General features: G+C 42.8%; 5 protein-coding genes across 11 annotated transcripts in view; 3 read left to right on the forward strand and 2 right to left on the reverse strand.

The window, feature by feature from the left end:
* The first annotated feature begins 103 nt into the window (after positions 1-103).
* tnfaip2a (tumor necrosis factor, alpha-induced protein 2a) lies at positions 104-13,701 on the forward strand. Its single transcript, XM_030772472.1, has 13 exons — positions 104-171; positions 680-733; positions 1,367-1,561; positions 1,659-2,283; positions 2,763-2,877; positions 3,261-3,383; positions 4,187-4,281; positions 5,026-5,118; positions 5,395-5,521; positions 5,911-6,036; positions 6,351-6,506; positions 6,971-7,092; positions 13,542-13,701. The coding sequence occupies exons 1-13, from the start codon at positions 120-122 to the stop codon at positions 13,699-13,701; spliced, it is 2,043 nt and encodes a 680-aa protein (XP_030628332.1). The 5' UTR covers positions 104-119.
* A 20,848-nt stretch (positions 13,702-34,549) lies between these two features.
* On the forward strand, positions 34,550-42,441 carry eif5 (eukaryotic translation initiation factor 5). 4 transcript variants are annotated; one of them, XM_030770459.1, is made up of 13 exons: positions 34,550-34,596; positions 34,908-35,147; positions 35,898-35,946; positions 36,037-36,177; positions 36,394-36,475; positions 36,580-36,752; positions 37,973-38,084; positions 38,853-38,974; positions 39,102-39,263; positions 39,785-39,946; positions 40,549-40,713; positions 41,287-41,427; positions 41,877-42,441. In XM_030770459.1, exons 4-13 carry the CDS (start codon positions 36,106-36,108, stop codon positions 41,973-41,975), a joined length of 1,290 nt encoding a protein of 429 aa, XP_030626319.1. In that variant the 5' UTR covers positions 34,550-34,596; positions 34,908-35,147; positions 35,898-35,946; positions 36,037-36,105; the 3' UTR covers positions 41,976-42,441. The 4 variants fall into 4 exon arrangements, with proteins under 4 accessions (XP_030626319.1, XP_030626318.1, XP_030626316.1 ...); XM_030770458.1 differs by having other exon boundaries at positions 34,908-34,967; positions 35,070-35,147; positions 35,898-36,177; XM_030770456.1 differs by having other exon boundaries at positions 35,898-36,177.
* Positions 42,442-44,101: 1,660 nt separating this feature from the next.
* On the reverse strand, positions 44,102-48,502 carry enpp5 (ectonucleotide pyrophosphatase/phosphodiesterase 5). Its single transcript, XM_030772717.1, has 4 exons — positions 48,384-48,502; positions 46,453-47,308; positions 46,172-46,354; positions 44,102-45,612 (listed from the first exon to the last, which is right to left on the reverse strand). Exons 2-4 carry the CDS (start codon positions 47,285-47,287, stop codon positions 45,218-45,220), a joined length of 1,413 nt encoding a protein of 470 aa, XP_030628577.1. The 5' UTR covers positions 47,288-47,308; positions 48,384-48,502; the 3' UTR covers positions 44,102-45,217.
* Positions 48,503-53,840: 5,338 nt separating this feature from the next.
* fam167ab (family with sequence similarity 167 member Ab) lies at positions 53,841-55,465 on the forward strand. Its single transcript, XM_030772872.1, has 2 exons — positions 53,841-54,206; positions 55,202-55,465. Exons 1-2 carry the CDS (start codon positions 53,841-53,843, stop codon positions 55,463-55,465), a joined length of 630 nt encoding a protein of 209 aa, XP_030628732.1.
* Positions 55,466-62,259: 6,794 nt separating this feature from the next.
* ccm2 (CCM2 scaffold protein) overlaps positions 62,260-70,896 on the reverse strand; it is an 8,724-nt gene continuing 87 nt past the window's right edge. The window contains exons 1-10 of one of the 4 annotated variants that reach the window (XM_030772741.1): positions 70,709-70,896; positions 66,545-66,721; positions 66,241-66,324; positions 65,747-65,930; positions 65,275-65,411; positions 65,026-65,161; positions 64,488-64,545; positions 64,197-64,329; positions 63,838-63,976; positions 62,260-63,473 (exon numbers count right to left, since the gene is read on the reverse strand). The exon at positions 70,709-70,896 is cut by the window's right edge and continues 87 nt beyond it. In XM_030772741.1, the coding sequence (XP_030628601.1) occupies positions 63,187-63,473; positions 63,838-63,976; positions 64,197-64,329; positions 64,488-64,545; positions 65,026-65,161; positions 65,275-65,411; positions 65,747-65,930; positions 66,241-66,324; positions 66,545-66,721; positions 70,709-70,750 (1,377 nt within the window). In that variant the 5' untranslated portion in view covers positions 70,751-70,896 and the 3' untranslated portion in view covers positions 62,260-63,186. Of the gene's footprint in view, positions 63,474-63,837; positions 63,977-64,196; positions 64,342-64,487; positions 64,546-65,025; positions 65,162-65,274; positions 65,412-65,746; positions 65,931-66,240; positions 66,325-66,544; positions 66,722-70,708 lie in introns of all 4 variants that reach the window. The other 3 variants (XM_030772740.1, XM_030772742.1, XM_030772743.1) reach the window with 3 other exon arrangements.

Here is a 70,896-nt window from a genome sequence, read left to right on the forward strand (position 1 = left end):
GCAGCATCCTAATGATGTCAGATGAAGTCACAGCTGGTGGGAGAGTGAATAAGGGCAAGCAGCACTGCGAGGGGCTTTTTCAGACCGAGACAGCATCCAGACGCACACCTACAGACAAGATGAAGGTTCATAACTACATCCCCAATCCATTCTCAACCAAGAGGACGACAGGTAAAGAGAATCTTCTCATTATTCATCAGTAATACTGAGATTTACATTGGATGGTATATGTCTTTATTCTGCTCTCATATCTCATGGGAAAATAGTTTTATCCAAATGCACTGCAGACATGAATACTGTTCTATTTTCTGAAAAATATATGCGTCAGCAATAATGTATCTGATAACAGAATAACATAAACGAACATGGACTTGATGATGTTTTGATGACTGGGATTTGTTAATAACATACGAACAGTTTCACAGGGCAGTGTGATGTTTAGTAAGAAGCGCAGAGTTTGCCCATCGGTCAATTCGCAATAACGTGTTATTTACTTGAGAGTGACATAAATGTTCAGCTATTGCTAGAATTGAAGTCAGTCAAACGGAACACATTATAGATTTAAATATCAACGCTGAAGTGCGTCATCATGGTTTATCACAAAGGCACAAAGGTTGCCTGATTTGCCTACCGATTTGAAAGGTAAAGCTCACCTCACTATGACATCACGATATTTCAGGGCAACCGGCGCCGCTGAGCGATCAGTCGTTGTGTAAACATGAGACCATGAAAGGTATGTAAAAACTTCATTCACATGTAGTTTGCGACCGAGGTAGTTTAGTTCGAAGGACATATATTTAACATAGTGAACGAAACGAGCTTTTTGAGACACTGCACAGTCGTCTATTCAATTGCGACAGGCTCGCCTAGCGACTCGTTTTTCTCTTAGTTATGTTTAGTCAAAAGAAGAAACCTGTTCGCTGATTTTAACGGTGGTAAAGTTTAATATGAAAATATTCCACTCAATATTTGCATTCGTTTTCCCCACGACTATATGTGATGAAAGCGCACGCCTAATGTCTGCTTTTATTTACGCTCCGTGATTAATTCACTTTGCTGGGGAAAACATCATGAAACACATTTTAAACAAAGAAAAGAGAATTTAGTCGCCTATTATTATTATTATTATTATTATTATTATTATTATTATTTTATCGTAGTGACAGAATTATAGCTCAGCCTCCGTTATTGTTAAATGGAACCAAACATTGGTAATTTAATACGATTTCACCTCAGTTGAAAACGATTAGTGTTTAGAGTTTATTGCTCTTACTCTCCCGCTATTTTTGCAGAAGTCTAAGAGCTAGGGTATATATACCTGTCGAAAACGTTTTTCTTCTTAATAACCGAATGTCTTGTGAACCAGACGGCTCCGAGACGCCCGGAGCAAGCTGCTCTACCTGTATTCGAACGATGGTTGAAACTGCGCAGAATGTGGGAACAGAGTCCGATAAGACTAAGAAGAAGAATAAAATAAAAGTCCGACAGTTCCTGAGGCTTGGACAGAGCTCCAATCATAAATCCAACGCTCAAGCTATCATCATCGAATCACCTCTAAAAGGTACAGTACGCTGAGTGTAAGATAATGAAATAAAAAATACCATAATAGCGAGTATGATCTGGAATCATGCCGTGACACATCCATGCTATTATTTCAGAAGAAGTATTTGACTTCAAGGAGAACCTGGAACGTAATCGTCTGGCAGAAGCAGGGCAACAGCTGATAGCTCAAGAAGAGGCTCTCTTTAAATTGGGAGAGATCACGGAAGAGGATGAAGACAGATTGCAAAAGGATTACGAGGCACTGTTAGTAAAAGTATGGATGGCAGTCCATGCCGCCTTCAGTGAAGACAATCGCGAAACTCTGAAGAGCGCTGTGAGGGTCATCCTCCAGGAAGAAGAGCGGGACAAATATTGGGAGGGGGCGGAGATAGAACGGCCAGTGTGGCGGCCGAAACATTGCCGTCAAAACCATGACAACCTGGTGCAGAAGCTGGTTGAGGCACGGATGAAGCATGCTGAAGAGGAAGAGAATGGAGCAGACAAGTTATCGACCTCCATAAAGAGAGAGGTGTGTCGGATGGGCAAACGGGTGCAGAGAGATCTGCTGAAAGTGGTCAGAGACATACAGAGCTGTTACCCACAGGAAACTGATATTTGTGACATGTACATTCAGCTGTATCATCAGGCTTTCTCCCAGCACCTAACCACCCTAGCTCGCTCCAGCCTTGAAACTGAGGACTCTGTCTACATACTATGCTGGGTCAATGATTACTATCCAAAGTAAGTACTATAACCATAAAATATTGTTTCTAAATTCCAGACACCAGAGAGTATATTGCCATTAAAGCCCAACCCTATCGTGGCTAGTTGAAAAAGGTTTCTTTAATGACTGGATGAGCAGAACCAAGTGTGTTAATGCTGGAATAGAGTCAGTAATGGGCTGCTGTTTCAGTCCCCAGGGTTTGGAGTTGAGAACTACTGTCCTAAATAACTTGAGATTCATTCTGAAGTTGCTAAACCATCAGTGGTCTTCCAGGAAACATAAATTGTTCCAAAGACATTTGAGTTCCATGGAGGAAACAATCACAAATACTGGAAAATAATGCTCTTATTGGCCAATGTTGCAATATCGTGAGAACCTCACCCCTGACCTCATTCCACTGTGGCTCTGCACTTTCTCCCAGACAGTCAGTCAGAGGTTTGGAGGCTTTAGGTTAATGGCAACATATCTCTGTCTAATTTTATTGTCCATGTGTCAGGGATGTGTTACAGCATAAGGAGTTGGGGATTCACATGGACCGTCTGTCACTGGGGCCACTTCTGCGTGAGGAGGACTTGAAGGTGTTGGAAGAGCAGTATGTCTCACACAAAGAGGTAACACTGACTGGTGACTGCTTAAACCCTCTGTACAGACGCTTATGAAGGCGCGTATGATCATTTATGATCATTAAACACAGTATCAGTGTTAAAGACTGTGTAGCGCTGCAGATTTACACAGAGTATGTGGGCCTTGCTCAGCTCCACCGCTCTGCTGTCACTAAAACATGATGCTACTTTAAAGACGTTTGCCGTGGTAACAGGATATTTTTAGCTACTATTATAAGAACGCAAATAAGTTATATTCACCTTGAAAGATGTACTCCTTAGATAACCAAGAAGAAATGTATATTGTAATATATGTATGTGTGCATGTTCATGGGAAAGAAGGAAGTCATTGCCAAAAACGTGACCCCTTTTCTTCTTTAAACTCGTGTCAGAGTCGGCTGAAGACGTGGCTGTCCAACGTGCTGAGGAAAGAGGAGGAAAGCTGGAAGGCCACTGAGGAACCAGAGCTCATCAATGAGTACTACATCAGCTTGCTCGCTATGGACGCTATACACGTATGAATCCCCCCTCGTTCATTGTTTTCATGGGGTTTATCTTTTATATCATGTAGTTCATTTCAATAGGAAAACAAAATGACAAAAACACATAGAGTTCGGCAGCTGAAAAATAATGAGTTGTTCCAGGCGTAGCTGGTACTTTCCATCTTTAGACCTTAGGCACATAACAGAAAAGAAATGAATTTGAGGAAGTATGTGTGCGTGAACAGGGTACATCCAATACATAGGAATGGGAAATGCACTCATTCTGTTCAATTCAAATCAGTTAAAGTTCGGTTCAGTTTTTACTGTGCTTTTACAATGCACATTGTCACAAAGTGACTTTACAGGATACCAGGCTTGAGAAAAAAAGAGATAGAATCAGAGTGTGTGGTTTGGAGAGATTTTTATGTTTTGTATGGCTTGGATGTTGTATGCTCCAGATTCACTCCAGCAGCACGCACAATAAAGCGTGTTCCGTTTTCACAGGCTCTCTTAAGTTAAATCAGTGTGTCTGCTCTGCCTGGCTGCCGAGGTCTGCATGAGATAAACTCTGCGCACATTTGTAAATAAATTAAGAATAAATGGGTAAAGGAGGATGTTCTCAGAGTACAGAACATGAACAGTGATATTAAAAGACATTTCATATCTTAAAAAAGGCCAGGCAGCTGAGCTGTTGGACAAACCATGTCTCTGAAGATGTTGCTGAAGTTAAATGTCTTGGCCGTAAACATCGGCGGGCTCTGCTCCTGCAGTGGTTTACGCGAGATGTCTGTGGTCATGCTCCAAACATGATGAACTGACAGCCTCTTATGTTACAGATCATTGACAGTGCTCTGAAAGAGACCCGAGCTATTCTGGGCGAAGAGAGCAAACCCCAGTGGATCTGGACTCAGCTGGACGGCTTCCTAAAGAGGTAGAGGAATGCATTTCTATACCCTGTGTGTTGACTGTTAAAGGGGAGGCTCGCTTTGACACAACCGGACCATTCTAACTCTCCTCTGTGTTTGTCTTTGTGTCAGATGGTTTTATGGTCAAACCGGACCATTCTAACTCTCCTCTGTGTTTGTCTTTGTGTCAGATGGTTTTATGGTCAAACCGGACCATTCTAACTCTCCTCTGTGTTTGTCTTTGTGTCAGATGGATTTATGGTCAAATTGTTACATTTTTGTATTTTTATCAAAAAACATTTTTACTTTTTTTTTCTGTAACATAAAACAAACTTAACACTATAATGATTCATCTTGCCCTCGGTGGTGGTGGCTTAGTTAATAGTGAATTTCCGATTAGATGATTTTGAATACATGTAACGAGCTTTGCCGGTGCAGGGTTTTCTATATGGGGTATAAATGACATTGATGATATTCATCCCTACAGCTGATTGGATGAAGCAGTGGTTTTTCTCACCAGCCCAAGTACAGGGCCATTGTAGGCCAGTCAGTCCTGAGAAGCTCAAAAAGCGGTCCTGTTCTCACTGGATTTTGCAACATTAAAAAATTTCGACCTGTCGAAATAACAAAATAACAAAATCGTGAGACGATGGAGAAATTTCCCTGTCCGCTTTCAAACGTGAACTTCCTCTTCAAAAGCAAAAATAAAAACATAACTTTTACTTCATGTTTTATCATGTGTTTGTGCGTGTGAATGTGGTTTGTAACAGCTATAAGGGATCAATGGAAGAACTGATCAAGGGAAAGTCTGAGAAAACTCCAGCCATACTCAAGGCCAATCTGGTCAGCATTGAGCAATTAAGGTATTCTCACTTTCTCACATTACATTACTGCATGGTTTTTATCTGACAGAAATGACAGCTGTGTGATTTGGAATGCAATGTTTTCAGCGTTCAGTAGATATGTCATTCGCCAGTTACTACAGTGAACGGAAGATTTAGACTAAGATTTCTGTTCTGATTGCCATGGTGCTACGTTTGGATCCAATGCTGTTGCTCATAGGAGACGATTTGTTTCCCCTGAAAGATGTTCCAGGCGTTATTATGATGTGCGCTGGTGTGTATCCTCTGTGTACACAGGGACTATCTGGGCAGCAGAGAGTCTGGTCTTCCAGAGGGGACAAAAGTGAGCTGTTTGTCCACAGTCACAGAACTGACAAACTGTGCTCAGACTGCACTCACTGCTCCTATACATGCAGAGCTCAAGGTACAGACACTGAAACAGAGAAACCGTAGAGTAGAACCGAATGTGTGCTGTTTACAGAAAGTGTCAGCTCCGTTACGAAAGGCTTTCTGGAAACAGAAACTCATCATGTGGACTTTTGAGTGGTTGCTTCTCACTCAAGGCCTTTTGGCATTTTTTGTGTTTTTTGTTGTGGACTCAGAAGAAGACATAACAAAAGAAGGCAAACGATAATGAACTGTGAAAGAGTATTTTCCCGACATTTTAAACCACATTTCATGTTGATGTTACGTTGTCGCTTTTTTGTATCTTATTCGCTGTCTGACTTGCAGTTGTGTTTTTAAACTTGCAACATTTACATTTTCTTCAGTGTGAAGTCTAATCGGTTTCCATTACTTTCTCTGGTCTCTCAGCCAAAGTACTGCGTTCTCTGGACCCAGGCCTGGTTCTCAGGGGGTCAGGAGGTCATGGGAGAGACAGTTGGGATTCTTGAAGAGAAGATTCACGGTCTCCGTGACATGAAGCCCTCTTGCCATGAGGTGAGGTTCACCCAAAACTCATACAAAAAAACCTATCCATGGAAAAGAATCTGTGTATGTGTGTTTGTTTGTTTGTTTGTTTGTTTGTGTACGCGCATGCGCGCGCGTGTGTGTGTGTGTGTGACTGTTGTTTAGATTTTTGTGGAGGAAAACCTTTTTTTTCAGTTACGTATTGCTGTTATGGTTAATACAGGAAATGACAAAAATATGTTTTGTCTGGTTATGATTAGGGGTGTTATTATCCTGTTATTTCTTAATTACAGTAAAGTGGAAATACCCTCAAAAATTTCTGCTGTTTGTGTGTGTGTGTGTAGGAGCTCTTGTCACGGTTGCATGAGGAGGTCTTGGTGGAGTATGTTAGGAGGCTTCTTAAAAGGAAACTGAAACTGAGAGACAAGGTACAGCAGGAAGCAGCAGCCACACACATGTGTGAGGACAACACTAGACTAAACAGACTATTTCTCAAAGAGGTAAGTATCACACACACACACACACACACATAAACAGACATGTAAACACACAGTTTGAAATACACACTATATTCCCCTGTATCCAAAAACACTAAACAAAATCTGTAGGCCTATGTTTTAACACATGACTAAACTGTTTCTCCATGTGGGTGTGATCACACATACACAGTCAAGTCTGTAGAAAACATTAATAATCCCAAACTACATTCTTCAATCATTCCTCCATGTGGAAGCAGGCAAAACTCAATCTCACCTGGGTACAGTGCTTCTCTCACATAAGTATGAGAGCACGTTGGGATAAAATGACCATACAGGGGAGGTCATTCTCTGGCAGACATATGTCGGAGTGAGTTTTATGTCTGTGTGTGTGCTGTAAATGTTTAAAACTGAAGAGAAGAATTTAAAATAATGTTCTGATTTTGCCACGGCCTGCGGTTAGTAAAATGCATAAATTACTCCCACAGGGGTCAAAGGAGGGCTGGCAGAGTAAAATAATCCCCAGGCTGGCTGAGGTTCTGCGCCTGGAGGACTCTGGGATTATTCAGCTGGAGATTGCTACCATAGCGAGAGATTACCCAGACCTGAGGTGAGGCTGCGTAGCCCCGGAATGCCACACCCCGTGCAACACCGCACGAAATGATGAAACTGGAATTTAATTATGACATTTTGACAGTCACTTCAGTTCAGCTGACATTTAAGTTTGTGGCTCATGTTCACTGGCTGTGTATTATGGTCATTAATCAGGCATCTGTGCATGGTCTGCCAGTGATCTGACATTAACTCCATTGGCATAGTTTCTGTGAATCAGACACAGACTAAAAAAAACTGTGTTGTCGATACTGTACATACTGTACTGTACATACTGTACGTGGTAGTAACGGTAGTAATGGTAGTATAATTACTAGTGGTAATGTTAGTATTTATACTGGCATCATGTTAGTACAGTAGTATTATGAGTAGTAATGGTAATAGTAGTAGCACTAGTAGTGGTAGTAATGCTAGTATTAATAGTAGTGATAATGTAGTAATAATAATGGTAGTATCAGTGGTAATGGCAGTAGTTTTAGTAACAGTAATGATAGTTAGTGATAATAATGGTGGTAGTAGTACTAACGGTTGTGGTTTTAGTCGTAATAATCTTAACAGTAGTCTTGGCAGTATTAGTAATGATGGCAGTAGTAGTAGAGGTCAGCGGTACAGGCTGTAAGCAGTAAACAGGAAGAGGAGAGGAATGGCTGTCATTCCATATATGGCCTTGAGTTTGCGGTCCCACATCAAGAATATAATCAAAACACAGGCCTTATTTGTCCCTGCTGAAACATCAGACAGCCCTCTGCAGAGTGTAAGAAGAGAGAGAGAAGTCCATCGCAGTGGTTATGAGTCTGCAGGGACAATGAGACATGCCTCAGTTGGAGCTCATAGTGAGTGTTTGAGAAAATCTTTCTCAAAATCTTTCTCATGCAGGAGTGAGAAACACCTGACGTGAGAGGCCCATCTTGTAAAAACTGAATTCTGGGAGGAAAAAAAAGTCACGATTGTTTTTTGGAAAAATTTTCCATGATATTATTTGTTTCAAATTTTATTATGATTCATCAACCACTGTTTCCTCAGAATGCCCCCCTTTTTTTTTTTCAACAACCTGAATCCAGAGAAAACCTCACCCTTCCTATCAGAAAAGGTGATGCCAAAAAAGCTTGTGCAAACCTGTGAGCTGTCCAAAAAGTGCTTTCATAACGACATGGAGGGCTCAGTTGACTCCCAAAGGGTGTGACTGCTGCTTGTTTTACTGCAGTGTAAATAATGGAAAAAGCCCTGCTCAGTTACCATTGTGACATCAAAGCATATGATGACTCCTGTGTTCAGTTCAGGTGTAACACGATATTACACAGCTCTCATGTCAAGCCTTATTGCTCTGGTCCCTGCCAGTGGAAAAACACTGCGCTTTTTTCAAGCCATTCACTGCCAAGCTTAGATGAAAAACAGACAGGCTTTTTAGTGGGCTTAGAGGAAAAGGGGAGAGTGGTGTGGAAATTGAAGCATTATTTTGCCTCTGTCAAAGTTTTTTTTTGGCGGGGAAAAATCATTTAAAAGCTGGTAACAGAATGACACTGGTAGTAATTGCGCACACAACAACAGATGTACTGTTAGCCACTATTGTTTGTAAGTGTCTTGAGATGGATTATTACGTCAGGAACAGTTTAGACTAGTAACTGAGCTCTTTCAGATCTCCAGACGAAGTGAACAGCAGATCACACCCTATTCACGACCAAAGGCAGAATCTCAAAATCCCAGAGGATGTGTATTCTCACATGTACATGTGTACAATCATCCTTCATCCATGTGTGTTGGCTAATTATTACCTTATTTGCTGCACACCAAAATATTTCTAACCTTGAGAACAAGTAACACTGTTGTTACCCAAACAAACAAGTGGACTCTGGGCATGTATACATTTTTAAAATGTTTGAATTTCCTAAAAAGACATCTGCAACCACAGAATACAGCACACATTAGTCCGTTTGATTACAGAGTAAATTGTAATGGTCTCTTTGACCTAGAAACCCCAGTGTTGACCTAGCACTGCCTATGACTCTCGCGTTGACATAATAGTGTGAGCATTAATCTTAGTACCTTTCTAACGTCTCTGCAACTTGCTCATATTTGTCACATTGTGCGAAGGAGGCTGGATGCATGTGCAGGTCAATAATAATAATAATAATAATAATAATAATAATAATAATAATAATAATATTTATTTAGAGCCCAATATCACTATTTATAGTCTCAAAGGGCTTTACATGTCTATAACAAAGTCAAATCAAAATTATATCATGCATAAGTTCGAGAAAATAGATAGGTCTTTAGTTTTGTTTTAAAGGAAGTGAGAGAGTTTGCCTCTCTAACTTCTTTAGGTAAACCATTCCAAAGGAAGGGAGAGCGGTAGGAAAAGGCTCGGTTGCCAGCGGACTTCTTTTTAACTCTTGGAATGACTAATAATCCAGAATCTTGAGAGCGCAGGGTGCGAGGTGCGTTATAGGGTGTAATTAAGCCAGACAGGTAGGAGGGCGCAAGCCCATGTAAAATTTTATATGTTAATAAGAGGACCTTAAAATCTGCCCTTGCATGAATTGGGAGCCAGTGAAGGGAAGCCAGGACAGGGCTAATGTGATCAAACTTCTTTGTTCGGGCCAGAATTCTAGCAACAGCATTCTGGACCAGCTGAAGACTATTGGTACTAGAGGCAGGCAGGCCAGAGTAAAGAACATTGCAGTAATCGAGGCGAGACGTGACGCATGCGTGAACAATGGTTTCTGCATCAGCCATACTTAGAAAGGGCCTAATTTTAGCAATGTTACGGAGGTGATAAAAGGCAGTTTTGGTTGTGTTCTTGATATGAGTGACTAGCGAGAGACTAGAGTCAAAAATCGCACCAAGGTTCTTAGCTGAAGAGTTTTTAGAGATGATGCAGTTGTCAAAATTTAGAGTTAGATCACTAAAAAGATGCTTATGCGTAGGGGGACCAATGACCAGCATTTCAGCCTTGCCTGCGTTAAGCATCAGGAAATTTGAAGACATCCAACCCTTAATAGCACAAAGACATGCCTCAAGGTTAGCCAATTCAGAGCGGTCATTATGCTGGATAGGTAAGAAAATCTGAGTATCGTCAGCATAACAATGGAAGTTAATGTTGTAACTACGAATAATGTCACCCAAAGGGAGCATGTAAATAGAGAATAGAAGAGGGCCAAGGACTGATCCCTGAGGAACACCATAGTTAAGCTTGTGGTATTCAGAGGTCACATTATTATACTGGACACACTGCTTTGTCTCAGAGAGATAAGATTTAAACCAAGAGAGAGCCAGGCCACGAATGCCAATTTGGTTTTCCAGGTGCTTTAACAATATAGTGTGATCGACCGTGTCAAATGCTGCACTCAGATCAAGCAGAATAAGAACAGAGGTAGCACCAACATCCATGGCTAATAAAAGATCATTAGTTACTCTAGTAAGGGTGGTTTCAGTAGAGTGAAAACACCTGAAGCCTGATTGAAATATTTCAAACAGACTGTTAGAGGACATATGGGCTATCAGCTGAGCAGCTACAATTTTTTCAAGTATTTTAGAAAGAAACGGGAGATTAGAGATCGGCCTATAATTATTTAAGGCTTCAGGGTCAAGATTTGGTTTTTTAAGTAAAGGCCTGATCACGGCTGTTTTAAAAGAGGAGGGTACAATGCCAGATTTAAGTGGCATATTTAGAGTGTTTAGGATTGTTTGACGGTGCATTACCATGAGATTGATGTTCTCTTTATTTACCTCAAATGTCAGAAAGACTTCCAAGGACTTACGAAACGCGATTGCAGTCAGGCAAAGAAACCAGTGTGATGTGGAGTAAACGCCAAACAATACCAGACTAAGAGGGAAGCAAACAGAAGGAGTACTTATACACGAGATAACAAGCTGACAACAGGTGGAGCAGATGATTAAACCAACAAATCTAGACAGGGTTGAACTTAAAAACCAGGAAGTGACAAAGGGCTTAACCGAAACTGACCAATGAGGGAGGAAAACAAGAGGAACAAGGAAGTGAGGGGAACAGAGCGTGACAGAGAACTAAACCTGAAACTGACCAATGGGGGAGGAAAACGAGAAGAATGGGGAAATGAGGGGAACAGGGTGTTACAGAGAACTGAACCCGAAACTGACCAATAAGGAAGGAAAACAAAACGAACTGGGAAATGAGGGGAACAGGGCGTGACAGAGAACCGAACTCGAAACTGACCAATGGGGGAGGAAAACGAGAGGAACATGGAAACGGGGAACAGGGTGTGACAATATTATGGCATTCATGTGGATTATATGTATATGTATATATGTTTGTGTGTATGTGTGTGTGCATATATATATACACACACACACCTGAAGGGGCCAAACAGGAAATATATATAAATATGAAACTGCATATATATAAATATAATTCTTGAATATATAAATATAACTCAGAATATATAAATTCAATTCCCATATATATAATATAATTCTTGAATATATAAAGGTAACTCTGAATATATAAAAGTTAGTTTATAATCAGGCATATCACAAGACAGTCTTTTTCTTTATTGAATAATTTCTTTTTTTTTTTTTTTCTTCATAGGCTACTGAGTGAGCAAAACAAGTTTAAATCAAAGATAATCAAGCAAAAATGTTAAATAATTTAAATTTGAATGAGGCAATTATTTGGACTACATTAAGGAGTCCCTATTTTCTTGGTATTAGGACCTTCCAAGTAGGGGAGCCAAATCTGACAGGGAATTGGCAGAGAGATGGCCCAAAGAGGTAGAGAAATAGTAAATAATCTCTGAACCAGCGTAGGGTTCACAGAAACACTTGCTGCAGCATGCGACAGGAACGACAGAAGTTCTTATGGAAAGTTCCAGTGCACACCAAGCTACTGAAGAAAAGGTCTGCAGGCAATTTCGGTTGTCGGAGTTGGTTTGGAGAAGTACCTCAGGTTGGAAACAGGAATAGGAAAACGCTCGCTTGGTTGAGAGCCTTGGCGAAATAGCGTGCGGACCTCTTCCCCCGTAGTTTGGCGTGCGCTGGAACTTGCCATTGAGCCATAAGAACAGGATTAGTTAAGAGCTGGTTAAAAGATTATTTTACCATTTCTCTAGCTGCTTGGGCCATCTCTTCCCTGACTGCCTCTGGAATTTGGCTCCCCTACTTGAAAGGTCCGGTAGCGTGTTCAGGTTTACCATGGTGTATAAAGTTATCAAATGTACACAGTTTAATTACGAGATGTTGTACCATTTTGTAGAGTGTTGCACTGTTGCCTGGGCCAGATGTTTGTGGGAGCTTTGGGAGAGGCCCGGCCTTCTGTGGGGTGATTTATTCGAGTATCTGCACTAAGTGGGGAAAGGCGACCTACGAGGATGTTTATTGTGTTCTGTAAGGCGTGGCTGTGGCTGACGACAGCCGAAAAAAGAGACAGCGTTCAGCTGTAAAGGACATCAGTGTGTCCTTTAATAGCGGCGACCGCTGCCATCCTAATACCAAGAAAATAAGGACCTCTTACTAAAGTCCAAATTATTGCCTTATTCAAATTCAAATTATTTAACATTTTGTTTGATGATCTTTGATTGTACTGTGAACTTTTTACTGATGCTAGTGTTAAACTTGATTTACTCACTCCGTAGCCTAAGATGAACAACAAAAAATATTCAAAAAAGAAAAACAACTGTCTTGTGATATGCCTGAGTACAATATTTTTATTTACTTTTATATATTCAGAGTTACCTTTATATATTCAGGAGTTATATTTATATATTCAGGAATTGTATTTATATATTCAGAATTACATTTATATATTCAGGTTTATATTTATATATTCAGAGTTACATTTATAAATTCAGGAATTATATTTATATATTCAGGTTTATATTTACATATTCGGGCTTATATTTACATATTAAGAGTAACATTAAAATATTCAGGTTTATATTTATATATTCAGAGTGATATTTATATATTAAGAGTTACATTTATATATTCAGAGTGATATTTATATTTTAAGAGTTACATTTATATATTCAGGTTTATATTTACATATTCAGAGTTACATTTATATATTCAGGTTTATATTTATTTGTTCAGGAATTATATTTATATATTCAGGAATTGTGTTTATATATTCAGAATTATATTTATATATTCAGAGGTACATTCAGAGTGATATTTATATATTCAGGTTTATATTTATATATTCAGAGTTACATTTATATATTCAGAGTTACATTTATATGTTTCCTGTACATATACATATATGTACAGTATCTACATATATATATAGAGCGAGAGCGAGAGAGAGAGAGAGAGAGAGAGAAATAAGTAAGAAAGAACAAAGGGTGGTGGAACTGCCCTTTTTATTGCAAATATTACTAAGAGAGCGCCCTATGCTGTGGAGAGCTCAAAGTAGCTTCAACACTGTTACAAAGGTGCCGACAGTGTCATAGATTTTTGTCTTCTCTCCCACAGTGAGAAACACATCGATGCCCTGCTGCAGCTCAAGGCCAACCTCTCCAGCAGCAAAATCCGCAGGATCAAGGAGAGTCTGGTGGAGAACAGGGGCTCAGTGAATGCTGAGCCTGCCCCGCCCTTTTTCTCCAAAGTACCTGTCAAACGGAATATTCTATGAGTCAAAAGTCCTGTGGTTCTTCAATATCACCTCCCGTCCTAGCAGTGGTGATGTGGTCATGTTCTTGTGTTTTTCTGGAGCTCAGCTGCCAATTACAGAAACGTTTACCTTGATTCGTATTTTAATATTTTAAATATTATGAGGCTAATCTATGTAAAATACAACATTAGATGCTGTTGTAAATTGTGGAACTGCATTTAGGTACATGCTTTGCTTACCATATAGTATTGAGCCTGCGGTACAGCCTGGTTAAGGCAACGCAATGCAGATCACAGTCCTGAGAGACTGTGAATGGTGGCTCCTCTTTCTGACTGGAAGTCACAGAGAAGAAGATTGAGCTGTTTTCCCCCAGGCGGATGAGATGGCAGTTGCTAGGCAACACGCCACCAGTTAAACAAGGGGCAAGTTGCAAGCACTTTTCAGTGAATACCTCTCTTTTCCTAAGCAGGATCTGTAGTATTATCAAGCTTCAAAATAGAAAGATCCATGTTTGCTCCAGATGATATTTGTACTGCTGTCAAACAATTGTTGTTTTTGTTTGATTGTTGATTTCATGGGCCATTTCGGGATGGCCATCTAGACAGTCTAGACCAAGGTGGCCTGATTAAGATTCCCATGTGAATTAAAGTATCTCAGAGCCTAGAGACAGCACTGAAAATAGACAGATTAAAAGGGTTCTGGACAAATGAGATTTTCAGAATGGAGGTGCATTACATTGGCATTTACGTTACATTGAATCGCATAAGTGAATTGCTAAACAAGATAGCTGTTGTAATAATCAGGAACAGTCAGGTGGTGTGCACTGATCATGCACATTAATCAAAGGATATTAAGATGTTAATATTAATAATTGTAATGCCTGAAATACATTTCATATAATAAACTCCTTTTTTTTATCTATGGGACTTTTAATGCAATTTAACACAAACCAGCACAGGTCTTACAAACACAGAGATGTGGATTCTGGTTTACTAACTGACCTATATACATCTTTCAACAACTTTTCAACACATTTTTGAGTTTGAGTTTTCTGGAGGTTAAACCATTTGACACAGAAAACTGAGCCAATCTTTCTGTGTTCCAGAAATGGCAAATGTTCTAATGTTTCCGTGAGAGTCACTGAGGTCTCTGCTGCATTGTAAAGGTCTTCCTTTTCCTGGTTCTGTCCGGCTTCTTGGTTTGCTTTAAATAACATATATACTTTTTGAATTGGGTACAGCCCCTGTCGTGTGGAGAAGCTGACGGACAAAGGATTGAGGAGAGCGCTTAATAAGACTTTTAAAGAGGAGTGCCATATTACTATTATTTACTGTTTTTTCAGTCTCACAAAATCATATCAAATTTCTTTGATTAAGAACTTTAATGAGAAAATGAACTCTTTTAAAGTTTTCTGAATACACATTTCGGTTAGTTACACCACCTTGACATTTCTGAGTTTTAAATATCAAAACTCCTCAAATGAATCATACATCATCAAAATTAAGACACTTTACTGGAGACCTCCTTAAAATAAAGCCTTCATTATGGAAACACTGTGTAATCATTACATCTATTAAAAATGTTTATTTAACACACACACACACACACATTGACCCATTTCATGTTTATTCTGCCTTATTTCATATCCTCAGACATTTTTGCTGTGATGTAGAAATTACTGAAAATGATGATTTTCCTGTTTCCTGTTTCGGATAAGGGCGGTGTTAGTCTAGATAAAAATGAATCACAAACACCATTCCCTCTCTCACGTGCTGCTTCATGACATCTCCATCTACCGCACAATGGGTCCCGTGTTAGGATTCATAGTGCAGAACCATGATCAAAATGAACCTCTCAGAATGAGGAGGGACAAACAGCGCTTTGTCTTGGAGCGTGAATGATAGAAACCAACCCAGATATGTCCCAGCCTGAGCAGTCACTGCTCATACTGTCACACATGGTCACACATGTCTCTGCAACCACTTTTGTTACTGTTGACCAACAAAAGATAGCTGGTGTCATCAGCGTGTTGAGTGAGGAGTTCTAGTCATGTAGCAGAGGCTGGTATCAGATGTTCTGTCCATTTGTGAGAGAATGCTCTACCCTATGGGTCTACTGACGCCACACCACCAGGCTAGTGACTCAGACAAGTCCAATCATTCCAGTCTATTCTAAGGCCTAGAATGTAGCCCTTATATATGAGAGTGACTCTCTTGTCATGGTAGATTGACTTTGTTGTTAAAGACATGTGACTAGTATTGTCTAGCTCATAACGCCACCCTCGGTTGTACAATATAAGTAAACACAGCCGGAATTCCTGAATTGCTCTTGAGGTATTTTTTGTTTATGTTGTGTGATGTGGTCTGGTTATTATTATTATTATTATTATTATTATTATTATTATTATTATTATTATTATTATTATGTTTTAAGATAGCAACAGTGCAATATAGCCTAGTTTTTATCTGACTCAGAAGACTCAGATCATGAGGACAATGAACCCACTGTGCAACTCCATTTGTGTGATGTTCTAACACAACTATCACCACTATTTTATTTAACAGCTATCTGAACAAATAAACACATTTTAATGCTTAAAAATGAACAAATAAAGTAGTAAAATCACAAATACAAAAAATTAAAAAATGGAAAATCATCAATGACAGATGCATAAAGTATATACTATTGAACATATTATATATGTACTGCATACATTAACCTATTACGTATATATTATTGCGTAAATGTATATTGTTGTGTATATTACTCTTTTAATTTTTAAGTGTGGCATTTTTTTCTGTTTTATATCAAATCTGAAGAACTCTTTGAAGTTTGAGATCTTCTCTTTGGCTCTTCTCCACAGTTTGAGTTTACAGACGTTTTTAGTTTACAGTAAGATCTGAGTGGTTTGGATAATTACAGTTAGAGAGAGAGAGAGAGAGAAAATGAGAGGGCGTGAGAGAGAGATTGCTGTTTTTTTTTTCCAGTAATCCTCGAGTCTGCCTGGAGACCCAGTTTTCGGAAGGTCATCCAGTGTCTTTTCTAATACCTATAAACATAAGTTTAAGAGACCAATGTTAAAAAAAGCAAAAAGTCCCTGTCTCATTCTAAAGGAAGCATGGATACAGTGGAGGGAAATCGGCTTTAATGGTTGCTATTTCCTGTAAGTGATGAGATTCATGTGTAATATACCAGCAGGGTGCAAGAGAGTCCTTACTGACATACAAAACATATTTCATAGAAACTATTTGGAATCAAAATATTTCTAGAAAATCATCATCTCACATTGTTCAGATCCTCCCTGTCAGAGAAAATGAGGGAAATTGCATCATGTTAATGTGGGTTGATGGGACTACATGTGTGTTTTGATTAGTACAAGTACCAGCATTACTAAGTAAAGACTCATTCAACACATTCAAGTGACAAAGAGCACCTGTTGTCTTGTAATAGCCTATACCACCCCCTAGAGGTCACACTTAGTAAAGTTCTTTTGTCTAACACTTTCAACAACCGAGCTCCACAGTATTTCCAGACATGACAGAACAGCTGCCGTGCATTTTTTTGTAGGGACCAATACTTTCTCTCTTTACTGGGAATGACTGATGCTTCACTGTGTTTCTTTGTTGATAGCTTCATAGCGAATCAACTAAATGAAGTACAGCACATAGTAACGTAAAAGATTAGTGAACAGTGATCACTAAAACACATGAGATTCCATTACATATGCAATGAACTGATCTTATACTATAATCTCTTATAACATTTTATTCGAATGACACCTTACTGTCAAACATTCATTACACCTGAAGTCACGAGCTTCCTGGGGTTATTTGCAATACTTAAGCAGCTGTAGTATTTAATATTTTTGGTTATTTTATCATTCTATATTGATTGATTTGCCATGCTTACGAATACACCTTTCGAAATGTTAATTTAGGATATGTTTCACTCAAAGGGGTTAATGTGTGAGGAGAATGACACTGTTGACATTCATTAGAATCACCTGTAATGTATATGTTGCTCACTTTGCTAACGTTTCATTATTTTTACTGCTGTTAAAGTGATAAAAGTGCAATTATTGTGAGTAGATTATTATAAGCCTTGTTTCACTACACAGGCAAAGTTTTCTGGTGTGATTCGATTTTCTGATAAAGATGGCGAGTCGCCCAGACTAGAACAGAAAACTGCATGCAGTAAAGGGAAACTTCAGTTGAGCGTGCACCATTTATTCACCATCTGAATTTTGAACTATGTTTTGTGGCATGATTGTGATCCACACACAGGTCAGATGCACATGCGCGCACACACACACACACACACACTGTTCTTTTTTAAAGGGTGCACTTAATATGTCAGCCCTGGACTGACAGCTTGTTGTTTCTGAACATCCTGACGGTGATATGTAGCCACACTGGTGAAAGGGTTTGACAGCTGAGAGAGCTCAGGGAGATAACAAAAGCCTGGGAAAGGAAGTGGGGGGTTCTCCCACCGCCCCTCCTTTAAACAACCGAGCGCTCTTGTCGAGGGACAAACAGGAGCAGACAGTCCTGAAACACGTCCCGCTCCATCTACGAAAGTCAAAGGATTCATGAAAACTCAGTGTTCAGCAAGGTCATAAGTTACCCAGAGGCCATGTTAGGGCCAAGAGTAGAGTTACTGTCGGTGTGTGTGGAGCCGACCATCATGGGTTAATTGACACAGGCTCCGCAGGTCACTTCTGTATTCGCTTCTTTTTACCACAGTCATCTTTCAGCTCGTCCCACCCCCTTCCAGCCCCATCAGTCAAATCCAACAAGTGGAAGGAGCTAAGGGTAAACCAGTCCCTTAGCTGGAGTACGCAGACGTTTTCATCGAGTTTTCAGAACAATTCATTCATTCATTCAATCCAAATCTAAAATCTCCACCCTTGCTCTGGTTGTACCCAATACTCATTCCCATAGTGATGGACCCACATTGATTGGGATCTATACTCTTGATGCTTTTTTGGATAAGCTGTGATGTGCTGAAATTTTGAGGGTTCAGGAAAAAGCAGGCGTTGGGTGGACAGCTAAGTTAGGTACCGAAACCTCAGGACCGTATTCGGGGCCTAACTGCATAAACTGGGAGGCTGGGTACCAGTTTTCGCACAACAGTGTAAATTCATTCCATCCAGTGATTGTGAAGTTTGCCTGGGCCTCCGTATGGCATTAAGTACTTGATGAGCATACAGTCACCAGGCTGTGGTACAGAGCTTCTCCCTTCACTCACTTCAGCGTCTCTTGTTTCTCTCTGCTGACTTTTGGACACTTTGTTTTGCAAATTCATTTGTTTCCTCCATTCCGCATTTCCACTTCTCTACAAAGTCATCCTGATTGCTGGAGCACATCTCAGTGTTCAGACCAAAAAGCACATCAACAGATAGCCTTGGCAACCTTCCATATGACAAGTAGAATGGGGAGTATCCTGTAACCTTGCAGCGCATACAAATACAGGTAAACCCGAGCTTGTTCAAAGCTGTCTTTGATGTTTTGATTCCAAACATTCTGCCCTTTCGTTCCCTGGGGGCCGATAGCGTGTTGTGTCAGGAATGCCGCAGGTTTTTTTCAACTGCACAAATATTTGGCTCTCAAACTCTCCAGCTTGATCGTGGCGAATGCAGGAAGGAAAAACTAAACTTATGCTAAGCCATCAGAGATGCAGTGTGCAGATCTTTTAACCAGCTTAAATGTCACGCTGTATGCTTGATAACTGTGTGTGAGATGGTCAACAATAACAAGTGTATATTTGTATCCTTCTTTACAATGGTCTTAATGGAGAGGGTCTGTGGACACCAGTGCAAAAGGCTGAGAGGCTATGGTGTTGGTCAGTGGTGCCCTTGTTAAGAGGGAAAAACCCAAGAAAGTCAAAAGAAACGAGTAAAAAAAACAGATCAGGTCACGAAACCTGTTGTGACATTGACATGGTTTTCCTGCTTCATGCAAGTTCAGGCTCTGGTTATGTAATGTTCAGTATGCTGGAACATGCTCTGAACTGCTTTTGTGAGGCAAATGTCCTAGATCATCTGCTGGAGATCTAGAACATGCATAAGGAAATTCTGTGAAATCTCTTTGCTACTCTGGACTTCCAAGGTAAGTTGCACTTTTTTGCATATGATCAGAGCAAGGAAACATAAACAGGGGAATATAAAGTGCTTGGTCTTTGCCCTGGTCAGCCATCAGGGCCAACAGCCTGCCTAATTCCACAGGTAATCCTGGGAGACTGCCGCGTCTGTTTGTGCGAACATTCCTCCCCCCCCCCCCCATTGGCCGCACTGTTCTGTGCTCTCTGACAGAACTGCTATTGTTCTACAGCAGGATGAAAAGACATCGAGAGCTTTCCGTTTCTGTGCCATCCTCTGTCCTGGTTATCCTGGTATTTATATCACAACAAAAAGAGAAATGTGCTCTGAAAGGCGAAACGATCCAATAAAAACCTAACGGATCCCTATTGAAACCGTTCACAGTTCTAAGTCACCACTATGACACGAGTTACCCTCTATCTCTCTTTACCCAGGAAAAAGCAAGAGTTAAGCGTCAAATATGAGCTTTAATTTGGAAAAAAAAGATGTTACATGGTTATAAGAATGAGACTTGTTCTGTCTGTCTTTCGTCAGATCCAATAAAAACGGATCCCTATTGAAACCGTTCACAGTTCTAAGTCACCACTATGACATGAGCTTTAGTTGGAAAAAAAAAAAGATGTTACATGGTTATATGCATGAGACTTGTTCCATCTTTCTCTCCTCAGATTTGTTTAAATCATACATTTATTTTGATCATCATTTTTTTTTCATCATATGAAAGTTCGTCAAACACAAGCACTATTCACTTCGGATCATGCGACTGCAAAGAGAAGAATAACCCCCTTAACCTCACACAGGAATTCGGAGCTAGCGCTATTGCACCATTTTTTTTTATATAAAAGCATTTTGCCATAGTTTCACAATAAAATCAGTAATGATTACTTATTTTTAGAGATGAACATTGTCTTCAAAATAATTATGCAATTGACTTATTTAACCTGAGACTGGAAAGTACACACACAAAAAAGATTAAAAAAAAAAAATTGATAAAAACGGATCAGCATTGCATCGCCAAGGAAACTTCTAAACAAAAATCTACAGGCCGGTGACTATGAGTGACAATGAAATGAGCAAATTAAATGTGGGCTCAAAAGAGAAGAACAAATCTTCACAATGGTCCCTGACAAGGCGTCAGGGATAATGTAGGGGCAACTTAACATTCGGAGTCACACGTTAGCACAAGAGCTGGTTGTGGCATAGCACACATCAGTTGGGAACATTCTGGAGGTAAGCCATGTGCCTCATGAAAATCATCGCATAGTTTATCATGAACACTGAAAGGAGACAAAATCATATTATTAATATTTGTTAATATACAGGATATTCAGTCGGGCACTGAATTAAGTTGTGTCAATGGAGGAATCCCAAGTAAGTAGTCGGTAGCCTGGTCCTGTCAGCTAAGCTTTCAACTGACTAGCCAGAATGCTAGCAGCAGCATACTAGTAGCTGTTTCCCACAGTATATTTAAATGCAGTTTCTGTAAATGATTTATTTCCACGCTGCACTACATGTTTTTGTGCTACTTTCTCATGATCCATCCTCTGCATGTCTGATAAATCAGTATTCAACAGGCTAGCCTGAGTCTGCCTGGTTAATCCCTGTTGTGACCAATGCTAAATTAAAGACAGACCCTGCCCTTGTGGCACCGTTGCGTTGTGAGGACGTTTTTGTTTGTAAGGACACACTCATCTTTAATGCCGCTCTTTAAAGCCGTGCTTTTGTTCCCCGACAGGCCAAGAGTAGCAAGTTACCACTGCCGCTGTAAATCTAATCTTGTCCATCTGCTATAATGCTTGTCAGCCATTGGATCTCGGTTGTCAGAGGACCAGAGAAGCATTCTCTGCTGATACAGACGTATGTCTGGTCGGAGCCAGTCACACCCATGGACACTTGAAAACAGCCACTCAGACTGTGGTTAGTGGCCTCAGTGAGAGTGTCAGACAAGGCCAGCACTATGTAAAAAAAAAAAAAAAAAAGAAATGAACAAACCTCTCTTGCATTGCCACTGATCTGTATGTCCACATCCATCTGAGATTTCTCTCTTTCTCTGGCTGAGCTGCACTGATGGATGTCGAGCAGGTCAGTGCATCTCATAATGAGGGAGACAGAAACAGAGCTGTCTGTTTACACATATTGTCCTTTATGAACACGCAGCCCTGTTACAGACTCAGAACAGCAAATGGACATTAAGCCATAACAGACCTGGGGCATATAAGTACTGGAAACATGAATGAAAGGATGAAAGGAGTGTCCCCCACCACTCTTATATGACTCCTTTACCTCACGTCCTTTTCTGCTAAATGATTCAAATTCTCACAGAACTGAACGTGCTAAAATAAAACCAAACAAACATGACATGACAAAGCTGGCCATCACATCAGAGGAGTGACAGAGGTCACGGACCAATGAGAGCTATTTCAGTTTCCTTGCCCGGCTTAGGAAAAGAATTAACATCATAAAGGCCAGCTTAGAAAACAGATGAAACTGAAAGTGACAAACTCACTCAAATTTGAAATGCACATTCATCCACACAAACTGTAATCCAATCATGTGCACTATACACTAAACATCAAACTTAACCAACTAAGCCAAGGAGGACTTCAGTAGCGATAGCTATCATATTCTTGTCTGCTGGCTGCTGAGGTCACAGAATCTCTCAGTGTATGAATGAGCCAGGGGACATTCACTGCCAATGGCTGCCGTGAAGAGTGAAATCCTATGATTGGCAGATTAGTGCAATAACAGACAAAGAAACCCTTGTTAACCAATGGATGATTACAGGTATGTGTAAATGGATGAGAATATGAGGCTTTTCTACAACTGTATTACTTTTGGGATTGAAGAACAAGCGATAGTTCTCTGAGAAATAGGGCCTGTGACAGGGGACCACCCAGTGGCAGTAAAGGATGAGGGAGGCATTCCCAGACGCGTCAGAAAGATATATTAGTTTACATTTAAAAAACACACAGTAAGTAAGATAGTGGTCCTTAACATTGCCTCCAGCACAGCGTTGCCTATCCAGTGTTAAGCTGCGTGTAGCATGTTAATAAAAGCCGAGCATATAAAAAAAATAGCGAGTGCATTCATTTTCGCCGTGGATAACTGTACCACGGCCAGTGCTCGATTCAGCCCCTCCCATCCCGGCCATGTTCTGCCTCCTCTGTTTTTATTAGAGAGAGACTATTCTAGAGGTTTGGTGTTTTCTGCATGTACTCAGCCCCTTTATGTTGACCTGCTGTGTTGATATTTCTGTGTAGGACCTGGTTTCAAAGATATGGTCTTTATCTAACGTCACAGGCTTTGGTAATTTCCCTGTTATGATATATGGTTTCCTGGTTTACAGCTGGGAATTGATTTGTCCTGGATTTTCTGTTCTCGGAAAAAATGTTTGCACGTGGATCCACAGTCTAATCCTTTTCAATAACGACATTTTCCTGTGTATCTTGTCATGTCCTGAAAATGCAATGATACTCATCACAGCACCATAAGTGTTGTTGTTTATGTTGACTGTTACCAGTGAGTCCATCCACCCCATTCTTGACAATTCCGGAATTTCCCACTTGGCTCCAGAAGAGCAGTCAAGGCTCCTGTGTTTTAAGAAGAGTTTGTATTAAGAGTTTGGTTATCTAAAAGCCCTATCGCATGTTTAGGGCTATATGCTTCATTAGAGGTTCCATACCTGCGATTATTCGGTAATGACATGCAGGTCAGTTGAATTTTCTTTTCTTTTGTATGGTTTGTGAATGAGCGGAAGAACGAACGTGAACGAGGCAGATTAGACTTGTGGCACGGTCTGAATTCCACTCCCACTGGAAACTACCCTCTGAGGTGACTTGATCTTACTAGAACTGTATTTGTAATCAACCTGTGACCAACTGCTACAGATGCTGTTGCGATAACTCATTGAACCTTATGTTTGCTTAGTATTAAGAAGGAGTGGGTTTTTTGTTTTTGCTTTGGTGTGCATTGGTCCTGAACGTAGGCAGACTTGGGCCATAAAAGGGGGTAATTAAGGTCAGAGCCAGAGGAAATGAGAGGGTGCGAGAGAGAGAAAGAGAAACAGGAGCCATGGGGAGAATCTGTGCAATGTCTCATTTCAGAATTAGTGAAACAATTACTAGCTCACATATTACAATGTAAAACATCACCCCTCCAATCGCGGCCCAACAGGGCACACGGCCAATGATGCAGTTTACTGAGAACCTCACAATTCAAACTCCTGATGTGAACAACTGTGGCTCCGCACTTTCTGAGAGAGAGCTGACAAAGAATTACGCTAATGGCAACATACCTCTGTATACTTTTATTGTCCATGTGCCAGGGATGTGTTAAAGCATAAAAAACTGGAGATGCTTACGGACAGGCGTTGAAAGAGCAGTATGTCTCACACAAAGAGGGAACACTGACTGACTCCACTTTTTACAACAGCTGGTTATCTGTATGTTTGTCACTAACAAAGGAGAGCATAGTCCTTACAAACAGTATCAACATCAAACATCACTTACCACTGCAGATTTACACAGGATATGTGAGATAATTAAGAAATTGGAATAGGGATGGTCTGTTACTATGGGAAATATTACTGTGTCCCACACAACGGTGAGCTTAAAGTTCGTAGCTTTAACGCGGTTAGAAAGGTGCTGACAGCGTCATAGATTTATGTTTTCTCTCCCGCAGTGAGAAACACATCAAAGTCCTGTGGTTCTTCAATATCACCTCCTGTCCTAGCAGTGGTGCTGTAGTCATGTTCTTGTGCTTTCCTGGAGCTCAGCCAATTACAGAAACGTTTACCTTGATTCGTATTTTAATATCTTAAATATTAGCCTCATAATCTATGTAAAATACAACATTAGATGCTGTAGTAAATTGTGGAACTGCATTTAGGTACATGCTTTGCTTACCATATAGTATTGAGCCTGCGGTACAGCCTGGTTAAGGCAACGCAATGCAGATCACAGTCCTGAGAGACTGTGAATGGTGGCTCCTCTTTCTGACTGGAAGTCACAGAGAAGATGGAGCTGTTTTCCCCTAGGTGGATGAGATGGCAGGAGTTGCTAGGCAACACGCCACAAGTCATGACCTGGTTCAGATTCCCACATCAAATGAAGTGTCTCAGAACCTGGAGAAAGTGCTGAATAAAGATACATGGCTTATCGACCAATAAGGTTTTCAGAATGAGGGTACATTATATTTACATTTACATTATGTTAAAACGCACAAATGATTGTAATAATTAGGTACGGTGAACGGGTGTGCGCTAATTATACACATTATCCAAAGCATATTATGCACTTTCCAGAAATGGAAAAAATAACATTCATAATTGTGAATGGCTGAAATGCACTTCACATAATAAATTCCTTTTTATTTATGGGACTTTATATGCAATTTATCACAAACCAACACTAATCCCACAAACACAGAGAAATGGCTTCTGTTTAATTAATTAACATATGTACAGTTCTGACAACCTCATATGTTTTTGCACATTGTAGAGTTTTCTGGAGGTTAAACCATTTGATTCAGAAAGCTGAGCCAATCTTTCTGTGTCCTAGAAATGTCAGACATTCTAATGTTTGTGTGAGAGTCACTGGGCTCTCTGCTACATCATCAAGGTCATCAAGTCTCTATTCCCTTTTTCTGTCTGGCTTCTTGGTTCGCCTTTAAATGATGTATGTACTTTTTGAGTGGGGCACAGCCCCTGTCGTGTGGAGAAGCTGACGGACAAAGGATTGAAGAGAGCGCTTAATAAGACTTTTAAAGAGGAGTGCCATATTACTATTATTTACTGTTTTTTCAGTCTCACAAAATCATATCAAATTTCTTTGATTAAAAACTTTAAGGAGAAAATGAACTTTTTTGAATACACATTTTGGTTGGTTACACCACCTTGACATTTTTGAGTTTTAAATATCAAAACTCCTCAAATGAATTATACATTAACAATATTAAGACACTTTATTGGAGACCTTAAAATAAAGCCCTCATTATGGAAGCACTGTGTAATCATTAAATCTATTAAAAATGTTTATTTAACACACACAAACACACACACACATTGACCCATTTCATGTTTATTCTGCCTTATTTCATAGCCTCAGACATTTTTGCTGTGATGTAGAAATTACTGAAAGTGATGATTTTCCTGTTTCCTGTTTCGGATAAGGGCGGTGTTAGTCTGGATAAAAATGAATCACAAACACCATTCCCTCTCTCACGTGCTGCTTCATGACATCTCCATCTACCACACAATGGGTCCCGTGTTAGGATTCATAGTGCAGAACCATGATCAAAATGAACCTCTCAGAATGAGGAGGGACAAACAGCGCTTTGTCTTGGAGCGTGAATGATAGAAACCAGCCCAGATATGTCCCAGCCTGAGCAGTCACTGCTCATACTGTCACACATGGTCACACATGTCTCTGCAACCACTTTTGTTACTGTTGACCAACAAAAGATATGGAGATAGCTGGTGTCATCAGCGTGTTGAGTGAGGAGTTCTAGTCATGTAGCAGAGGCTGGTATCAGATGTTCTGTCCATTTGTGAGAGAATGCTCTACCCTATGGGTCTACTGACGGATTAGTACTCCTGTCACTGACCCTGACTAAGGCACTGGCAAAAAGACCTGGACTTGGTCCCTGGGCAGCTGCCCACTGCTCCCAGCTCATAGTGTGTGTGTGTGTGTGCTCACTGGTGTTAGGATGAGTTAAATGCAGAGGCTGCATTTCACTGCTCAGTGTGTGTGTGACAAATTCCTCTTCATCTGTGAGAGTGACTTTCTAGTTATGGTAGATTGACTTTGTTGTTAAAGACATGTGACAAGTACTTGTCTAGTTCATGATGCCATCCTTAGAGGCACAATATCTGCGAACACAGCCTGAATTCCTTGGGTATTTTTTATGTTAATTAGGTGAGCGCATTATTATTTTATTATTTTGTATAAGACAGTAATAGTGCAATATAGGCCAGTTATCTCAGTCAGATCACTGAAACAATAAATCCAATTAATAAATCCAATAAATTTTGTAACACAACTACTATTTTTTGAACAGCTATCTAAACAAATACACATTTCAATGTTTAAAAATGAACAAAGTAATACAATGATAAATTTAAAAAAAAAAGTAAAACCATTAAGGACAGATGCATAATGTGTATAGTATCAAACATATTATATTTGTACTGTATACATGAATCTTTCAGGTATATGTTATTGTGTAGATTAATCTCTTAAGTGTGTGTGCGTGTACTGTCACGCTGGTGGTGTGGTGCAGGACCCAAGTGCAAAGACACGATGATTGAAGTGAAAAAAAAAAAACGGAGGACTTTACTGGAACCGAAGATCAAAATACATGTGCAGAACAGGAACAAAAACTGGTAACAAAAAGGTGCTGCATAACAGTGTGCTAAATACAAACAACGATAGACAAAGTACAAGGCAAACACTAGGACTTAAATAGAAGGAGAACTAAACAGGGCAAAACAGGATTGGGTAAAACTAACAAGGTTAATAATTAGACAAACAGGAACAGGTGAGGGGCGGAGACAGACACAGAACAAGAGCACAAAGACATACCAAACTAAAAGTCCAAAATGGAGGTGCAGGTTGTGACATGTACATATATATATATATATATATATATATATATATATATATATATATATATAGTAATTATATACAGTATTAAACTTTTAAGTGTGTTTGTAGCATTTTTCTATTTTATATCAAATCAATTCAAGGTCTCTTTGAAGTTCAGTCCGTGTTCAGAGGATATCTCTAGATTGTAAGATATTTGGGTGGTTTGGACAATTATAGATAGATAGATAGATAGATAGATAGATAGATAGATAGATAGATAGATAGATAGATAGATAGATAGATAGATAGAGAGACAGATAGATAGAGAGAAAGACAGAGAAAGAGAAACAGGAGCCATGGGGAGAATCTGTGCAATATCTCATTTCAGAATTAGTGAAACAATTACTCACTCACATATTACAATGCAAAACATCTCCCCTCCAATCGCGGCCCAACAGGGCACACAGCCAATGATGCAGTTTACTGAGAACCTCACAATTCAAACTCCTGATGTGAACGACTGTGGCTCCGCACTTTCTGAAAGAGAGTTGTCAAAGAATTAGGCTAATGGCAACATACCTATGTATGCTTTTATTGTCCATGTGCCAGGGATGTGTTAAAGCAGCGTTTCTCAAACCATGGGCAGGACCATATTTTGAGAGACATAGTTTAAGAAATGCTGCTTTAAGACATTCCTGGCACATGGACAATAAACTGCCAGGTCCCTGCCCCCTCAGATGAACTTCTTGCTTCAAAAATAGTAACATTTTATTCAAGATTCTAGAATATTAAGTGTTCCTGCCCACGAGAACCTGCTTAACATTCTGGAATGTTGAGTAAAATGATTTCACCTGGCAAGTGACAGAAGCACTTAGCATTATTTGACTGGCGCAGGGGCAGGGTTCTGTGGACAAGCAGTTTCCCTCCGCTGGTCCCCGGCCCATAGTTTGAGAAACGCTGACTTAAAGCATAAAAAACTGGAGGTGCTTGTGGACCGTCTGTCACTGGGGCCACTTTTGCCTGAGGAGGACATGAAGGTGTTGTAAGAGCAGTATGTCTCACACAAAGAGGGAGCACTGACTGGCTCCACTTTTTACGCCATCTGGTCGTCTGTATAGTCGATTACAAAGCGTTGTATAGTCCTTACAAACAGTATCAACATCAAACATCACTTACCACTGCAGATTTACACAGGATATGTGAGATAATTAAGAAACAGGGGCAGGGATGGTCTGTTACTATGGTAAATATTACTATGTAACTATGATAAATAGACAGATCAACAGATAGACTGATAGATAGACAGACAGACAGACAGACAGACAGATAGAGAGAGAGAGAGAAATCTTGTTACTGTGAGCTGTCTCTGGAAGAAGAATTATGCTTTATGTCATATTGGAGTAGATTACACTGGATTACATTACATAAAATTAGACTTTGATAAAGTGTTTTGCTTTTTGTGTTTGCCTGTTTTCTTTTCTTCCAGTAATTACCCAGTCTGCCTAGAGACCCATTTTCCGGAAGGTCATACAGTGTCTTTTTTAATACCTAAAAACATAAGTTTCAGAGACCACTGTAAAAATAACTTGGTTGTGTGCTATTCTGTCAGCATGTTGTTTCTACTCTACTGGACAGTGACTGCCAGGATATCTACAACTCTTGAGAATGAAGACACTCACACTGGTATTGTACAAGCAAAAAGTCCCTGTTTCATTCTAAAGGAAGCATTAATACAGTGAAAGGAAGCTGGTTTTAATGGCTGTTATTTCCTGTAAGTGATAAGATTCATGTGTAATATACTAGCAAGGCATGAAAAAGTCCTTACTGACTTTAGGTCAATCACATCGGGGTAATTCCCTTGTAAATTTCCACTTTGAGGGACTAATAAAGGATTATCGTATCTTATCTTCCACAACATAATTCATAGAAACTATTAGAAATCGGAATGTCTCCAAAAAATCATTATCTCACATTGTTCAGATTCTTCCTTTCAGGAAAAAATTACGGAAACTGAATCATGTTAATGCGGGTTAATGGGACAACATGTGTGTTTTGATTAGCACCAACATTACCAATGAAAGACTCAAGGCCGATTTATACTTCGGCGTCGAATCTACGCCATAGATACAGCATAGATTCTGCGCAGCCGCGTACCCTACGCCGTCGCCTACACCGTAGCCTGGCGCGCGCCTCCCGAGAAATCAGAGGCGAGTTATACGTCCGTCTCCGAAAGAGAGTTACTGCATTGCAGTAATATCAGTAAAAGTGTTGCTCAGCATGTACTAGCTCCATCTCCAACATGATCCGCTCAGTTTCAGTCGCCAATGAAGTACATGAAGAAACTCTTCACAGTGGCAGAGCGTTTTGGCGGTGTAATTGCAGCGCAACGCAGAAACACCAGCGTACAAGTATAAATGCTCACGACGGCGTAGGCTACGGCTATCAGCGTTCAGTCAACACACCCGAGTGGCAGAGAGCACCTGTTGTCTTGTAATATGCCTCCCCCTAGAGGTCATTCACAATAACACTCTTTTATTTAACACTTGACGCCATTGCACTTCCAAACATCACAAATTACTTGAGGTGTATTTCTTTTCTTTTTTTTTCCGGGGGGGGGGGATCAATTACTAGGTTGTGACTTTGGACCCTTTGCCCTTTGCCTTTTGAAACAATGTTTGTTTGAAGACAAGTCTGAGGATCCTACAGCTAATTCAGAATAAAGAGGAATTCAACCCAGGGCAAGAGTGTACACTCTTTGCTTTGCTACCTCCCCTGCATTACTGACAAAGTCACGCTACTTGGGTCAGACAGGAGTCTCAACTGCTGTTTTTTAGTTAAAGTTATCACTTCTCAAGAGTCATATCTGAGTTACTGTGACTTCCAAATATATGCTACAACACCATAATCCCAATGTCGGACGTGCCAGGTCACAGAGACAAAAACCCGGGAGTATTCTCAAAATTCCCACTGTATAGTGTTAAATGGAACATGAATACTGCTAAATGGAAAAAGGGAATGTTCTGTTTGATACAACACAGATTGTTATTGAAGCAACAACTGGATACAAGACCATTTAAGCAACAATCTGAGAAGTATGTTTTTTGTTTGTTTTTTTTTACTTTTGTTTGAGTAGCCCACACCCATTTTAGTCTTACTGATGTTGATATACTTTTCTCATTAGTGATTTAACCATTGCTTAACATGAGTAAGTAAAAAAAAAGTCCAAGGTGGTGCTCCCCACAGGGCGACGTCACGGCATTCTCTCAGTCCCTTTTTATCTAGTTTTGTATACTTTTCACTCAGCGCCTGAACACCTGGACAACCCCAACACCTACACCCACATGCTCTCTCTGGACTATAGTTCAACCTTTAACACTGTCCAGCCCACTAAGTTAGTAACGAAGCTGGCAGATCTGGGGCTGCCTACTCCCACCTGCAATTGGATCCTAGACTTTTTAATGGAAAGACCTCAGGTGGTTAGGGTGAGGAATAGGGTGTCAGCAGCGCTGAATATTGGCACTGAACTCCCCAGGACTGCTGCCTCAGCCCTAGTCTCTTCTCCCTCTACACTCACGACTGCCTGTCCTCCCATAATCTCAGCTACACTCACGACTGACTGTCCTCCCATAATCTCAGCTACACTCATCACTGCCTGTCCTCCCATAATCTCAGCTACACTCACGACTGTCTGTCCTCCCATAATCTCAGCTACACTCATCACTGCCTGTCCTCCCATAATCTCAACTACACTCATCACTGCCTGTCCTCCCATAATCTCAGCTACACTCATCACTGCCTGTCCTCCCATAATCTCAGCTACACTCACGACTGACTGTCCTCCCATAATCTCAGCTACACTCATCACTGCCTGTCCTCCCATAATCTCAGCTACACTCACGACTGCCTGTCCTCCCATAATCTCAGCTACACTCATCACTGCCTGTCCTCCCATAATCTCAACTACACTCACGACTGACTGTCCTCCCATAATCTCAGCTACACTCATCACTGCCTGTCCTCCCATAATCTCAGCTACACTCAAGACTGCCTGTCCTCCCATAATCTCAGCTACACTCATCACTGCCTGTCCTCCCATAATCTCAGCTACACTCATCACTGCCTGTCCTCCCATAATCTCAGCTACACTCACAACTGACTGTCCACCCATAAACTCAGCTACACTCACGACTGACTGTCCTCCCATAATCTCAGCTACACTCACAACTGACTGTCCTCCCATAAACTCAGCTACACTCATGACTGCCTGTCCTCCCATAATCTCAGCTACACTCACGACTGACTGTCCTCCCATAATCTCAGCTACATTCACGACTGACTGTCCACCCATAATCTCAGCTACACTCATCACTGCCTGACCTCCCATAATCTCAGCTACACTCACGACTGACTGTCCACCCATAAACTCAGCTACACTCATGACTGACTGTCCTCCCATAAACTCAGCTACACTCATGACTGCCTGTCCACCCATAATCTCAGCTACACTCATGACTGTCTGTCCACCCATAAACTCAGCTACATTTTCAAAATTGCAGATGACATGACCATGCTAAGACCTAGCAAGGGAAACAATATGTTGCACTACATGCAGCTGGTGGATGAGACGCACGTCTATGAGGAGGAAAACAATCTTGTCCTCAACACTGACAAGACCAAGGAGCTAATCCTGGATTTCAGGAAGGAACCCCCCCCCCCCCCCCCCCCCCCCCCCAAAACCGCTGTGGATTAAAGGCACTGAGGTGGAACGTGTCGACAGCTTCAGGTTTCTGGGCCTGCATATCACCAACAACCTGAAGCTGGTCAGAAAACTCTTTTGTCACTGTCAAGAAGGCACAGCAGCGACTCTACTTCATCAGGTCACTGAAGAAAGCCAGCCTGAGTCCTCAGCCTCTTCCCCAGGCCTACAGAGGTCTTGTGGAGAGCGTCCTCACCAGAAGTATCACTGTGTGGTATGGAAAAGGAAGGCCCTCCAGAGGACAATTAAAACCGCAGAGAGGATCATAGGAACACAGCTCCCCTCCATGGACACTCTGTTCACACACCACTGCAGGAATAAACTGCGGGCCATTCTCAGAGACCCACATCAACCTGGACACTCCCTGTTTAGGTGGAGAAGCTCCACGCACCAGCCGAGATACCACCAACCGGAGAGCATCAGAACAAACAGGAAGTTCTTCCTCAACAGTTTCTTCCCGGTGGCTGTAAGACTACTTGTGAAAGATATTTAGGCTGGAGTGAAATACCCTGCCCCCAGTCAAAACTCCTCTGACACTGTGATATAGACTGACAGCGACCCCCCTCCTCCCAACACACACACACACACACCCTCAACCCCCCTCCTCACACACTCTCACACACACTAGTAGAGTCTATTGTACTGCCTTTTAATATAATTAAGTATAGTTAAGTATAACAGAGTATAGTTTAGTATAACCATTATACTGCTTTTTTATTAAGTGAATCTTTTTAATGTTTATTATTGATGTGTATCTTTTTATTATGTGTACTTTTTCATTATGTCTTTTAATGTATTTTTATTACTTGACTGAGAGATTCGCACAAGAATTCCAACGCCCTTGTACACCTTGTACACCTGTACCTGGGCAAATGGCATATAAAGTCTTGAATCTTGAATCTGGAGTCACAGCAAATATCTGGGAATTTCTGAGCCTTACTGTCTCTCTCCCGTGTGTTGAAACATTGCTTCGGTGTAAGTGGTGAAGTTCACCTACATAGAGTAGATACTCTGTGGAGACATCAGCTTTGAAATGTTTTTAAGAAGTTAGTTAAGTAAGTGGAGCAGCACATGCTGCACTGAGCTCCTCAGTGTATCTTTAACCTCTTTTGGATATTTGACACCTGGTCTGAGCACAGTAGTGTCACATCTACCTGGTGTCAAATGTCCATGAGGCTCAAGTGACAGGAGTGGTCTTTGTAAATGTGCTTGGCCCACAGAGAGGCAGGAGGTACCTCCAGATTCTCTGCAGTATAATGTAACACTAGCAGGACACAGTTATTCAGCAGCAGTCCACAAGATTACAACTATTACCACTGAGATAAGGCCTTCCAGAAACAAGCATGACGCCAACTCTTAGTTCCAAAGAAGGTTCTAACGACCTTCACAAACATTGTGTGCTTTTTGCATATGATCAGAACAGGGAAACATAAACAGGGGAATATAAAGTGCTTGGTCTTTGCCCTGGTCAGCCATCAGGTCCAACAGCCTGCCTAATTCCACAGGTAATCCTGGGAGACTGCCGCGTCTGTTTGTGCGAACATTCCTCCCCCCCCCCCCCATTGGCCGCACTGTTCTGTGCTCTCTGACAGAACTGCTATTGTTCTACAGCAGGATGAAAAGACATCGAGAGCTTTCCGTTTCTGTGCCATCCTCTGTCCTGGTTATCCTGGTATTTATATCACAACAAAAAGAGAAATGTGCTCTGAAAGGCGAAACGATCCAATAAAAACCTAACGGATCCCTATTGAAACCGTTCACAGTTCTAAGTCACCACTATGACACGAGTTACCCTCTATCTCTCTTTACTCAGGAAAAAGCAAGAGTTAAGCGTCAAATATGAGCTTTAATTTGGAAAAAAAGATGTTACATGGTTATAAGAATGAGACTTGTTCTGTCTTTCTTTCGTCAGATTTGTCTTGATCATATGAGAGTTCGTCAAACACAGGCACTATTCACTTCGGATCATGCGACTGCAAAGAGAAAAATAACCCCCTTAACCTCACAGGAATTCGGAGCTAGCGCTATTGCACCATTTTTTAAAAATATTATCATTATTTCCTACAAAAAGCGCTTTTGCCATAGTTTTGCAAAAAATCCCAATTTCGATTAGTTAATTTTAAAGATCATTGTCTTCAAGAAAATTAATTAATTTAACCTGCGACTGGAAAGCACACACAAAAGGATTAGATAGATAGATAGATAGATAGATAGATAGATAGATAGATAGATAGATAGATAGAAAAAAAATAACGGTATTTTATCGCCAAGGAAACTTCTAAAAAAATCTACGGGCCGCTGACTATGATTGACAATGAAATGAGCAAATTAAATGTGGGCTCAAAAGAGAAGAACAAATCTTCACAATGGTCCCTGACAAGGGGGCGGGGATAATGTAGGGGCAACTTAACATTCGGAGTCACACGTTAGCACAAGAGCTGGTTGTGGCATAGCACACATCAGTTGGGAACATTCTAGAGGTAAGCCATGTGCCTCGTGAAAGTTATCGTATAGCTCACCATGACCATTGAAGGGCGACAAAATCATTTAAGTGATACGTTGTTAACACAGGACGTCGTTGGGTATTGAATTATGTTGTTTCTTTTCGAGGAACGGTGAAATTCCTAACTAAGTAATCGGTTGCCTAGTCGTAACATATGTCAGCTAAGCTTTCAGTTGACTAGCAGTAGAATGCTAGCAGTAGCATACTAGTAGCATTGACTGTCACGCAGGCGGTGGTATTGTGTTTCCAGTTAATGCTGATTTGATTGTCTCTTGTGGTTTGTTCCAGATTCCCCTGTTTCTGAGGGCGTCTCGAGTTTTCTATTCGACTTTTTCTCTCCACCGCAAGGTTTGACTCTTTGACGCTTTAGGCACCGCAGTGCCAATCTGTAGCTATCTACTGCTGCAACTCATAATCGCTCATACAAATAGCTACTTCATTACGTCGCAGGGCGACCAGCGGTGTGTTTATGTCTTTGTTTTACGAAAACGGTGAGTACCTGGACGACAGGAGCCACGGATGGGAAAGGTATTTCAATCTTTCGTATTCCCTCTTTTCTTGTTAATATGTGTTATTATATAAAAGTGATTTAGGCCTGTCCGTGTTCCACCTACTCAGCTCAATGTGCACTCGTGATGCGAGGATAAAATGGCGTCTTCCTTTCAGCTCGCACTGTGCTGAAATATATGACGCACTCTGCAGCATGCGTTGCTGAATCAGGCCCTGTAATGTGCATACTCCATTCATTGCTTAATTCTTACGGGTGATGCTTATAGCTAAAGTAACTTTTAATTAAATTTAATCAAGTGTTAAAAAAATTGAAGCATTACGTTGTTTTATAGTAGTTCTAAACGATCGCTTTCCTCTTGTGTTTACTGAATTTGTTCCTTGTAGTATGTCTGCTGGTCAGATTTAGTTACACTTAATATTATACAATTCTGAACCCTGAAGTACATTTGGACTGCGACCGTTTCCAAGATTTTACACAGTAAACGTGACTTTGACGTCCATTAAACTAATCAATAAGGGACTAGTTACCTCGGCCAAATATCATGGTACAGCTGTAATTGTTGGCAGTTGTTTCCTTCAGATAAGTGTGTACACACAGTTCTCTTCGGTGGGTGGGAGTCTAGTTGGCCGTTATTACTGCATCTGCTGAGTTTGATAGCCCATAGCACACGGAAGGCCACGAGGCAGGCTTGTCAAACCCTTTTTTCGTTCAACTAAATCCTCTCTCTCTCTTTTTTTTTTTTTTTTTTTCTTTCTCGGTTTTGACAGAGCTGTTGCGCAGCTGTTGGAACCTGTGTGGAGGGAACTTAGTCTACAAGCAAGTAGCTTTGCGCCTGAGTGGCGACGCCTTTTTCATGTCAGTGACAGGGGCCACTTGCATTCGTTTATGTCATCCTCTCTTCTCCAGACAGAAGATACCAAAAATCGCCAATCCAGGATTTTTTCATCGTGCTGATAAAGCCAACGGCAAGCCAAAATGTCTGTCAACGTCAACCGCAGCGTGTCAGACCAGTTCTATCGCTACAAGATGCCCCGTCTGATTGCTAAGGTGGGAAGCCGCCAGGTGGCCTGACGCTCGTGTGTTCCAGCTGGTTCTGTTTCTTGCCTGCTGAAAGTCTAACAGGGAACAGAGAACACACTGAATTAAACTGAGATTTGGATGAGGAGATGTAATTCCTTCTTGAGAGGAGTGTTGGGAGTTTTTGATCTTGTGGGTAAGGTTTGGCCTTTGTGTTTAAAATCTTTTTTTTTTTTTCCTGTGCAGGTGGAAGGCAAGGGGAACGGCATTAAGACTGTCATCGTTAACATGGTAGATGTGGCCAAAGCACTCAATAGGCCTCCAACCTGTGAGTATCGCCCCCTGTAGGCAGTCCACTAAATCACTCTTTTATAGCCCATCGCTGCTCTCAGCCCTTACAGAGAGTGAAATTACTCTGATGTGTCTCCTCAGATCCCACCAAGTATTTTGGTTGTGAGTTGGGTGCCCAGACCCAGTTTGATGTCAAGAACGACCGCTACATTGTCAATGGGTCGCACGAGGCCAACAAGTTGCAAGACATGCTGGACGGATTCATTCGGAAGTTTGTGCTTTGTTCCGAGTGCGAGAATCCCGAAACTGACCTGGTAAATGGCTTTTAACCCTCTTTCATTATACACTGTATTGTTATTGTGGTCTTTCTGTTGTGCCTGTTGGATTTCTGTCTGTTTGCAGAAAAAGGGGGTTTCTACAGTCACAGATCACAGACTTCTGTGCCTTAACTGTTTCCTTACTCTGGTTTTTGGTCACAGACTTTCCATTTAGACCAGTTCTGTATGTCATCTGAGCCCAGGAGCCCTGGAGTGGGTGGACTGGATGACACCAGTACCCCTCTCTGTTCAGTGTTTTGCTGAGTGTGCAGGGTAGCCCTGGTCGGGTCACCAGCCGCAGTACCACAAAGTGATTTCCACGAGCAGCATATAAGTGGTTGTGTCCAGAATTGAGGGAGAAATTAGTGTCTAATTTTCTCACTGGCCCAGCAAGTGCTCTTGTCCTGGTGGTTGCCATGGCAGATTTCTCAGAAATAACTTTGAAGCCCGATTGGACGTTACATGAGTGGTTCTATTAAAGTAGAGTTAATTGGTCCGAGCACTGAGATGGTTCTTAGAATTGAGTCATTGGCTCTGGCCGGGTTGGGGTTGTGTGTGTGTGTGTGTGTGTATGTATGTATAATGGTCTGTTTGTGAGAGAAAGTTCTGTTGCTATCTGTGTTGGCTTCTCTGCATTGACACTGTTCCTGAAGAATACTGCATGATTTAGTATCCCAACCCCCCCCGCCACGCTCTGCTCCTCTGTGGGAGCTCTAGTCGTGCTGCAGTGAGGATGTCTCCTGCATTAGGGCCTGTGTGGTTTCTGTTTTTTATTTTTTTTTAATCTTGGCTGTTAGCTCACGTAACTGAGCTGTGTCTCTGCTCAGTTTTCTCTCTGTAAACGACATCCTTCAGCGCGTCTTAAAGATGCCACTGTGTACACTGTGTATTTGATGCTTCGCGTTCTCTGAATAGTTTAAAAATGTGAACAGTTTTAATCGTTGTCAGTATTACTTTGAACATGATTTTTATAGTAAACCCATCTAGTAACTCTTAAAGGCTTTCTACTAATTGTCATCCTTTTTATTTTATTTTTTTTTCTTTGTGTAACAAAAACTTTGTCCTCAGCTATAATGTAATTTCATGTTTAGGGTGACAGCAGTATCTGATTTGGGAATGGTCTGATGCGTGGGTTTTTTCAGATGGAATGTGCATAATGAAATGTCTGTCTATACTGATGTGAATCGTGTCTCTGTCTGCTCTCCCTGATTTCACAGCACATTAACTCAAAGAAACAGACCATTGGAAGCTCCTGCAAGGCCTGTGGATACCGAGGCATGCTGGACACTCGACACAAGCTCTGCACCTTCATTCTCAAAAACCCACCTGGTGAGTCTGCACCTTCATTCTCAAAAACCCACCTGGTGAGTTTGCAACCTCAAGCCCAAAAACCTACCTCTTGAGCCCTCGCACACAGGTCTTCACACGGGACTGTCAGTAAAACACCAGAGTGTGAGAGAAAGAAAGTGGATTATAATGACTAAAGCCTGGATTCAGATGATCCGTGTGGAAACAGTGCCCTTTGCTTAATGATGTAAATCAGTTCCGGATCCCAAAATTACTCTCATCATTCAAATTGGGTCTTTAGTTGAATGGCTTGGATGAATAACTCAGAATTGCAGAATACTGATTCATTTTCATCAGTTGTATAATTTGCCTTGTTCAGTGTCCAAGTGATCAGAACAGACAGACACATGAAATGAAACCAAACACTGACACACAGTATGAAACACAAACGATCCAGACATGCTGAACGTGGAATGCTTGGATAGACTCGGAAAACCGGAATCTAAAGGAAAGTCTGCAGGAAGTGAGTGAGCAGCAAGCTGCAGAAAATGGAAGTTTGCTGCCGGATCTAAACCCCATTAATAATGCTCACTGCTGCTTAGTTACCAGCCTGTTGCTAAGGGAGAACTGTGGCTCAATTGTTTTTATTTAAGAGGGAATTAGGGAGGTTAATGTTGGTTCTGATCGGGTTAGCCTGAGAAACTTGCGGCCCGCTGAGATTTCTCCGGCACGGGAAAGAGGGAGAGAACGTCGGAAGTCTGGACGTTGGTGAATAACGTTGGGTTTTGTCCCGTTCTTCCCCATGCGCAGAGAGCGAAAGCGGCTCCGTGAAGAAGGACAAGGAGAAGAAGAACCGTAAGAAAGACAAGGAAAACGGTTCTGGAGGAGGAGAGGCTGGGAACCATAACGACATCGATGCTCCTGATGCCGTGGTGAGTCCAGTCGCCTCTGATCCAAACCCAGCGATGGGTTTTTTTTTTTAGGTCCGGTCTGGAAGGGGTTAAGCCTTCCCCTTGTCTTTTAGCTGATAGCTCTGAGGGCCTCGCTGCTCTGTTGCAGGACGGTGATGACGATGATGAAGACTGGGCAGAGGAGACGACTGAGGAGGCCCAGCGACGCAGGATGGAGGAGATCAGTGAGCATGCCAAGAACCTCACCCTCAGCGAAGACCTGGAGAAGACACTAGAGGAGAGAGTCAACTTGTTCTACAACTTCGTGAAGGTTGGCACCACAGCCTCCACACTGGGCAGTCTGTCAAGATCTTTTCAAGACTAATGGGACATGTCTTATATCTAATCTCAGACTGTCAGTTTGCAGGGCTGTGAAAGGCCACATGACACTTATAGATCATTACTAAAAGCCTTAGCGTTGATGTGTCTGCACGTAGCGTCTCAGTGTTCTGGGTTTTATGACCTTTTATGAGGTTTTGAGGTGGGTCTCGTATACAGTGATCCCACCCTACATGCCGGTCACACACCTCAGTGTGCACTGTCTCAGTCTCAGGCCTCATTCTGTCATTCTGAAGCTGCTGATATGGACGTGGAGTAACATTTGACGAGAAGCTGTTTGTTTGTTTGTTTCTGCAGGCCACTCTCAAGTGGTCTGATAAAAACTGCCACTGTGCTATCACCAGTCCCCGAACTGTCAGCTGCTCTGCTTTAGACTGTGAGAAATGACGTCTGGGTCAACTCGGTTACGGTCTGTAAGCATCTCTCTCTCTCTCTCTCTCTCTGTCTCTGCAGCAAAAGAAAGAGGGGGGAGCGATAGACTCTGCCGATAAGGAGATCCTGGCTGAAGCTGAGAGACTGGACGTCAAAGCCATGGGCCCCCTGATTCTCAGCGAGCTTCTGTTCGACGAGAACATCCGTGAGCAGATCAAAAAATACAAACGCCACTTCCTCCGAGTGAGTTCATCTCCTACACACACACACACACACACACACACACACTCACACTCTCTCTCTCTCTCTCTCTCTCTCTCTCTCTCTCTCTCTCTCTCTCTCTCTCTCTCTCTCTCTCTCTCTCTCTCTCTCTCTCTCTCTCTCTCTCTCTCTCCACCTCATCCTCTGAATGCTGAATCCTCCAGTGCCGTTTTCCTTCCATTTCTCTGCCTAACCTTTAACACATGGAGCATTCTGATGGCTTCTCCTCCTGGAGGTGTTGGTGTTTCTGAGAGAAGAGGAAAAGAAAGTGATGGGAATGTTCTGCTGTTTGGATTTTTTGTATCCCTCTGAGTGACCCACAAAAACTGTAAACGAGATGTTTTAAGTCAGCAAAAGTTTTTTTCCCCCGAATTTACGGTTATCAGTGGAAATCGGAGGTTTATATGTAGGGCACCAGCAAAAAAATTGGCCCTGTAGCAGACTAAAAGTGCTATCTCCCCCACCCCCTCCCCCGCCCCCTGTTTTAATCCATTTAAGAGGCACTGTGAGTGGGGGAGCTGTGTGTGTGTGATAAGGGGAGGACATGCCAGCCCCGGGCTAACCTTACCCCCCCCTCTCCCCAGTTCTGCCACAACAACAAGAAGGCGCAGAAGTACCTGCTGGGCGGCTTTGAGTGTTTGGTCAAACTGCACCAGAGCCAGCTCCTGCCCCGCGTGCCCGTCATCCTCAAAGACCTGTACGACGCCGACCTGCTGGAGGAGGACGTCATCCTGGCCTGGGCCGAAAAGGTAAACGCCCACTCCCCAAAAGCATGGAGGGCATTATTCCTCACGTCAGAATACTACCGTTAATCCTAATAATACATTACTAGTCAGTCAGAACTGTAGTGCCCACACACACACACAGAGAGCCTCATGAATGTCCTTTCGCTGGTGTGTCTCTACTCTGCAAACTGCTGCAACACAGTCTGTGTGAGACAACCGGGTCAAATGCTGTCCCGATCTTGTGTGAAGTATGTGTCTGTACAAAACAGAATGAATTCATATTCACGGTAATTATTAACGCTTCCTTGATGCCTTTGCGTTTTGTAAGACTGTATCATGCTGCAGCGTTTTGGATGTGAATATTTTGCCTGGTGAAAACGCTGCCTGGCTACTGACTTTGGCAAACAACTAAAGTCCCAGTGGCCCATGAGCCGGGGCGCGTTCCCTTTAAGCCCTGATGGGGACCATTGACAACACTGTATATATAACAGTGTATAACACTTCCCCTCTGTGTGTTCTGACCTCTGTTAGGGTGCATTTGTATTTTCATGGCCTGAATGCCTGGGCTGAAGTAAAGCCTAAACCCATGTGTTACAGGTCTCTAAGAAGTATGTTTCCAAAGAGCTGGCCAAGGAGATCCACGCCAAGGCAGAGCCTTTTGTCAAATGGCTTAAAGAGGCAGAGGAGGAGAGCGAAGGCAGTGAGGAAGAGGAGGAAGAGGAAGAAGACAATGTGGAGGTAATTAAATGTGCTTTCCCGTGTATGTGTGTGTGTTCCTTTACAGAATATAGACAGTGAGGAGCTGAAATGCGGAGTTTTGTAGGATGGATTCGGACGGTCTGAGACTTTGTCAGTGGTTTTATTAAGTGTGCTGTGGTTGTTAAAGAAACGGCAGTGAGCCAGTTCATGACCTGTACTGTTCTCACACTGAGCAGCGTAGGCATATGCCCTGTCGGCTCCCGTCGACCTTTCCCTCTGTTTAAATATTTAGACTAAAGGTTTTCCCGGTGCACGCTGCTCTGTCATGCGTCATTCGGGCTTTTAGTGTTTGCGTTCTTGTGTTTTAGCAGGAGACCCAGCTTCCCTAGAAATGTTGAAAATCTCATGGCATCTAAATTGACCACAAGGGCCGCTGTGTGTGTTTGGTTACACCAACAAACAAACAAAATGATTGTTCTTTTCTCCAGGTGGTGTACTCTTCTTCTGCCCGGGAGCTGAAGGTGGAGACAGTAAAAGCTGAGAAGTCTGATAAAGAGGAGGATGATATTGACATCGATGCCATCTAAACACACACACACACACACACACACGTACACACACACACACACACACACACACACACACACACACACACACACGTACACACACACACACACACACGTACACACACACAGACATGCACTCAATCCAAAAAGTTGCCTCTTTCCACTTAACAAGATTGGTGGCGGTCAGATGCATGCCTTTAAAATCATTTCTGCTCTTCTCTTCAGCTGCAGTTCTCTCTCTCTCTCTTACACGCAGGCGCACACACACGCACACACACACACACACACACACACATATAGAGCAATGCTTTGCTAATGGCTTCTTCATTTAGCCTCTTCTCTAGGTCTCCTGGTGAAATGACCGGTGTTGCCGTTCTGTTTGTATGCATGAACAATTCCTTTAGATTTTAGAGCAGAAAATGCACATGATGATTTGTTTTCCCTCCTTGTGTTTTTTTGCCATTATTAAAGAATGTTTGCCAGTGAACGGCCTCGTCTCCACTGGATTTTCTTTATGACGTAGTGTAACTGCAGTATGTGGTTGTCAAGGTAATAAAATTGACTGTGATGTAGCTGGTTAACAGCCTGTAAGGCGGGGAAGACTAGATCAAGACTAGACCACTGCGATGAGTTCTTCTGATGAACAGAAACTGCAGCAGGCTGTGTGACTAGAGTCCGTAGGCAAATGGCTTTACCCTGCTTTGCCTCAGTGTGTCATGAACTGCTTCCCTTTTTCAAAGTCATTTCAGCAAACCTGTGTTAAAGACCCTTTTCCCCGAACGGCACCAGCGTGTGCAATAGCGCACAAGCGTCACTGATTGTTTGACTTCATTGATTCTCTCAGGACTTCAGTGATTAGAGGCCCGTGGAAACGAGGCAGAGGTCAACAGTGCGGCTGCCGTCTGCGTCGGCTCTGTTTGTGTGAATACTGAGCCGGCAGGACCCGGTTTGCTTGGACTCCCTGTGGCATTTATACACTGTTTAGGGTGAACACGGTGTCTGTGCTGTTCAGCAAAGTTTCCAGCTCCAGTTTAGGCCTGAATTACATTTCACCTCCATCAAACCTGCGCGTTCACTGTGACCCCTCCGCTCTGTTACGCGCCAGTTTAGACTGAAGTGGTGATAAAAGGTGTGGACAAGCACTGCACACGAAACACTGACCTGTTACATTTCTACGACTCATAGAATTTTCTTCTTGGTTTGGGAGCTGAGAATGTGTAGCGCATACACAAACAGGAGTAATGGTTCCAGGTGTTTCCGTTAATGTGGTCTACACCCATACCAGTGCCTTTAATACTTGACAGGTATTTTCACAGCATCCAGGGCTTTTAAAGCATACAGTTTATCTAAAAAAAAAAATCAGATAGATGAATCCTCACATTAATAATTACTGTATACAGGTTATCTCACACTTTAACTTTATTTGAAATTCTGAACAATTTAAGTCTTGTCCATTTAAGTCTCAAGTTGTGTTAAATCATAGTTAAAAACAGACATCACATTTTTTTTTTGTTATTAAGCATTGCAACATAAACTCTTAAGGAGAAACACCATTCATCTTTTTTAACATTCTTCATTCAAGAACGTAGAAGCATTTTTTCACCCTCTCTCAGGTAAAGGGCCAAATCACTAAGACACATCATGTTCAAGCAACTTGCACAGTAACCAATGTAAGCAACATCTATATCAAAGAGCACATTAAAAATACTACGATTCAGTTCTTGCACCTGTAAAAGGCAAATCACAGTGCTTTGGCCCATCACGGGGGCCACTTGTGAGAAATGCTCTGTTTATAAATAGTCAAATAAAGGAACTGCTACAGAACCCCAAATTTTTACCAGGAATTTTTGGCACCTGTTCACTTAAAGAGGATTGAAAGCATGGACACACAAGGTGCTTAAGAAAAGAAAAACAAACAGAAAAAAAACGTCCCCCAAACCCAGTCTATGTTTTCCTTCATAAGTTCTGATTGGCCTACGTTGACCTTAGTGCAATATAGAAAGGCAGCTCGCCAACAATCAATTCTTTAAACTTTACACACTTTTCTGTCTACATTATGAACATATTATAATAAGATCAATAATAAGAATAAGAATAAAAGAAAACACAGCAGTTAACAACTTACTAGCAACAACAACAACAACAAAAACAATTACACCTCCTTATATAAAAAATTACGCTTCGCTAAAAAGAGCAACTTAATGCAGGAAGGGAGTGTTTGTAATGCCCCTGGAGAAATCATTCATAAAACCATCACACATTTAACTTCTGAAGAATGCAAATATAAGGCCCAAGGCCAAGGAAACAACAACTACCGGTATTATGTACAAAGAAACTTAAGAAGCGTAATCTCTCCTCATTTGGTGCTCAGTCTGAATTGGGCGGCTGGAGTTGGACCGGCATCGTGGTCTCACGCTGCTTAAACTCACGCGATCGGGAGCTTTTCAATCTCGTGCAAAACCATGAAGCTGAGCGTGAGTCAGAGAGGAGGCCTTTTTTTGTTGACTTTAATTGGAACTGATGTTAAAACGTCAGTGCGGTCCGGTTATACTGACTCAGAACACGGGACCCACTTTGCTACAGTCTTCCCGTTTTTTTGGTTTTGATTCGGTGGCGAAGACAGCCGAATTAATAGCCATCCTTTCTTTTCTTCTCTTTTTGTTAGAACGAAAATGACACTTTTTTAAGGCCTGAATTCAAACAGCCAAGCGAGCAGACAAAACTATTTTTGCTGGCTTTGTGTTCCAATTTAAAAGCAATTTCTTAAGATTAACCCAACAACCAAAGCATAAAAGTCCACTCAACACTCCAAAGGTGCTTTTTTTCAGTCATTTTCTCTGCAGCTTGGCTTGTTTGTGTTCAAGCCTAAGAGTTTCCGTTTTACATCATACCTTAAAATACATGGAGGGGCTGAAGTCTGCCATCAGACAACTCTAAAATAGTGACAGAACAGAATTTAAAGCACCAGAGAGGTACAGTGCTACATGCTTCCAGAGTTTTCCATCAGAAGGGAAGTTACTAGTCCAGGGGAAGAACACCTCCTCCCACCTCCTGCTCCAACCCCATTTCTACGCACCCCTAACCCACAGCCCAGTCACTCTTAACTGGGTCGACTGGTTGAATCAGGTGTGTCTGAGTGGGGTTGACACAGGAGCCTTGTCTACGCTGCCAGAGAGGACGGTTCTTCCCCGGGGCTAGACAGTGCGCGTCACAGCCAATAAGATTAAATAAAGGATGGTGAGAAAAGAGGCTGCAGCCCTTGATTAAAGGCGCAGCTGGAGAAGAGGCTGGGACATCTCTTTGTTAGCCAGGGGCAGCGGAGGAAGCTGCCTCTGTGTCACTTGCTTGACAAACGAAAAGAGGAAACCAACCACCAGGGCGGCGCCCAGGAGGGAACCCACGGCCCAGGCGTAAGAGGGCTCGGCGGGCCGAGGGGGGAGCGGCGGTCGTGGAGACGAGGTCGGCACCAGCAGGTCCAGTACGCTGGCCAGCGAGCCGTTGTTGGGCAGGGGGTGAACGCCAAGCACGGAGCACATGAGAGGGTAAAGGTCGACGGAACGCATGGAGGCTTTGGTGTAGCCGTTGCGAAAGAGCGGCCCGCGGGCGACGAACACGGGGTGCATGCTTCGTAGGCGATTGTCATAGCCGTGGTTTCCCACTGCGAAAAGAGTCAAGCACATAATCAACTGAGTCACGATGCAGCTGTAGTCGCCCCAAAGAGGTGCACAAAACCTGAACTGGTAGATACCATGTGATAATCCTTACTAATATTTCATATTTTAATATTTCAGGAGACAGATAAAATCTTATATAAATACTGAACAGCCATAAACAGTCATAAATGAGTCATAAATGAGAGTCATAAATGAGAGTCATAAATGAAAGTCATAAACATACAGTATCATAAACATTCTGTGCAGCAGTTCAATGTCGTGGCAATATATCTCATGTTTTTTCAAATTTCACATACAATTTTTTTACATCAAGTTTTTTTAGTTGTGTGTTGTAAACATTAGATTACATTAAACTGAACCTGAAATTTCACTGAAAAAGCGCAAACACTGATTCAGCAAATCAGAAAATAGCTAACAGCTAAGAGCTAAGTTAGGACTAGTGCTTTTGTCCACAGTAAAACGTATTTGACATGTAACCTGTTACGTGTTTAGAAAAAAACCCCAAAAACAACAACAATCAAACCCGGATGTATCATTACTCACGCATAAATGTGTGGGTATCGGATCTATTCTGGACGACGGTCCATCCCTCTTTCACTTCTATGATTACTGGCATAATCCTGACGTTGTGTTTGTAGTGCAGCTGATTGGGGATGTCCTCTCGTTTATATACAACCATGTTAGGATTTGCGTTCACCAGGGCACTGTAGACCTCCTCAAAGTAACCTACGGGACAATCAAACGTAGCAAGAATGACATACAGTACATGCATGCATCAAGTGGTGAATAGCATCGCTGGCTGTGTCCACCCTGTTGTGCCTTACCATCTCTGGGTAGAATCCCAACCACTGGGCTCTTATCTATCCAGGTGTACCACTCCCGTCTGACGTAGTTGTCCAGTTCGATGACTTTATCGGGCGACAGCTGGGTCATGCCGTGATCACTGGTGATGATGAGATTAATTTGCTCGTACAGGCCGGCTCTCTTCAGCTCCTCCCGCAGAAAGCCCAGCTTATCGTCGATATCAGCTATGACCACGTCCATCAGGGGGCTCTCTGGACCCAGGTTATGACCGCTCTCATCTGGCTCCTCCCAGTAGAGGACTCCGAAGTTGATTGGTTCAGGCCCCGAAAACCAGTCAATCAGCCTCTTCACCCGGCTCTCGAAGGGCACGGACGCGTTGTACAGCATGTAACGGGATGGGTACGATCCATCGATCGCCACATCCGAGCCAGGCCACATGGCAGCGCCGCTTCTCCGTCCAGCCTTCTGATTGGTCACCCAGAGTGGCACCGCCTCCTCCCACCACCGGGAGTCATACACCTCCGGCCCGTCCATCGAGAAGCTGCGATTGAGGACGGGGTCAAACATCTCGTTGGCTACGATGCCGTGGCTTTCCGCGTGCAGGCCGGTCACCATAGTGTAATGGTTGGGGAAAGTTTTGGTGATGTAGGTGTTTTCCACTCGCTCCACCTGCACCCCCTCCTCGATCAGGGCGCGGAAATTGGGCGTGGGGACCCGATTCACGTAGTCCCAACGGAACCCATCAAAGGACACCAGCAGCAGCTTACTCTGCTCCTTCTGCCAAGTGTTGCAGGGCAGGGCCAAGGCTAACAGGCAGCACAGGAGGTAGCTCTTACTCAACAGTATGATTGGCATGGTGGGATTTTATGGAGAAATCTACAAAGGAAAAATAAATTATGAAGGATGCTGAGCGATTTTTGTGTGGACAGTTTTACATTTTGTTGTTACTGCTGTTACTTGTTTGTTTGTTTTTTTGAAAGTATGTGTTCTTCCAGTGTCTTTGACAAACCATAACCTAAAATCCAAGACAGATTATGAGATTGACAACTGGATTAAAGATCTCTTTTTCTGAGCAAAGGTGATAACACATATTTTTAAATAAACTGTCGTCAAACTTCACAATTATTTCTTAGAATATATTCTTATACTGGGTTTTTTTTTCTGTAAACGTGATTTACAGCCATTTTTAAACGAGCCCCGTGGCTTTTTTTAGAAAGTCAAGAAAACGCTTGCTGCGTCTGACAGGGACTACGAAATGACGGTTTGGGATTTTTTTTCTCTCTATGAACTAGACAATTCTGATACAGCTTCACCGTAAGGGCAACACACAAGCTGTATGCTCGTGCAACAGTCGGAGAGATACATCTGGCCTGATTTTCATACGGAGTCGAAAAGGTATCTGCATTGTGTAGGAAGAAAAAAGACGCACATACACATCCATCATACATGACTGGAAACAGAGGGAAAATAGATGAGTTTGTTTCCCTAGCGAATCGTCCACTGGATGATTAAATAAAATCAAATTATTGTGATACGAACTGCACATTAATTAGGTGCAACGGTCCCTAAACTCAGCCCAGTACAAGCATCTGTCATAACTTAAGCCTGTTCTATGACTGCTTTGTCTCAGAATGCTTAGCTATGTGAACAGGTGCAGGGTTCCGGTGGAAAACATGTCGATAACATGAAAATGCCTACACGAGCAAAACAAATAGTAATCTAGAAATTTAAATGCACGTTAAAACAGAAACATTTCCCGTCTGGCTAATTGCGTCGTTTAAAAATCGTTTGGTGGACTAACGATGACATCATAGATATCATGTAGGACATTTCTATAAATAAATGGCTGCTCGGTCATGAAAACTGTGTGAAATATTTTACGAAATTGCACAAAACATAGTTTTATACATTTCGCATACAGAGATTTTGATCATATATCAAAAGGACATACCTTAATTTACTCAAGACTTCTCCTTTAGCAGTTGCGAAATAATTGCTGTACGCTAGTCAGTTAGCTAGCTGTCTCTATCTTTAATTCAACATAACAAATGAATGTCACCGCGACATTCACACTCTCGATTAAAACGTTACACACATAATAAGCAACCAAAATATTACAAAAAAAATAGCGCCTATACGACTTGCTCACACCTTACGTGCTCACACCTTACCTTCTAATCAGAAGTCCTGCTGTTAAAAAAAAAATTAAATATATAAACAGCTGTGTCATAAACAGGAAGTCCCGCCCACCGCTATCTACTTGAAGTCAATGGGTTTTTAAATGACAGGAATAGGCTACCTCTGTCAGAGAGTAAAGAGACAACGCTTCAGCATTAATATCTACTTCGTCATAAGCAGCGCACTTTCGATGTGAGGATTAAAAAAAACAAACACTCAAGAGCAAATATACTCGATTTTTTTTCAAGACATAGTGGGTAATGCAACAGCGGACCCCAAAACCAAAATCAGAAATGATCGGCTACAATTCAGGGTCATGTTTTTTTGTTAAGGGTTTTTTTTTTTATTGTGTAGGTGTGTGTGTTTTCTATTCCTGTGATCAAAAGATTATTTGCGGAGTACGATCTGTGTATAGCCTATGCGTATTTTCATTTTAGCTTATTTATTTATCTACTTTTTGGTTAAGAAAGAAAAGTTGTTACAGGGCAAACATAATGTCAACGTTTGCGGCCACACATGTATGTAAGCAGTTATGTTTCATTACCATCATTTTAACCGAGGTTGCTGTTTGTTAATGTGGAGTCTGCATAAGGCCAGAAGGGGTCAGGCGAGGTTTAAAAATCTGTTTTGAACAGAAACATTCTTTTAAAACCTGTGTGTTCTGTGTGTCACATTTTGTGATGTTTATGTTGCTAACTCTTGGTCTAGCACGTTAACTGACGTTCGGCTTTCTGCATGTATTTCACTGTGAGGTTTGACCTGAAATCCTTGTAGAGACTGCACGCTCACTCTCTACAGAGGTCCAAACCCACTTAGCATATAACTGCTCGAGTTGCCCAAACACGCACCAAGTCGCGTATCTGTCCGCAGAGTCAATTTAACAGCACATTTTACTGTCGCTTTTATCTACGTACCTTTGGCCTTGACGTCAAACGAAAACAGGATGTCTATACTGCACCAAAGAGTATAAATGAACTATTTTACATAATTTGTGATTATAATTGCATAAGACGCATTTAACGCTTCACTGTATAATCTAAACATTAAGTAGAAACAAATCAACGGCCATGAGTTATAGTTGCTGTGTAAAGATTTTCGAATAGCTTAGTTCGATTTAAAAACAAAAGCGTCTGCAAATGCATAAAATTAATCCTGTAATTGTCTGCCACGAGACTCCTCGTGCTGTAAAAAGCTTAGGATGGGTTTAAACGGTTTCGTATTGCGATTTCACGTCAAATTCAGATCCTCAAGCTTTAATTAACTAGAACATGTCCAAGAGGCCTGAAATAATCTAGATCGCTCAATATGTAACTATAGTAACTATGTTCTTCTATTTACATGCAGACAAAAGTTTTTCCTCCCACATCACACATTAGCTAGACAGCTGGCATTGGCGTTTATTTAGCGCGTGTCGAATAGTGCGAATCGCGCGAGTGTAGCGTCCTCCGCCGTGCTGCAGTGAAACAGCTCGTAGACTTCACAGAGATTCTTTACTGTCTCCGAGGCAACAGAGACCTGACGCAAGATACTGCCCCTCCTCCGATGATCTTTCATTCTAAAAAACAAGTGTGAAATATAAACCGTACAGACACGATAGCGAAAGTCCTGTTCCTCAACCACCGGCCGCACGCAAGTCCCGCGTTTGGACAGACTATGGGCATAGGCAATTTCAGGTGAGTTCGACATAACGTTCAAATGACAGACATTCAAAACGCTGTCTTTGATGATGCCATGTTCTTCGATAAGTTAAAAGAGGATTTTAAAGAGAAAGGTGTGAAGTGACTGTTTGAAATGTAGCCTGACCTTTCACATTGTTTTAAGTCCAATTTTTCCGTATTATAAATTTGTCAGAACAATCTGAGCCACTGTAAATACTGTTTCTGTATTAACTTAACATGCAGTGTTTCTCGATGTACAGCCATATGACATGCGCACCACTCAGTAATCTCGTTCATCAACATTCCTTTTCTTATTGTTCCTTCCGTTTTTGGTTTATGTGTAGGCTACTTCGTTGCTTGATCCTGTCTAAGCATACAGGATCCTTGTCTCTAGTTCGTTCTCCGCTTTCTTCTTTTGGGACAATGCGTCGCAGATAAAAGTTCGTTGCGTTACTCCAACTTGGTTGTCACTGGCATACTTTTTGCGTCTTGATTTTATTCATTCACACGCAGGGCCCCAATGAACTTCTTTTTTTTTCTTTTTTTTGACTCGTTAATTTTGCAAACAGAAGAAATAAATGAGGTTCTTCTTTCTTTCTGTTTTTGCTGTTACGTGTCAACCGAAAATTCACGTTTTGTCCACTTTTCTTTTTAGCAAACTTATGTGAAATAGTCCTAGAATGATCGCATTAAAAGAAAGGTTTAAAACTTTTAAGCAAAAGAAAAAAACAACAAAAAAAGAGTCAGAGTGCATAAAAACAGCATGGTCTAACAAAAGTCGACCAAAAATAACATCTTTTATGTATGGTATCAACAGAATTATGTTTGTGTTACACACATGAGCCGGTAGTCCGTAATGTAAACAATTCCAGTCTAACGTCTGACTTTTCGCTTCAATAAATGATGAAGTATTCCTACTGCTAAATGTTGGCAAGCTGCCTCATCGTTAAGTTTGTTACCATGACTCCTGGACATGGAACTAGACATACTGGCTAGTTAGGTGACTGTTTAAGCCAAATGGGAAATCCAATTTTCTGCCGAGAATGCCAGTTTTGCCTTCCTGACACTGAAAGCTTTCCAACTTTTAATAATTCAGACTGTCAGCTGGACTGAACAAAGCTCATTATACAGGTCAAGGCTCATCAAAGAAGCAGAAAAAAAAATCTAAAATGGGAAGAAAATTATAAACTGGGCATCACATTCTATTGAGGTGTGACTCCAGAAAATCTGAGAGTCACAAGTCACACATCAGAGTGAACTTGTACCTGTGATTTTGGGAGTACAGAACCAGACATGTTTTTTTTTTTTATCCATGTCATGATGTAACCTGTCTGTCTTACTAATATCATCAGGACATGTTACACCGGTCATAGTTTTTCATGACAGTCTCCTGCGAAAGCAGACTCTTTGATCGAGTAGACGACATAATGTGTTTCCTGTCAAAGTCATCCAAAGATTTATTTTCCTCTCCATGTGTATGCTGTGGGCTCCATGTTTATACAGTATTTTTAGTTTGTGTCTTGAAATATGGATAAGATCAAAGACTTCTGCTCTTCACATAGTGCTTACTGCTTGTCTTCAGAGATTAACTCTATTGATCCATGTATTGAATCAGAGGCACTGCTTCCTCCACTGTCTATCAGCCAGTCTAACACACACACACACATGCACACACACATGCGTGCACACACACGCACACGCGCACACACACGCACACACGCACACGCGCACACACACACACACACGCACACGCGCACACACACGCACACACACACACACACACACACACACACACACACACACACACACACACATGCGCGCACACACACACACACATGTGCACATACACACGCACACACACACACACACACACATGCACACACACATGCGCGCACACACACGCACATGCGCACACACACACACACACACACACACACACACACACACATGCGCGCACACACACGCGCACACACACACACACACGCACATACACACGCACGCACACACACACACGCACGCGCGCACAAAGTCTGCACCACATAGTTAGCTGAAATATTTGCTGGATTCCTACTGTAGGCAGTGAGCCACAGTTGAAGATATACTGCACACTCACAGTCTTCGACATGCTCACACATAGGCCAGTTTGTATGTTCACTCATAATCCACGAACATATAAGGGGAAAAGCAACAGCTGCAGAGATCCAGGGGAGCAGACTTTGTCTTGCATGTGCGGAGATTAGGGCTTTAAAAATGCCACTGCAAGGCACTTTGTTTTTACATGAGATGTTACCCAGACTGGCGAGGAATGAGCCAACATTCCTACAGCTGTGTGAACATCATCTGATAGTGACTCCCCACACATCACATTCAAAACATACACTTCCAAACATAGACATATAATTAAGTTACGGTGTAGGCGCTTACCACAACTTTCTAGGAATGAAATGAAAAAAAGTTTCCAAATCCTGCTCTTGGAGACGCACGGCCCTGCACATTTTAAGTCTCTCCCTGCTCTAACATACTTGTTTCAGCCAGTCAGGGGCTTGATAATGAATCAGATGTTTTGGAGTTGTGAGAGACCTAGAGTATGCAGAAATTGTGGGTCTGCAGGAGTTGGGCAGGGAAACAAAGGAATAAAAGATGACAAAAGAAAGTGTCAAAGTCAAAATTATCATTCAAATAAAGATTAAAATAAAAAGAAAAATTAAGCTTTGTATTTCATCTAAAAATACCAAAAAAATCCCCTGCAACACACATTTTAGTTCAGCCCTTTTAGGCTTCATGCGGATGGCATTTGCAGTCTCTGCAGGCCTCTGCTATTACAACAGTGACTGTCTCCGGACTGGAGGGGATTTTAAAGGCCTGTGCGACACAGCACACTGAACACGGTCGAATCCAATAGCAAAATGCTGACTCACTGACTGCGCCCTGTTGCTATGGCAACCCCACTAACTGAGGCGCATCCAGAGCATGACAGGACCTTTAGAAGGAGGAGATCATGCATTCACTTTTTTTTTTTTTTTTTACTTTTAAACAGTTTTTGTGTCCCGTAATTTTTGTTCAGATTGATGTTGTTTGTGAAGCTGTAGCTCCTTGTGTCTAAAAGTGTGATTAGAATGGTCCTCACTCAAAACAGAAACAACCCACTGGTTTTGACAGAATAACCACTAGGCCATTTTCTGTCTTCTCTCTCTCTCTCTCTCTCTCTGTCTCTCTCCCTCTCTTTCAGATCCAGACTCTCGTCCGTCTTGAGTTTGATCAAAGCGTGACTGAAACGCTGTGTTTAAGCTAAGCCGTGTAACACAGGGATCTTGCGTATGAAGAAGGCATGAAAGTGACTGCAGCTTTAAAAGAATGAAGGTGGCCCTGGGATGGACTGACTTTGTTCACCTCATCAACTGACCACTAACTTAGCACATACTGTTCAGCTCTGTTAAAACAGGACCACTGCTTCAGCAACTTCACTGATGAAATGAAATTGGAATGATATTATAGGACCTCGTTTTAGTTGTTTTTTCACCCCTCCACCAGTTTTGCTGTTGTTCAGTCTTGTTACTCCAACAAAACAGGCCATGAACACAGAGTCGATACCACAGATTAAGGTGGACGAGGTGAGTGGACTGGACTACGATGGCCTGGATGGAACACCAGACGACCATCTGACAACTCTGAAGGCGCTGGCTGAGAAGCTGAGGCTGGAGACACGGAGGCCGTCGTACCTGGAGTGGAAGGCCCGTGTGGAGGCTCAAAGCGCCAAAGGTCCAGGCGGACCAGACGCACCGGACGAACCGGACCGAGGAACAAGCCGCGATCAAAGGGAAGGATCTGAGGAGAGCCTGAGAAACTCCAGCCTTGTCCAAGTGGACGGGCTGTCCTCCACAAGCCTGAGAGGATTTGGAAATATCGACGAGGCCCTTGTCTGGCTAAGAAAAGAACTGGTAAGTGAAAGCTGAGCATATTCAGATAAGCACAGTTTAGACAGGTCATTGTTCAAGGAATCTGAAACCCCTCTTAGTACTGCCCTGATTGATTGATATGGTCATTATTGTACAAACTGACAGTGTTAAAGCCCACAAACACAGCGTCAAGGTTACACCGTCATGAAAAACCTTTCAAGTTTGATTTCCAAGAGGTAAGAGGCTCACATTTTTGTTTCTTTTTTTGTTGGGGGGGGGGAGGTGCACAGATGGTGTGGGATAATTTTCCCTCAAAGTCACGTCCCCAGTGTAGCGAGGAGAGAATTTCCTCCCATTCGCGAGCTAATTAAGACGGAACAATGGAATAAATGTTTGAAAGTTCAATGACAGCATTTGCTGCTCTGAGTTGCTATTGGAGTTAAAGTGAGTGGAAGTGATTTCTGTGGGGGGGGGGGGGGGGGGGTGCTCTGACGAGGGCCGCGCTTGTCTTTGTTTTCTGGCTGTGTGGTCACTGTGGTTCCTCTCATCCATGTGGTGCCTTAATGTACACGCGGGGCCGGGCCGGCGTGGCCTAGGCACGCAATGAGGCCGGCGCTAGAGAGGCCCTGGGCCTCCTGCTCGTGTGTGCGCCCACAAACATTTGCACAAAGAGATTACGAGACGACGGCAACAGCGCGGCGCGTCGGCGCTAAAAGGCACATCTCACTGAGAACCCCATTTGGCTTTCGCTGTTTTCGTTTTTTTGCAATGGGTCAGAGAACATCAAAACCTTTTCCCATGAATTAGGATTGTGCCTGCACCGTCTGTTCACATTCTATTCATGTTCACAGGCTCAGGCTTTGAGATGATCAGTGGGCATTTTGTCATGTGGTACAATCATGTTCAGATCCAGGACACATGAACACACAATACACATGAAACAGAATGAGGAGAGCCCCTGACTTATTCCTATACAGGGCTGTAGTTACATTCCAACCGTTCCTACAGCAACTGTTTCTTATCCCTCTGATTGGCAGATGGAGATGCGTTTGCAGGACCAGCACCTTGCCCGCCAGCTCATGCGTCTCCGTGGCGACATCAACAAGCTGAAGATCGAGCAGACGTGCCACCTGCACCGGCGCATGCTCAACGACGCGACCTTTGGCCTCGAGGAGCGGGACGAACTGTCTGAACTGCTGTGCGACGGACCGGTCACTCCGGGATTCGGGCTCTCCGCCCCGCTCCGCCTCATCGGCGTCACCAAGATGAACATCAACTCGCGACGCTTCTCTCTGTGCTAGTCCGTGTTTAACGGATTAACACAGAACGCTGCGGAAAAATGGTATTAGCCTGTTAGACCGATGCCATATTTTTGTATGTCATTCGGAAGAGAATTATTGCACAGTAGATCTTTACAAAGGCGTTTAAAATGCTCCGAACGTTGTGTAAATATAGAGTACATTATTTTTCTGCTCTGTTACATATACAAATGTCCTGGCATAGTTATGTCTTCTCTTGTATATGCCATGTGTAATTCAGAGGTACGTAATGAATTTTAATTACCAACACGCTAAATATGTTTGTCAGCTGCAGCTGCAGGTAAACAGACACATATATATATATGTACACACACACATACACACGCACATATCTGACACATATGAAAGGGGGCCTAAGTGTGACATAATAATCTTTCATTTGAGCAGTTTATTAAAGAGTGGTGATTTTTCTATATATGTACATTTGTTTCATATGGCTCCACCCCTGGGTGTTCTCAGATCAGCTCTGAGATGGGAGTATTTTTTTTCGTTTTTTTCCACGTGCCTGTTGCTTCATGCTAATGCTCCCATCAGTGGAGCCGTGTGACTGGGCAAACAACCTCACGGATACTGACTCACGCTGGATGACTGGGCTCATTAGCCAGGTCCCCGTGCCTAAGGCCTTTGACTAGACCATGGCTTTCCACCTTAAAAAGCAATGTTTCTCCTTTGTTTTTTTTTTCTTTTCTTTTCTTTTCTTTTCTTTCATGTCCTGTGTATTGCCTTATTTAGATGAGAGGACGCTGGTTCACATCCCAAAACCCACTGGTTCATATCTATAGTCAGTAGTTTGGGGAGTGTAGCACCTCCAGGAGCTTTGTCTATTTATATATAATAAACCGATCTTTTCACACAATAAGAAGTACTGTATGGTATTTTGTGCTTTCATAATATTGTTTTCTTATGTGGAATAAAACCATATAGCAAACTGTCTATGATAAACTCATCTCTGTGATTGGTAGAATGGATCAGTAGATGAATGCTTTCACACTCTTCTCCAGTCCAGCTGAAAAACCTTTCCTGCTGTCAGAGAGCTTATACTGTGTCTCTTCCTTACCTGTCTGTCACTGCTGTTCTACTGTTCACTCAGGAACACTTCCTCTCTCAGAAAACTACAGGAAACAATTTCCAACCGCTCTGGGGTATTCTGAGTGGTAAGACATGCGGAGGGATTACTTTAAATTCTCTTACAGTTAGGAAATAAAACCGCTCTTTCAAGCCCAGCGCAGCTCACACTGAGGACAGATGAAAATGTGGTGAAGAATTGAGGCCAAACAGACAAAAGGGGCCATTATTCGTCAGTTCTAGACTGTTCTCTACGGTATAGTGAAGCCCTGAATTCTGGGTAAACAGACCATTAACTTTGATTAGGTTCTTGTTTTTCTCTCTTTGTGAATCGGGAGCGGAATCGTGATCACGCAGCATCATTATAACTGCCTGCAGTCAAACAGTAGCCACGGGTCAAAAGGTCAGGGTTAGGAAAAGGTCATTCCAAGGCTTCTGTGTCTCTGTCAGCGCCACGAAGCTGCCATGCGTTTGAATGTATCAGAGGAATGAGAGTACAGCCCATTCCCAACGCTATAACAACCATGGATGTGCGTTTGTTTAGTTTGGAGTTTGGGCGCAAACTATCGTTAGGGCATCAGTGACGGTGGAAGGGGATTCCTGGTGAACTTCTGTGACTCCAGCAGTGGTTTACTTTTGTCTGACAAGATCGAATCAGAACTGCATTTTAGTGGCGTGTGTAATTTCATTTATTTTCATTTAAATTGAACTAATATTTAATGAATCGTTTAAAACGCATGCCGTCTTGTTTCATAGACGCGACAGAGACCGGTCCGATTCCGTGTGACAGTCACACATCTCCTATAAACACTGACATGAGGTAAAGACTCTCCTATAAACACTGACCTGAGGTAAAGACTCTCCTATAAACACTGACATGAGGTAAAGACTCTCCTATAAACACTGACATGAGGTAAAGACTCTCCTATAAACACTGACCTGAGGTAAAGACTCTCCTATAAACACTGACCTGAGGTAAAGACTCTCCTATAAACACTGACCTGAGGTAAAGACTCTCCTATAAACACTGACATGAGGTAAAAACTCTCCTATAAACACTGACCTGAGGTAAAGACTCTCCTATAAACACTGACATGAGGTAAAGACTCTCCTATAAACACTGACCTGAGGTAAAGACTCTCCTATAAACACTGACCTGAGGTAAAGACTCTCCTATAAACACTGACGTGAGGTAAAGACTCTCCTATAAACACTGACCTGAGGTAAAGACTCTCCTATAAACACTGACCTGAGGTAAAGACTCTCCTATAAACACTGACATGAGGTAAAAACTCTCCTATAAACACTGACCTGAGGTAAAGACTCTCCTATAAACACTGACATGAGGTAAAGACTCTCCTATAAACACTGACCTGAGGTAAAGACTCTCCTATAAACACTGACCTGAGGTAAAGACTCTCCTATAAACACTGACGTGAGGTAAAGACTCTCCTATAAACACTGACCTGAGGTAAAGACTCTCCTATAAACACTGACCTGAGGTAAAGACTCTCCTATAAACACTGACCTGAGGTAAAGACTCTCCTATAAACACTGACATGAGGTAAAGACTCTCCTATAAACACTGACCTGAGGTAAAGACTCTCCTATAAACACTGACCTGAGGTAAAGACTCTCCTATAAACACTGACATGAGGTAAAGACTCTCCTATAAACACTGACCTGAGGTAAAGACTCTCCTATAAACACTGACCTGAGGTAAAGACTCTCCTATAAACACTGACCTGAGGTAAAGACTCTCCTATAAACACTGACCTGAGGTAAAGACTCTCTTATAAACACTGACGTGAGGTAAAGACTCTCCTATAAACACTGACCTGAGGTAAAGACTCTCCTATAAACACTGACCTGAGGTAAAGACTCTCTTATAAACACTGACGTGAGGTAAAGACTCTCCTATAAACACTGACCTGAGGTAAAGACTCTCTTATAAACACTGACCTGAGGTAAAGACTCTCCTATAAACACTGACCTGAGGTAAAGACTCTCCTATAAACACTGACCTGAGGTAAAGACTGCTCTGCAGTGAAAGGAAGTAGCATTGGTCTCCTTTTTTCAGTCCAAAGTCTGTAATGTCTCACAGCTCTTTACAAGCCCTGACGTTTTACGTGCAGCCTGGCTTCTCATCAGGCAGTGAGAAAAAAGACAGCAAAAGCCAAAAGGCAAAACCAGACTTCAGACATCCTGGGGCATTTTATAGACCAAACCAAACACTCGACTGGTTTTAATAGTTAGCACTTTAAAACCTCTCTCTTATCATAACTACGACAACCATGCCACTAATGTGTTTCACACAGACTCAGAGTGTTTGCTCTGTAACCTGTCCACACCATGATTCTGGCGGCTACGTGAGAAACTGTCTCTCCTGGGGATCTTTGTTTTCGCTCTGGCGACGTCTTAGGTCTGAGCGAGGACGCGTCCATCGAGTCTCTCGTCCGGGTCGGGTGGCAGAAAACCGACCTTTGACCCTCTTTGTGACGCCAGTGCTTTTGTTCTCGCCTAGCCCCTTTGGCGCAGTGAGAAAGGAATCGTAACAGCGGGTCTGTAATGTCAACTCGCGTGACCTCTGGAATGCCAGAGGAGGCCAAAGTGAGTGTGAGTTATGCAGAGGGAGAGACTGCGGTGCCTTCCAGCTCCTGCTTCCCTCACGTTCCCTCTTTTCTGTTTGCATGGTAATGCCTGTGTCATGCCCCAGTGGCTTGGCTGAAGCCAGCAGGTTTAACACGTTACATAATTGGCTTCAGAGTGCTGATTTATGAGCAGAGAAATGAATGGGGTGTGTCCAAAAACAAAACAAAACAAAAAAAGAGAAAGAAAAAGAAAGAGAGGGATGTGCTTTAAAGGGAAGCTGAGGTAAGGGTTTGGGTGGGTAGCACTCTTATATAAACTCAGTCAGTCAAGGCTTAAGGACCTTCTTGATTTTATATGCGACTGTGTTAAGCTTGGCTGAGAGCATATCCTGTTGGATTTCTCACTCGTTTCATTTTCAAGGCGAGGACGCTGACGCTTCCTGCTGAAAAGCACCGGTGGGTGAAGGGCTTGATCCACGGCCCCTTCAGACAAAGAGCGAACACCCCTGGACGACGATCCTCTGGGTCAGACGTGTAAACCGGCCGATTTAGGCACAATCTGATCTAATCCAATTTTAGCCTCACTTCGGGGAGCACAAACTAGGGAACAGCCACTCATCCCACTGCAGAAAGGCACTAATGAGAGAGAGAGAGAGAGAGGGGATCTCCTCGCATACAGTAGGATGGGTTAATCCTCCTTGTTCAACGGAACGGTTACAGCAGAGCGGGCGAAGCAGATTAGAGCTATATAAAGAGTTCAGTTGTCTATTTTGGTGCAGATTCAGCACCGACTAAATTGAAAGAGTTCAAAACAAAAGGACATACACAGAACACGGAGTAACACAGTCGGTTTCACATGTTTGGAGAGGTTTGCATATGGGTATAAGACGGAACCTGGTGAAACATGCAGATTTAAAATGGGGAGAATTTTGATGAGACTGAAACACATAATGAAACACCATAAAGGCACAGTAAACACACACTCTGATGGAATAGATTCAATGCTAGTTCCATTATATTTCTTTAGCCATATTTGTTCAAAGCAGTCCACAATGACTTGAACATTAGTGTAAGAGAGATGCAACCACTGTGCTCGGATGGGAAAAGCCAGCTGCACAGACAATCCACTTACGGCAATTTAAATGACTCAGAACAACCTTCATTTCATCTGGAGTTATAACGAGCACGAAGAGAGATATGTTTTGAGAGCTGATTACAAATCCAAAACTGCAACCGCTTCGTTTTAAGTTCAAACGTGGAAAACAGACCGTAACTTTATTACTTTTTGACAAACGCGAATAATGCCATCTCTGCGATTGGCCCGGACGCAGTCATGTGACCTCACCTGGCAAACCTCCCAAAATGCATCACTGTGTGTCTTACCATAACGAGAGCATTTCAGGCTAATGAGATCTATAAGCAGGCAGACTGCCAAAGCAACACAGCAATGACTGCAGAGTGAATCAGGACAAAACACATCTTCTTTGTGTATAAGGCATTATTTATGAACAGCCTGTATGGACGACGTGTTTTACCGTCGCAGCGAACTCTCTCATACATACTACGGTTTCGCCCTGGCTTGCTTTCAGACAAGGCCAAGTGACAGTACGTTTGCTTGTGTTACGGTGGCTATGCTCACTCAGGGGCCTCCACGCAAGAGCAAAATGATGCTCCATTGAGAAAGCAATACAAACATGAGAAGCTAAAGCGTTCGGCTGTAGATGGAGACTGGCACACAGCAATACCAGATTCGGGAGCCAGGCACTGGAGCTGGAGCAAACTGAGGCACTGGAGGAGCAGATGCTGAGTCTTCTCTCTGCTTAGTTATCCTCACCCACTTCACTGACACAAAAGCCCAAAACAACACCGGGGCGCTTCAGCCAAACACCCATTCATACCCCCATCCTCAGAACACTGAGAGCGGAGACTGGAGTCAGACCAGCAGAGCCGCTTAAAACACCGCACCAAAATCTCAAGGACGCGACAGATGTTTCCAGAGTGTTTCGCAAAATACGAAGGAAATATTTTCTGAGATAGGACTTCTGATCAATACAATCATACGCGCTCCAATATCCGCTCTCAGACAACTAAACATTTTTGACAAGGGGAGAATGATCACGATGATCGTGTCTGAAAGAGGCACCTGACGTCCTGATACACTAACCTGATTTAATCTGCCTCTAATCTGCGCCCCTATCCTGGACTGGGTTATAAGAATTCAGCAGATTATGTTTGTGCTTTACAGGATTAGCCTAAACATTTACTAGAAACCTGTGGAATCCTTTGACCTGGGAGAAGGAGATGCTTTTAAAGGGGCATGTGTTACCCTCCCCTGACTGAGGCAGCACGACAGCCTGTCAGCAGACAAAGAGCACAGTCCCTTTCACCTCCTCATGGGCTGTGGAGAATATACATATGAAAGGGATTTAGTCTGAATGGGGAGGCAAAGGAGAGTGCATGTGTGAGTCTGAGAGACAGACAGACAGACAGAGAGAGAGACACACACACACACACACACAAACAGAGACAGGGGCTTTTCTAGCACTTGTGATAAAGACTAGACTTTGGCACCCTCTGCAGACGACACCATGCTTAGGGTTTCAGTATGAAAATACAGAGAGGCACAGAGATGCCACTCAGGATCAGGATGGTAAACAAACATGGCCATATTTCATAAAGTGAGATTTATCAGTGAGCCAGATAACTTGAGTAAATATGCAAATGGAATAGTCACAATCATCCTAACAGGACAAAACACTGAACAGTAAAAAAAAAACAGGATATATTATTCCCATTAGATCACTGTGACTCAAATCAGCATATTGACTATGTTATCTGGTTGACTGAGAGATATCAGTCTTTGAAACCAAAGCAGGGAGAAAACATAAACAAGCAAAACAAGCAAAAACATACAGAGGAATAACACGCAGTGACACTGACTTACAAACATGTCCAAGACTTATAAACATGTCCAAAACATGCCCTAGACTTACAAACATGCCCAAAAACATGCCCAGGACTTACAAACACGCCCAAAAGAGGAAGATCTCAGCAGACATTAAACTGAGGAGTCAACAGAGGCACTGCACTCTGTAAAAACCCAAACGTACACAAAGAGAATACTGTACATGATATTTAATACCTTACACACTTCAGCCATGTTCTGTACAGACTACAGAATAAATCTCACATCCCTGTTGGATGATACAAAGAGCAGTTGTCCTGCAAGGCACAAAATGAGCTCACTCAGAACGTCTGGAAAAGATATTAAGAATCGTGGACATGATGAAAGTGTTTCTTTTCCCTCTTCTTCTGATGCGTAACAAATATCGCGTTTTCAATCAGCCAGTCAAAAGCCTTGTCGACATATCCAAACGCTCCGTGTTTTCAGAAAAATAGAGCTATGTTTCCAAAATCACTGGGTCTCACAACTTCCATAATGCAAAGAACCAACAGTGAGTGAAAAAATTATAATAGTGAAGCATTTTTAAATGTTATAAATGACAGAGAAAAAGAGTTACACACAAACAGGGTTAGCATAAAGCTGTCAAATGGAAAAAAGGGAATGAACTTTGCGGAATCAAAGCTCAAAAGGACATTTCAACAAACAAACAAAGAAAAACAAAACAAAACTCCTCATGTTAAAAGAAAAGATAATGGATGCCTTTGATCCACATTCCAAATCCAAAATGATTCCAGAGGCACTGGGAGAGGACTCTAGGCTTCAGGGACTTCAGGGTCAAGCTCCTTCTAGCAGACGGCAGATGCTGCCGATAAATGTTCACAGAGGGACATGTGTTTATCCACACCTACTCAGACAAACAAACAAACAAAAACAAACAATGGGACTCTTCAGATTAACTGTTATCCATACTGAATAACAGCAAAGCAGTCATGTGTCAGCCGGGGCTGAAAGCTGACTGCTACACTGTCTCCGTTCCAGCATATGCTCAGACTCAAAAGCCCACGCTAGTATTACTGCTGCTACTACTGCTGCGGCGTGCCGTCGTCATGGCGACACCGCCGCGAGGCCACGGCGCGCCGTCGTCATGGCGACACCCCGTCCTGGTCCATGCTACACCCTAAGGCCTCGATGTCGTTGCTAATGTCCGAGATCATACGGTCCCACTCGTCGCCTTCGGAGTTCGCCGGGCCTTCGTCCGCGCCCCCCGCCGCTCCGTTCCCGTTGGTGGTGGAGTCCGAGGCGGAGCTGGCGGTCCGTCTGTATCGCCCAAAGCTGTCGGTGATGATGCCGCGGCCGTCCTTCACGCCGATGGTCTCCAGAAAGTTCTCAAAGTGCTGGCTGTCCTTCTCTGGGATAAAGGGCCTCAAGCCTGCAAGGGGGAGAAGAGGAGGAGAATGAACGGATATTCAAGAGGAGAGCAGAGGAGGTTAACTCTCTCCTGGGCTGTCTGCGCTAGCTCCTTCTGCAGTTTGAGTCTACAACTTTCATTCAGTTACTGAGGACTTTGCTCTGAAGCAAGGCACACTGTAGAGCTTTACAGTCACCTTAAACGTGATATTTCAAACACGTGCTAACTGTAGCTTTGACTTCAGACACTGTCAATAACTGCCTTGAGAGAAGTTAGCTCTGATACGCCACCAGCCTTCTCTGCACACATTGAAAGGTCCTTTACAGTAGATCCTGTAAGGCTGAAAGCCACAACTTCCTGTACAGAAAGAGGAAGTGGTGCTCACCCAGTAGGAGGAACTTCCTGCTGTCGCCGTAGAGTTGTCGCAGATTGATGCAGAACTCATGGATGGAGGCACCGTTACGATACTCATGCAGAAGAGTGGCAAACTGCTGGATCTCCTGAGAGGACAGTTTCGTCCTCAGCTATGATAAAGCGAGAGAGAGAGAGAGAGAGAGAGAGAGAGAGAGAGAGAGAGAACAAGAGCAAGAGCCAATGTCAATGTCAATGTGGAGATGATTACAAAAGTAAGAACTCTGTTATTACATTGTCACTTAGACATCACTTAGACACGTATTACATTGTTATCACTTACACATCTTCCTACACACACACACACACACATACACACACACACACACACACCGTGGTCATGTAGTCCTGCAGCAGTTCAGCAGCTGTAGCACTCAGTTCACTCTCACTGGCTGTTTTGGTCTGAGGTGAAGCTGGGGTTGAGGAGGGAGAAGGATAGGGCGAATGGCCTCCCGCCTCCAGAGAACTCTGGAATGAGCTGTGATTGGTAAGAGACATGTACATCATTACCTATCAACCAATGAGAATCAGACTGGGCCTAGACAGTCCTGCACTGTGAGAATGATCTGTTATGTCTATTTATATATTTAAAACAGCAACAACACAAAAATTAATAACACTCACAAAGCACTAGTCTCTGCTTCAAAGGCCTCTTTGACGTCCACTTTGCTTGAAGAGTCATCTGGAGATTCAGAGTAACAGAGCACAGCTGGTGGTGATTCCTAATGGAGACTACAACACTGACTGTAACTGAATAACTTATGTGTGTGTGAACTATTTTAGAGAGAGCTGATAAGTCTTAGTAAAAGCTTAATCTGATGCCCACTGAGAACATACGTCATAGTGTTGGTGCAGAGCTGGATGCTGAATGGCTGTTCAGCGGTTCAGAACTTTTATTATTCTGTCCTTTATAAAATTCATGCATGTTACTGTGATTCCAAGAGTGCTACTGGTGACCTGTTATTAGGTTATTATCTGCTGAACAAGCCTGTGGTCTAGCCTATTCCAGCAAACTGAAACGTGGAAATGAACACTCTAGTTTGGGAAACACAGTAACAGTAAAACAGCATTTCTGTGAGCGATGTAAACACGTCCAGACCCGCAGAACCACTGCACACGGTCTCCGCTGAGGCCCGGGCACACACGGGTCTCATTCACTCACCACTGTAGAGAGACAGATGCCGGGTCGGTGTGGTGGCCCCGTCAAAGATGGCCCGGTCCAAGAAGTCGATGGTAGATTCCGTGTAGACGATCTGAAAGACCTGCCCCAGGAGCAGACAGAGTTCCTCGGCCGCTGCCTGTAACGACAGATTCCCCGAGCCATAATTACCGGGCCGTACTCACGTACGAGGTCGACGTGACGTGAAGTAGAGACATCTTTATGAGAGCGATAAGGAGGATAACAGTTCACCTTGTTCTCCACTGCCAGTACCAGCAGACAACACACTTCCACTAACACAGCGCCACTCTCAGACAGCGAGCTGAGCGTAGGGGATTTGGACAGCTCTGGACACGAACTGGGACATGGAGAACCTCCAGCATCCTGGGCTGTACACACACACACACACACACACACACACACAGCGGCAACACTGTTATTTCTCTTGCACAGACACACTTAAGAGACGTACAGCGTCTCTGTCACATAGATACCGCAGTGTGTTAAGATATCCTAAAAGACTCACTACATAAGAAAAGCAATAACTGAATGAATGATTAAAACAGGTCTGAGCCTGTTTGTCTTGTAATTGAAGGTCATTTCAAAACAAACACCCACATTTCACTTTTTCTCATTCTCATTCTCTTCTCGTAGCGCTCACAGGACCTGACAGGCTGGTATTTGCGCAGATGTGCCGGGAGATCCCTGGTAAGCATGCACATACCTGTCTTTAGCACCACCAGGTGCAGCGAGTCATCGCGGATGTAGGAGACGGCGGCGATGTCGTGGATGGGAACGCGCAGGATGATGTCCTCCCCGTCACGCCACACCAGCTTCACATTGTACGCCGACAGGCTCACGACCGCGTCCTGCTCGGCCGTCAACTGCGCCGCCAGCTGGTGTGACTTCTGAAGTGACAGAGAGAGAGAGAGAGAGAGAGAGACAGAGACAGAGACAGAGAGACAGAGACAGAGACAGAGAGAGAGAGAGAGAGAGAGAGACAGAGATACAGAGAGAGAGACAGAGGGAGAGAGAGAGAGACCATAATGACATCTCAATGAGAAACACAAGAATGATTGGGGGGGGGGGGGGGGGGATATGAGTTGTGTTTAACACCATGATTACAGATGCCTGCTACGTGTAATAACCAAATGAATAGCATTCAGCTTAAACTCCAAACAGGCATGAGAACAGAGTAGATCTATCTGGAGTCATTACCCTTGCATTGTCGATGAGCTGTAGGACTTCGGTCCGACTGGAGGGGTTGAGATAGCCAGGCACCGACGTCAGCTGGCCCAGGTACTGAAATACAAAAGAAACAGGTTTTGAATCAGATAGTTTTGAATCATGCAGTTACATTAAAACAAAATGAATAACTGTAATCCGGTCGTTCTTAACGTATTACTCCTTCAACTTCAGTTACACTGTCAACGAGAACAATAAAGGCGTCCCACGCTAGACCACGCAGTGACCGGAGTCATTCAGGGCGCTGCGACGGATGTCTGGAGGATGCCGCCCATACCTTGACCTCCTTTTCGATGTAGTCATTGAGCAGGATGTCAGGGTCGATGCGGTGATCAGGGAGAGAGAGGGAGAAGGTGTGAAGAGCCCGTCGCTCCACCGCCTTCTCCTGGACCTTCTTATCCCGTCCCTTCTCCCCCTTCAGAAAGACGCGCTTAAACGGAGATACGATGCCAGGCTGGGGGAGGAAGAAACAAAACAAAAATAAAACAAATCAAACAAACAAACAAACAAACAAAATTAAGAGGGGGAAATGAATGGGGAAGAGATGAGGATTCAAGGAGAGCATGTGACCAGTGGTTCATTAAGTCTGTGTAACATCACAGAACCAAAGCAGAAGTCTAGTTCTGTGTGATCCTGGTGTGATGCTGAAGTCTGATGGTAACGTGTTTGAGTGGGATACTGCTGGGTAAGGTAACAGGGCAATACGAGTCCAGGACACAGGAGTTCATTCGGCTGTCTGTCACCTGCCGTGACAGATCCAGGAGATAAACAGAACCACCTGGACTCAGACCGCAACCACGAGAACTCCACAGGCAGCCTCACGGGAGGATGCACTCATCAACAGGTCCATTCCTGTCTCCATTCTCACGCTCTGTATAATTACACAAAGAGCTCCAGGTCTGCTGAGAGAGTGTGTCAGAGGTGTGAACAGCTGACAGACAAAAGGTGTGACTTAGTGGTGACACAACACTCAGATGTGAACTGTGTGGTGTGTGGTGAAACCATCCGGAACCAGCATCAATCTGCTCAGCTCTGGGCCTTCGGGGGGGGGGGGGGGGGGGGGGACTGACATCGGTATGACCGTCACGGTCCCTCGAGACTCGCCTGCTGCCGACCACATGCGACTGGGTGTCAATTGAGGAGCCATGGAAACCGTATCCACAGCAACCGTTTGCTGCGGACAGAGCGTTCGGGAACGGGTCGATGGCAGTCGTCACTGCCAGCACACACGCCGACTCCATCCTTTTTTTTTTTTTTTCTCTTTTACGTCTGCTAAAGGCGCCAGAACAAACAGCCCAGGGTGCAATCGCAGCGTAGTCCATGCTATCCAATACAGCCCGTTCCTACACGACACAGCTGGCAGAGAGCAGGGGAAAATCACCACCGCTCAACACATTACATTACATTTGCTCTTCAGACGTGAGGGAAAGGGAAACAGCACTCACATCCATGGAAAAAAACCAAGCAGCCATTCCCTCTGTGGTAAACCTCACCACAAATGGCGGTTTGGTATCAGCTTTGAGAGGGCTGGATTTTCGTTCCTCTTTTTCCCAAACTTTTACTCAGAACGTTCAAAATAGAAATGACCGCTCTATGTTTGAAGGAGACCCGTGTCTGAAAGCTCAAGCGGTTCTACTGAGTGATCGAACAAACCCCAGGAGATATCTTCCGTGAAACGCTGAGAGTAAAGAGCCGAACAAACCGACGGAGGTCACCTTACCTCAGTCTCCATAAGGTCTCCCCTCAGTTTCAGATGCACCCAGCCGGGAGGAAAAAATCCGCAGTTCTTCCAAGAGCAAACTCCTGAACACTACAGTAGCAGCCCTGTCTCCTCAGCGTACGACAGGTAGCGTGTGTCCCGGACACAAACAAGGGGACACCGCCCACACCGCGTATACAGAAACACACAAACACACACCGCCGCACACGCGCCTTGTCGACTACAGACGGCTCGATCAGGAAAAGGAGCAACCGCCACTTCCTGTGATGAAACTGTCTATTCAGCTTAAAAAAAAAAAAAGAAGAGAGAAAACAGTGTGAAACCACAGTCATGAGTTTTGGGGTTTGATTCTATCGGTGAAATGCACAGTTCCTCTGCACACTGCAGGCTCACTGTAATTCAGGGCGGGCTCCTCTGAGATGTGACACAACTGTGATAAACAGGTTCTAATGCAGGCCTTGCGCTGGTGGTATGACATGTCTCCCCCAGACCCAGAAGACTTGTATCTGTAAAACATTTTTGAGAACAGAGCTCCGTTTCCCAGGTCACCTGTCCTGTAACCATTGCTACACTGTCACAGTGATACTGTGTGCTATCCCCTTTCGATCTTTAATTATTGAATGACTCCACACATACATCAACTTTTCATGAGAGCGTCTCATTGTAACAGTAGACACAGGAGTCCACAGTATGCCTTACAACCTGACCTTACAACCTTAGAGCCTTCACATTTATCTTCAATGGATTTTTACTGGTTAGAACTACGTTAAAAGCTCAAAATTCACTTATTTTAAAAAAACACGTTGAAATCATTAGCAACTGTCACTGTCATGCAGCCAAAAGTTGTTCCTGTGGTCCTTTCTAAACTAAACCCAACCGCCCCAGACTGAAAGAATGTTCTCTGTCACTTTTTTTTTTGTCAAAACCTTAACACAGCACTGAAACCTGACTTCTGTTGACTAATGAAACCAAGGTTCTTGTGTCCCCATTGAGCCCAGAACACATTGCAGCCGCGCGCACTTTTCAAAACGTAACTCAATATCGCCATCGTGTGGCTATCTGAGGGACTCATCACCAAACTTTCTCTAGCGCGTACGAGAATAGATTTCTACAAGAAAACGATACAGTTCATCACGAGGTAAGCTTATATACATTTTGGTCCTCAGTACAGTCACATTGTTGGCTCTAGTTCAACGTTCAGGCAATCACGGTAAAACCCAGGCATGGAAGCCTGACCTTGTGAATCGGGAGAAAAAAAATCAATGAAAACTGTGCTCTATGTGTGAAACGAAAGATGTTCGGGAGTTTGGTTTTCTAGAGACTGTTTTTTTTTCACTCTGGAGATTCTTCCCACAGCTTTGTGGCTGTAGACTAAGGGGCGTGACATCCTGTCTGCGTCTTTGGAAAACCCAACCCTCTATTCTCCCGGGGGATGATAGGGAAATCTGAAATGGAAACACTTCCCCTACTGCTCGAGACTAAACTGGGATGATAGATGAAAGACATCGTTTCAGTGAGATCCATTCAAAATATCAGCCGATCATCACCTTTTGGTCTAGAAAAACGTAAGTGAAATGGTAAATAAATAAATAAAAATAAACTACTTCTAAAGGCCAGAATGTGATTCTTGCAGACAACTTTTGATATTATGAAGATACTCTATTTGTCGTTAAGCAGTTACTGAATGACTCCAAGAACTTCATTCAAAATACAGTCCAAAGACGCAATGAACGTTATCTAAACGCCACCAAACTTTGATAATCAAACGTCATCTTACTCCATCAATACTATCAATAACGCGGTCCATCACAAGTGATAAGGTGTTGACGCACGACTTTTGCGTCGATCGTGAATCCAGTGGTTAACTGATGAACACAAATGTTATAGTTTACACATATGCCCGGCTGGCATGGAATAAAATATAACCCAGAACAGACAAGAAATGCTATGGCATACAACTGGGTTAAGTAGCTTTAACCAGTCAAACAACAGTGTAGCCTACCACTAGAATTATAATCAGAGTTTCGTGTGAATCTGGATAAACAGAGTCTTCCATTCCCAGTCATGAAAAGCCGCTGGGACACTACGACGTGCATAATTATCTGAGTATACGTGCTAAAGCAGGATTTGCAGTCATTGTTGTAAATAATGCTGCAAACAGCGACTCATGAACGACGTAATGCCTAGCCTCACTGATGACTAATAGTGCTGCTTTTGTTAATTTGTTTTTTTTTTTTTTCTTTTACCAACAACATGCAGTGATTGAGTTGTCACACGTGCATCAAGCTGTGTTGAGGCTCACGGTGTGACAGCTGGGACGGCTAACCCCATTAACGAAGCGAGCTGGCTCCCTTTCTCTACTACGTTAGCCAGCTAAGCTAAGTCAGCTAACAAGCTAGGGTAAGTAAAGCCAGTGGCTATAGGATATCGTCCCAAAACGATCACATAACGGTAATTTCCAATCGAGTAGTTTGCATCAGCTGAGGACATTCTGTGAGCCGTGTGCGACAAACTATTTACTAAAATCCCATACCACAATTAGTGGTGATGTCAGATTTAGCTCTATCCAGCTAGGTATAACATAGCTTTTGGCAAGTTAGTAGTGACAGGCTCTCTCAACTGCCTGTGGCTAGCGACGCTAGCGCTCTCTCTTCTCCAGCTACCCAGTTCCCAAAGCGAAAAAACCTGGTCCGAGTCACAGTGGTAGCTGAATGGACTTACCTTTTTAACTTTCTTTACATCATCCTCCATTTCTATGTACATATACTCCTCATGTTCACACTTTAACAGGCGGGTGAAATGTTCGCGAGCTCAATGACATTTGGCCGAAACAGCGACATCCAGGGTGGCACTCTCCCAATGTAAACTAAACTGAGGGATCCTCTTGTCGCAAACTGGTCTGATAAAAG

Source organism: Chanos chanos, chromosome 4 (genome assembly GCF_902362185.1).
Source record: "Chanos chanos chromosome 4, fChaCha1.1, whole genome shotgun sequence".
Lineage (NCBI taxonomy): Eukaryota > Metazoa > Chordata > Actinopteri > Gonorynchiformes > Chanidae > Chanos > Chanos chanos.

Excerpts from the sequence above, each read along its gene's own strand:
- fam167ab (XM_030772872.1), top strand. The coding sequence starts at position 53,841 with ATGAACACAGAGTCGATACCACAGATTAAGGTGGACGAGGTGAGTGGA. Across the intron at positions 54,207-55,201 it reads TCTGGCTAAGAAAAGAACTG|ATGGAGATGCGTTTGCAGGA; the intron begins GTAAGTGAAAGC and ends TCTGATTGGCAG.
- enpp5 (XM_030772717.1), bottom strand. The coding sequence starts at position 47,287 with ATGCCAATCATACTGTTGAGTAAGAGCTACCTCCTGTGCTGCCTGTTA. Across the intron at positions 46,355-46,452 it reads TGGGATTCTACCCAGAGATG|GTTACTTTGAGGAGGTCTAC; the intron begins GTAAGGCACAAC and ends ATTGTCCCGTAG. Across the intron at positions 45,613-46,171 it reads CGATACCCACACATTTATGC|TGGGAAACCACGGCTATGAC; the intron begins GTGAGTAATGAT and ends CTCTTTTCGCAG.
- tnfaip2a (XM_030772472.1), top strand. The coding sequence starts at position 120 with ATGAAGGTTCATAACTACATCCCCAATCCATTCTCAACCAAGAGGACG. Across the intron at positions 734-1,366 it reads TAAACATGAGACCATGAAAG|ACGGCTCCGAGACGCCCGGA; the intron begins GTATGTAAAAAC and ends CTTGTGAACCAG. Across the intron at positions 2,878-3,260 it reads AGTATGTCTCACACAAAGAG|AGTCGGCTGAAGACGTGGCT; the intron begins GTAACACTGACT and ends AACTCGTGTCAG.
- eif5 (XM_030770456.1), top strand. The coding sequence starts at position 36,106 with ATGTCTGTCAACGTCAACCGCAGCGTGTCAGACCAGTTCTATCGCTAC. Across the intron at positions 36,476-36,579 it reads ACTCAATAGGCCTCCAACCT|ATCCCACCAAGTATTTTGGT; the intron begins GTGAGTATCGCC and ends GTGTCTCCTCAG. Across the intron at positions 41,428-41,876 it reads AGGAAGAAGACAATGTGGAG|GTGGTGTACTCTTCTTCTGC; the intron begins GTAATTAAATGT and ends TCTTTTCTCCAG.